Genomic DNA, 60,948 nt, shown 5'->3' with positions numbered 1-60,948 from the left:
GACAAGAGGATTACGATGCTAAGCCTTTGTCATCTGCTGCTGCTACACACTTACCGTTTGTAGGCAAATACAAGGTGCACCCCCCGCTGGTCCCTCAGGGGCTGGTCGCCACTACTGAGAGGGGAGGACGGCAAATTATGACACAGGCAACTTTTGAGATATTAAGTAGGAGCAATGTGCAAAATTAGATCAGGATTAATCTTTGCTGCTGCTCCGGTTGTTTGTGTTGGTGGTTTGGTTTTGTTGGTCAATGAACTTACTTTAAAGGTCTCTGCAAGCTGTTACACATACATCTTTTTATATTGTGCACTTAAAATGTTATTATTGTTAAGATTATAAATGATTAGAGAATTTGACCAGATTGTTTGATTACATTGTCACACTAGAAATCCCAGCATGGACATAGAGTTTAAGTTTTATTTATTTATGTTAAATCAGAAATAATACAAATTCATGCATACCTGGTAAAATGCCTTTATAATACTCATTATTGTGACTTTATACGATGTTTTAGAAAATTAGACTTTCTCAAACACTGTAAAAGTATTCTATCTTAAAAAGAGCAATTTGTAGAAAATAATGGCTAAATGAAAATGATCATTCAATATTCATCAGATATTTGTTCATGAAGGTAACGAGCCTGAATACAGGTTCTTACATTTAAGTGTTTTTCTAACATTATTAACAGAGCAGGAATAGCGCATTAACAACTGCTCTGCTGTATTCAGCAGTGAGCCAAACTGAACAACACCAGGACCCCTGACACTGAAGCAGCTAAACTAGAATTAAGCTCAAATTATATAAATATATATTTTTTTTTCTATGACAAACTAAATATCTTCTTCGACTACATTTTAAGGTTTTTACCCTAAAAGTAAAGTACAATTGGCCAGACACAGCATTTGATGAAAACCATCACCTTTATTTGTTTATTAAGAGATTCCATCATTGAAATAACTGAACATATCTCAGAAATACATGAACTAAAGTCAGCCTCTTAAACCCTTTTATTCAGGTAGGTGCAATTTCCGTGTAAACTTGGAGCAGTTACAAACAGTTGACGTATGTGTTGTTTCTGTTGCTTATACCAGATTCCTGTAGATTCAAAAGAAAATAAATAAAAGAACATAACTAACACTACAAAGGACATCTGAAGCAGGTAAAATGATCCGTGACCCCTCAAATAAATCAGATACGTTCCCAATCAAGGTGAGAGCCCAGTCTGTGTTATGAATGCGCAAATATTTGACTTCTTCACCGGCAGCACGCACCAGAGAGCGCAATCCTCCTCTTCACACTTGCAAAGTATTTGTTTATGTACTAGCTGGATAGGAACAGGCGCTAAGAATGACACCTGGTGTATGCAGCTAGTAATGAAACATGGCTTTGTTCAGCTCTGTGGAAAAGTCAAAGTGAGGTTGGCGTCAGGATACCGCCGTTCACTTCTTTCTGCCGCCGCCGCCCGACAGAATCATCACCAGCCTCATGAAGATGTTCAACGTGTCCATGTAAATTCCCATACACCTGTAAGACGACGAAGAGGGTCAGTCTCGCCTTTAATGCAAATACGTATAGTTACAGAAAAAATTTATGTTAACAGTTTGGATTTAAGTGCTTTTCTGTGTTAATTGATCATAAACTCTGATCTGGTTTGTAATCAATTTGAGGCGTTATCGAGCTGTTGTGATGGACAGAATAAGTACGAACAACTTGAAAACACATATTTGTCTTAAAAAAACATAAAATCAAGTGTTTCTAAAGAGTTTATTAATTTGATAAATAAACATATATGTTAAATAACAATGTTCTGCAAACAACTGCTTTTGAAGTGTACATTTTCCTTGAGGGACTTACGCATTGATGGGATCAAATTTCTGCACGCCATAGAGAGGATGCGTCTCGGCCTTCTTGATGACCTTCTGTGTATCGTAGAGAAGGAACATGCTGAACAGGACCAGGCCTCCATAGATGGCCACCGAGTAAAGTCCTGCTCCAAATGCAGAGCTGGGCGGCAGGAACATTGATCCTGGAAAACACAGGGACATTTTCTGTTAGAGTGAATGAACGGTTCCTGTAAAGTGGTGGATTTATAGTTATAACAGAACATAGAGGCATAAATAAACAATCAGCTAAATATCAGATGACAATATGTCGATAACTGAATGAACTATCTTCCTAATTAATTTAAAGAAATGAAAGTAATGTATGGCTATCTTCAATTTTTACAAAGAAGCTTGCCTTTCAAAATCGGAACAAATCGTTCTAGTTCATTAAAAAGCATCATAATTTGCACTTTGATTCTTCTGCTGTTTGGAAATTGAGGCATCACAGAAAAAGCACTTTAGTTATTGCTCTCTCAAGTGTGCACAGCTGCCACTGAGTTACTTTCTTATACATCTGTCAAATAATGAAAATTCTATTCTCAATCTGCGTTTCTTTGCCAAAGCAAATAAAAACTATACATACATGTCCACGACTAGATGATTATGTAAATTGTTTTATCGTCATGAAATGGTAATGTCGAATAAATAAAAATGTGTGAGGAAATACAAACTGTAGTTACACTATCTAATAAGCACAGAATTTAAACTTTAGAAATCTTCACATCATTACAGTTACATTTTCTATAACATTAACCAAATTATAAGTATGACAATTGTAAGTAGATGATGAACCCAGTAAAGTTTTATAAGTAAATGACTACCTGGCATGGTGATGAAGACATTCAGCTATATATCATCTTATACAAGTAATTACTGTTGTTCATGGAAATGTATTCATACAGATATTCTCCTGTTGTGTGACAGCACCGGAAATTAATTTACATAAATCAAATGGATTGTGTGAAAATTACGCACTGATGTGAAGTTCTCATCTTGTGTAGAAAAAACATTTCAGACATGACACATTGTCATAGTAAAACACACATTAGAAATGTCATGCTGTGCATGTGTAATCACTATGTAGGCTACACATGGTCTCATTTAAATAAGGAACATTTTGCCATGATAATATACTTTAATTGTCATCAGTGGTAAACACTGCACTGCTGTTATGCAAATAGGAGCCTGTACTTTAAATCCCTCAAACAATGGCCTATATATATATATATATATATATATATATATAGCACAGACTTTGTTCAGATCAACAACACTGCAATTAAAAACTGCGCCCTTCTATTTCTTTAACTGAGACCACTGACTGTGGTGGCACAGCGGGGGTGCTGGTGCAAACACACCCTTTCATTCTCTACCACGTGCAGTGTCATTTTCAGTGTTTTGTGTAGTGAAACTAAGACGGCGTTTACGGGGGGAAAGTGCAACATACGAACCGATAGAGGAAGCGAAGACCACTCCAAAGCCCACAGCCAGCGGACCACCCATATTGAGGAACTTCTCGCTTGGGGCACACATGGCCACAGTAGAGAGACCTCCCACAATGCCTGCTGTGTACCAGGCAGCCCTCATCATCAGGGGCCCTCCCAGGAGAGTGAGAGGTGCGATGACGGCACCCATGACACCTTGTCAATAAAAACAACAAAACAGACTGATGAATGCCCAAGTCAAAATAAACAACAGCTAAACAGATATATGAACATGTGGTGTAAGTTTTATATTGAACTGCTGAGCCTGTAAATGACTGCCATCTAGTGTTAAACCGAGGCAACTACAAAGGAGAAATAAGGGAGTGGGACAACATAGTGGAATAATATTTCTTCACAGGACATCATCTTACGAACCTGCATGGAACATCCAAGCGAGGTGTTTGGGCACTGGGCTGTGCTCATATGAAATCGACCGGACCAGCATGCCTGCACCAATCATGGCTGCAAAAGTCGCTCCAATCGCCTGGGTTACAACAAACAGCAGGGATTCATATTAATAACCCATTAATTAAATTAGTACAGTTATTAGAAAACAAGCTCTGTGGTGACCTATTAAAGTTCAATTTAATTTAGAAAATAAATGTTCCAACATTGTGAGGTCATTGTGTGTGAGTGTGTTGTGCTTTAACGCTTACGATCCACGATCCTCTCATCATCAGACCCATTAGTGCCGGGGTCCTGCTCACAGCTACAGCACCCAGAGCAGTCATTCCAACGCTGCCTGCAAAGTACATGTAGGTGGAGTGGATCCTGTCCTTCACATACTGAGGCCAGATCCTGCACAGATAAGATAAAAGCCAACAGCGGGTTGAACATGGGACACTTTAAATTGAACTGTGCTTGAAAAAACTAAATTAAAGAGCCCCTGGTACAAAAAGCTGTTACTCACACTGATTTCTCAATGGCACCAATCTCATTGGACATGCCGAGTCCATAGTAGCACAGAGCTCCAAGACCAACTGCTGCACCTCCAGCCAGAAACAGTCTCCCCATACCGTCAACTAGGGAAAGAAAAAAAACAGTTTACTTTCATTACATCATATGATAAAACGAATTACTTTCTGTCTTCAAAGGCTTATGATGTTTTTGTAAAATTCTAGATTTTTAACTAAGATGAATAGAATCAAACTCCAGATATGCAACAGTACATTGTAGAACATGAAACTCTTATTAATTGATTACTTTTGATGGCGGTATCTGTCGCTGGCTCAAACGCTGCTTCTTTGAGCTGGTCTCTGGCCGTCTTCCCCCGGCGAAAACCAAACCTGGCCTTCGAGGAGAAACCCTGGTGAAAGAAAAACAGGCATGAAACAAAACCTGCAAATATGAATCATGTTCAGCTTTTATTTATCAGTGGGTTGGGCTACTGTCTGGTAATCTTATTGATAACAACTTCAAGAAAAAGGAAAAGTCAGACACTAATAAAGACACTGGTTGGACTGGTAATAACATAGCTCAAGTTTGCATCCCATCATTTAATAGTGTTTTTTGGGGGGGGCTTGTTTGAAAAGTTTGAATTGCTGCCAACAAATCTTATTTGCTTTATATATTGACCCTATTGATAAGTAATTTGCTACTGTAGAAGTTGTTGTAGTGGTGTGTGTGTAGCAGTGATCAGACATCTTGAGACACATTGGAGATCCCTGCTATGAAGCGGTGTGCGGACTGTGCTGTACCTGCTGGGGCCTGAGCAGCGGGGGACAGCTCTTCAGGGGGGTGGGTGCTCTCAGGGCCGGGGAGCCCTGCATCAACCCGGCACGGAGCCCGGCCGCGGGCAGGCTCCTCAGGCACGTCAGTCTCGCCAGCAGCATGTTGACTGTGTGTGATCCTGGATCAGCCTGAGAGAACAAACACAGGAACTGAGCTGCGGCTTTTTCTGACCCTCTGTTTCTATGTGAAAGTCACGAAGCCAGTTCTATCTGAAGTCAAACCGGAAATACAGAGATACATTAAAGCCGACATCGAAGTGGGATGTGACGCTTCGCTACAGTTAAGTAAGCTAGCCGACGTTAGCTAGCTAGCATGGTACATCTACGTCAACACACGTTTACAGCTACAGCGTCATTGATTCAGACACTGAACCTGACAAAGTTCTGGTTTAACACATGAACTTACTATGAACGTGACTGATATGCTTTAGTTTAGCAGCTGTGACGTGAAGCTACGAACCTGAAACTCAAAGCTCTTCGTTCACCTTCCAAGATACAAGTGCGCAACTCACTGACGCAACTGTTTTGCAACCTTCGTGAAAATTCTCCGTGCTTGCGTCATCACTAGGCGACGGGACCGAAGGGAGTTGTAGTTTATATTTATTGAAGCGTATGAACGGAGCTTCTATTAAATATAAAGATAAAATAATAAACTGCAAAGTTACTGCTTAGCTGACCTTAACCCTAACCCTAATTTAGAGTAAGAAGGCCAATATTTCCCTTTTCTAACCTCTATTCACCAGTTAGTGCTAATAGATAATGTTAATATAGGCTGTGAAAAGTTTCTAATTCATATTATAACATAATATCATATAATATAATACAATATAATGCAATAATGTCAGCTCTTGTAATTACTCTTTTCTATCTATATGAATGTTGGGACGCACCATGTGTTTTTTTCCACTAGGTGGCGTGCTGCCACCTTTTGTTGTCACATCAATAATAATAAAAACATGTATTTTTCAGAAATATCTGAAGTTTCAGTGTGACTCCGGTTGTTTATGTTGACGTTTTTAAAATCAAACGGTTAGAATGTTTATTTTTTGTAATTACAGAGAACAGATTGAGGGTGTGTGTGTGTGTGTGTATGTGGGGGGTCACTGAGACGCGCCCCCTGCCTGCAGCTCCACTCCTCTGGACCAAACTTTCTCATGTGACTCCCCGAAGACGCAACTTTTTGGATGGACTTCTTCACTTCTCCAGTTCAGCGCCTGACCTGCAGCCTCCATCCAACATGCTCCCATCTGATCCACTGGTTTCACTCACTTCCACCAGCTCTGCTCCTTCTTCCTCTTCTCTTGGGTCGGATCACTCTTTGGAACACGAGGGGAAGTGAAGCCTCGGGGAGTAATGGGATTATTCTTCTGTGCGGACTCGCTCCTGGAGGAAACGGTGATCAGCTTCATGCATCAGACGAGGCAGGACGGGTTCAGACACCGCAGGTCATCATGATGGTGGGTATACTGTATATGGACACACAGATTTACCCACGACACTTCATTCATTACTAAAACCTATAATATCTCATGGTAGGACAGAGATATGAATAAGAAATACTCCAAAGTACAATAAAGTCAGTTTATTAGTTGTGGGAAGTGGTTTTCATTCAGGTTCAGTTTTATTATGAAAGCAAGACTTCATTGGACTATTTGTCCTTTCGACCCATGAGTGCACACTTTTATTTGCAGGGACCCTGACGACTGCTAGAATCTATATATAGGGCAGAGTATAAGTTTCTAATCAAATCAATGTTTAAATTAACAGCAAATTCACTGTGGTAGATGTGTACCGTGCATGCATATATATTGCTATACAAAAATCATCACACTGTCCCAAACTTATATTTATCTCACAGACAAATATGTAGGACTGAAGTTCAGCTGCTGTCTTTCTTTAAAATTACTCCATATAGATATTTTAGATGACTATGTATTATCCATCTTTTCTCGCCAAACTAATTCACAGAATATCTAAGAAGAAAATTAGTTAACCATATTGATTACCCTGCGCTTGTCAAACAGCTGGTAACCATAGCAACAGCACCACCGCGTCATGACACCAGATAAGAGACAAATCACTGAATCACTGAACTATAGACCCTTGCATGTTTTCCTTTGCCACAATGCCAAAGTATACACGCGACAACAACAAACTCTCAAATATCCTTATATAGACAATTATACTCTCTTATCACAGCGTGCGTAATTATAGAGCAATGTTGACATATGACTGCGCTGTATATCATGATTGGAGATTTTCTACAAGCGAAATTCAGACACATCAAAGATAAAGTAACCAGATGGAAATGACAGAGTGTTTTTGAGGCTAATTTGAACTGTTGTACATTGTTTAAGTGATGGGAATCCTATGTTAGGGTTGTAAGTGAATAGCCACTGTAGCGACAGGTATCAACAACAAAGTAGTTTATGTTTCTTTCATGGATTCATAACATGACTTAACACAACCATAAATATCACAAAGATAGACATAAGGTAAAGGTTTCACAGATTATTGTATAATCTCCAAACCCTGCTCCGCCTCTATATGTCAAACAATCTGTATTTGTTAACCCTAACCCTGTTATTTCTCTACATAAGGACACATCCCCCTGTAGTTATCACACATACATAAATACTGTGTGTGTGAGATAATGTAGTGGAAAGATAAATCCCCTTCATGGTGTTGTAATGGGATACTGTGTACATACAGCATACAACACAATCTCAAGCAAAACTGGGCTCGGCTGGTTGGTATTTAATTTGTCTTCACATGAGATGTACATTAAATAAAAGGCAGCTATTAAAAGCCTTTGTAACAAGATGATAAATAGTGCAGTGGCGGTTTTGTTATGAGCAGATGATCAAACGTGTCATATGCCTCAGTGGTTTGTGAATATTCAAGAATGTCAGCTCATGTGTGTGTTCTTTTTTCCTCTTTTTTTTTGACTTTGCACAGCAGATGCAATAAGCCGAGATAATTGGTTTACATCTAATTTACCATACAAATGACAAAACCTCAGACCACTTATTTTCTTGATGAATTGTTGTAGCGTGTTTTTTTGTGGAGAAAACTTTAACTGCTTAAATATGAAATACTACACATTTCTGTCAGCAATCGTCCCCTCGCGTCTTACTCATTAAGCCAAATCATTTTTAGTGTTCGTCTTAATTTGTTCAAGTACAGTAGGAAATAATCTGCAGGATAAATGGGCTGACTGCAACTTCCACTCACATCTGCTAGAGACTGTACTCGCACAATGTGAAACGACAACTGAGCGCTTAAGGACTTAGTGATTTCCTCCGATGCAGCCGACTGTCTGACCAGTTCTACATGACTTGTAACATCCAGGGGCTTAGTCACTGACCCGAGTGAGGTGTGAATGACCTGGGAGTTTATGTTCTCCGATCTCAGCCCACATGGGGCTCAGAGTCACTCCTGTGTAAATGGACCTTTGTGGTTGTGGCATGCGGCAGGGTGGTGCAAGATGGAGCTGATTTTTTCCTCCCGGCAAAAACGTGTCCCGGCTCACAGGCCGTTCACCTTTTCATTACGCGCCGCTCCACGTCAACAGAACTCTCCATCCCCTCCCGGAGAATTTCACAGGCAGCGTCCAACCATTCCCTGTGTTTAGACTGTAGTCTCTTGGACAGGATGTGAGAACTGAACCTCCAGATGTGTCTTGTCCGAATTCAGGAGGTTTCTTTGCACTGTGCTTCTTCTTTCATTTGTCAAACTCAAGTACCTTGCTTTGCTGTGTGAAAAGGCTGGTTTGTTGCTTGTGGCTTGGCTGATTTACAGCAGCAGTTTCACTAATGTGTCGGACCGGCGTTCGTTTAACACTGAGGGATCACAGACGCACTCAGGGATCTGTTTGTGGCACCTGACAGATCCAATAAACAAATGTCTTCACAAACTCAGATGTCTAATTCAGGTTCAAATAAAAGTACTGTAGATCTTCTGTGTGCAAGATTACTGCAATCATTTCTAGCTGGGGTATTTTATGTGGGCACACATCCAAATTACACTTCTCAGGGAGGAGACGGTCTTGTTTACTCTTGCTTACTGACCCCTTCACCACGCAGAGGACGTGGACAGGATTAGGTCAAAATCCAAAGATATGTCAGGGATCCGAGACAAGTTATCTTAAAAGCTGGAGGAATATTAATCCTGCAGGAATGTGCAAGATATTCCCTAAAAGGCGTTATTAGTGCTTATCCTAATTTCACTACCCACTGTCTGCCCTTTACAGGCTTATAAATAGACAGAATGGCCTCCAGGCTCACAGCTCTGGCCTCTCCCCTTCAGTTTCAACACTGCTTTTACTTCTGCGTGTACTTATGTACCCCCCCCCCCCCCCCCCCGTCTCAGTCAGTATTTTAGCAGCACAAAGGGACATTATGGGGAAGCAACAAGTCATTAGCCCATCACCAGATGGTCTACTGTACCAGTAACCCATGTCTCGGGGGGCCTCTGCTGAAAAGATCTCCTCCCAGTGTTGACATGAAGGAGCAGCTGGTAGTTTGGACTACAGGCTACCCTGCTATACCTGCAGTGGGAGGTAACAGTATCACTGTAGCCCAGACAACTCTGTCTTCAAGCAAGCAGCTACTCTTTTGTGGAATTAGAGTACAGGACATTAACTTTTGGGTTTGTAGTGTCGTATATTCGTTAGAGTAAAACATGTGGATATATGCTTCCAAAAAACAAAGACATTCTCAGAGAGTCCACCGGATGTGTGTCTGGTTTACTTTACCCTTTGGGGGATGACCTTTGACCTAGGGAACCATCACTTACCAGTTAACAAGATGGGCTCAGAAGGAATGATCTTGACCAGTGTGCCTTCGTGTTCGGACACAAAGATGTGCCCTTGTTCAGTCGGAAGTCCCATGTGGGATGCGTTGTGCCTGGGGTCATGGGGGGAACTAAACTCCCTATATATGTGTGCTTACATCCCCTGCAAGGCAGATTTCACCATTTGGCTGTGTGATGTCTCCGAGTCTCTAGAGCTCGTCCTGACCTGTGATTTCTTGTAATAAACTTTGTTACACTGAAACTACTTGGTCCTCGGCGTCCTTCCTTCATCATCAACAACTTCAACAACACCCGGCTGCTGTGTTTACTACAGTAGGAACCAAGTTCAATTCAAAGGAGGACAAGAAATTTAACACTGAATCATAAGGTTTTCCTTCTTTGTAAAACAGAGAGTAGAGAGGGGCTGCAGAATGAAGAACCTTTTTTCCGACACATTCTTTTCACCTTCTTACAGTTGAGATGCGTACACAGAAATGGACAGAGCGTTCTGTCTGTACTCTGCGTTCCCATCGTCCCCTGCATGTCCATCAGGAATCATAGGGGGGCAGTGTAGGCAACAGCTCAAGTGACGAGGGCATTGGACACGAGGAAGACATTTTAAAGAGAGTTTGCGAGTTGGTAGGAAACTACAGGCGTCCATATGATTTTACTTTGCCTGGACTTTGTAGAGAGGACCGAATTACCTCCTCCTCCGTCCACATCTTTGTATGCTGCTATAGTGGATCCATGGTGATGTAAAAGACACAGTGGAGTACGCTGGCAGCGACTGTTGCGTTGTTTGAAATGGACGCAGTGCTCTTCGCATGTGGAGGCTGCATAAGTGAGCCATCACTCCACGCTCCTCTAAGAGGGATGCAATACTACTGATTGCAGTTACACACTGGGTTGCCTGATTGGTCCAATTCTAGCTTGCTAAGAAAAACACCCAATTATCCAAACTGCTCATCTTAATCAGGAAAGTTCCTACTCTGGTACAATCTATACTCTCCCCAGTTAACCTTGAAAGACAATGTGCTTCCTTTGGCCTTTAAGAATCTGCAGATCAGGATGTTCTCTTCCAATGTACCATGATCTAACTATTGCTAATGTGCTTTATTGAATATATACAGTATGAGACCAAGTATTGGTTACATGAGCATCCCAGTCAACCCAGTTAACTTCAACCCATATGTGCCATCACCGTTCATTAGACTGACTCATCCAGTAAATGCAGTGCAGCAGCTCTCAGTCTAGCATGGTGGGTGGGCATGTCCCTGAAATGCACTGGTGCACTTAAAGATAACAAGGACTTCCTCGTGGGAAGGACTGTCTCAGATTCCAGCCATTGTCTATTCTTACCTTCCGAAGATATGATGTGTTTGTCGCTCAAGTGAATCTTTGGCCTGATGCTGCGCTCACTTAAGAGAGGAAGAAAAGAGTCATGTAGGGATGACAATAGCCTCCGTGCAACCACAACTCTGACGCAGCATCATGGTGCAGTTTCGCATGTGCAACTTTCAACTTCCCAATTTCAACAAATTGTTCAAACGAATATCTAGAAGTGTGCAGACGGAGAGAATTGAGACCAAGTAGGTGCTCACAGCCGTGCTCATGTGTGCAAAATGTGTAACTGACAGGTTGATGTGCATTTCATTTACAGGGTGAAACATTGCCTACAGCGAGGAATACAAATAACTGGAAGGCTCTTTAAGAAGGCGACTGGAGACTTGCGAGATTGGCAGAACCTATTAAGAAGCAGTCTGTAAAAGCATATCCAGACACAGCTACATCCAAGAATGAGGATCAAATACACAATATCCATTGTCTTTTTTGTGGCACTTGTTATCATTGAGAAGGAAAACAACATTATCTCAAGGTAAGTCCATTTAAGTGATCAGTGGAGCGTGCTTGTGATTTTCTGCAAGTGTGTGTGTGCTTCTTTTTTCTGAGCTGATATTTCATAAATACTCCTTTAGCAGGATACAATTGCTTCAAGTAAAAGGATGTATAACAAAGCTATGAATTATTTGTGTTGACTTAGAAAGCGTATATGACTCTGTGGTTCCTCTCGCACTCACAGGGTGTCGGATAAGCTCACATTAAAGCAGACCCCCCAGACCCCTCTACAGCCAAGTAGCTTCTCCCACATACTGCAGAAGCATAATGCTTCCATTACCCCACCCAAGAATAACTCTGCCTTCACGCTGATGAAGCGGCGCCTGGAGAACTACAGTGAGCACCAGGAGGTGAGGACAAGGGGCAGGAAACACATCCTCCTGCTGGCCACCACCAGGACTGGTTCCTCCTTTGTGGGCGAGTTTTTCAACCAGCAGGGCGACAACATGTTCTACCTGTTTGAGCCGCTGTGGCACGTGGAGAAGATGCTGACACTGGACACTGGAGGCACCAACGCCACAGCGTCAGCCAAGGCGTACCGCGACGTGCTCCAGCAGCTCCTCCTGTGTGACTTCTCCCTGATGGAGAGCTTTATCGACCCCCTCCCTGTGGACCATATCACCACCGCTCTTTTCCGCAGGGAGTCCAGCAGCTCTCTGTGCGAGGAGTCAGTCTGCAGCCCCTTCGTCAAAGGGGTCTTTGAGCGATATCACTGCAGGACAAGGCGCTGTGGGCCCTTGAACCTGACCATGGCGTCTCTGTCCTGCCTCCAGAAGGAGCACAGGGCCATCAAGTCAGTGAGAGTACGTCAGCTGGAGACCCTCCGTCCTCTGGCTGAGGACCCACGTCTTGATGTGAAGTTCATTCAGCTGGTTCGGGATCCTCGGGCTGTTCTGGCCTCACGCATGGTGGCCTTTGCAGCCAAATACAAGAACTGGAAGGAGTGGGCCGCAGGTGGGGACATACCCATCGATGATGACGAGGTGAGGAAGTTAAAAGGGAACTGCGACAACATCAAGATGTCTGCAGAGATCGGCCTCAGGCGGCCACAGTGGCTGCGTGGGCGCTACATGCTAGTGCGTTACGAGGACATTGCCCGGTTCCCTATGAGAAAGGCAGCTGAGATGTACAGATTTGCTGGAATCCCATTCACTCCTCAAGTGAAATCCTGGATCCTGAAGAACACCCAGGCCTCCAAGGATACCAGTGGTGTTTACTCTACACAGAAGAACTCCTCAGAACAAGTAGAGAAATGGAGGTTTAGCATACCCTTCAAAATAGCCCAGGTTGTACAGAAAGTGTGTGGGCCAACACTGAAACTTTTTGGGTACAAATTTGTAAGTAGTGAAGAAATGTTAACAGATAAGTCTGTGAGTTTGATCGAGAATAAGGTTTTTAATGTTTTATAGGCCAACGGACACAAACTCTGAATCCTGATGCAGGAAAACCAACAGTTTCTGGAATGACTGATATTTATTAGGTTCTTTCATGCTGGTGCAGAGAGCTTTATTTTTTTGATGGCGTGCTATTTAAAGATTTTCACTATTTAAAATAGTTTGATGAAGACAATTTATTGTTGAGCAGAAAATCCATATATTTTACTTTTAAAGCAAGGAAGTTGAAATTGTATACATGGGTAAAACAGGAAGCACGATTATCCTAGGTTTTTGCACTCGATCTGAGGTAAAACTGTGTCATTGGCTTATGCAATCAGGATCTGAATCCTTAGGTAGATAGTTGTGGGCATGTGAGCAATATATGAGCTGTTTCAAAGACTTTCAGGTTCCTCATTAGTTATTAGTTTTTGTGCAGCAACTCCTGAGTTAGTCACATACGCTGCTTTTGCACCAAAGAAACTTGAAAGGAGTTGTAATGACAGAGAGAAGAAAATTCCAATTCTATGCATGAGATGTAATGAAGTAACGCACCGGGCTGAATTTAATTATTTAGAATTTGTGCTGAAGTTTTATGACTCCAGGTCGGAATTTGCTCCACAGGTATCCCCCCCACCCCACACACACACACTGCGGGGGGGCACTTCTCTTGCACACGTACATAGTAGTTTGCATGTATGTAATAGGCCAAAAATCGTTTTAAGATATCCTTTGGAGCGTAAAGGACCCTTTCTGTCGAACAGATGTTTACACTGCTACTGTATTCAAACATTCCAACTGCAGCTGGTTTGCAGGATTGTGCGAGGTTTGTCAGCAGGTCCCTGTCTGTTGACTCAAGTCTCTTGACTCGTGATAAAAAAAAAGGGGCCCCCCGATACTCAGGCCTGCCAGACTGTTTGATGACAACGTTCTAGTCTGTTCTTTTTTTTTGGATTTGTTTGTTGCAATAAACCATCTTTACTAACTCATTTTTATTAATTGAAAATGTATTGTAAGTATTGCATATGTAACTGTATATAGCTCTTGAGTTTGTGAAGTTGTGTGAAAGAGTTTTACACCCGGCTGACAGATGCAACGATCACAAAGGATAAGCAATGACAACAGGAAGCAAATGTGGCAGATCAATATCAAAGATACCCAGTTTGGGCGTGAAATAAAAGGAACACAGACGCTGAGTAAACAGTTCCCAGGCAATACATATTCTGTTTGCAAAGCTCCTAATAGAACAACCCGTGCACTTCAATCCCTGTTGTGGTGGAACTACCAGGGGATCACCAAAGCTAGCAAGATGTATCCCTTGGACACTGTGGATATCCGGACCACAATTCATAGCGATCCTTAAAACAGTCGAGATGTTTCACTAAAAAACATAAAGGTCACCCTCACGGTGGGGCTGTAGGCAAAAATGTCTGTGAAGCATTTCATGACAATTCCTGACATGTCCTTGTACTGTTGTTGTCTTGTACTACTACTCATTGGAGACTAAGGGCTGTGTTTTGCTAGAAAAAAGACAAAAAAAAACTTGAAAAGCTGTGTGAGCATAAGACTAGCAATTGTATAATGGTGCTTTGAAGTGTTCCTCTTATTTGGTCCATTACTGCTCACGGCTGGTTCACATTTATTCTTTATGCATGTAAGAGTTTGTTGACGTGTTTTGTGCTTTGTGCAGAAAAAGAAAGAAATCTATAAAAGAAACATTTCATTTCATAGCTTTGAGCTGTGAAACCCCATGCACTGATTTCCAAGCCTCCTTTACTGTTTGTTTGACTGGTTAATCGAAGCGACTCTTGCCTTTTTTCAGTTCAGCCCCATCTAACCCAAATGCTGAGGGCTTCTGCACACTGACTGGTTTGTGTCTGAGGTGGCAAGAGGGCAGGATACTGTGGAGGCAGCTGCCTCGACTTCCAGTGTGTTTACCACCGAGGGCCTGGCTATTTGAGTCTCCAAACCTAGTAATTACTCCGAGCTTTACATATAATGTGGTCCAAATCGCTTTCGTCCACCTGACCCCACCCACTAGCAGAAATGCAGACAGCCTGTCGTTTATACCGTCTCTCTCTCTCTCTCTCTCTCTCTCTGACACGATTCTTCTCTATTTGTTAACGAGTTACTTTTTATTTTATCCACTCTTTCATTCGTGCTCCCACACGTCGCTGAGCCAAGCCACCTCGGTGCTCTTGAAGTACATTCACTCATATCAACAGATCATTATGTGGTGAGTTTGGGCTGGTTGTTCTATTTTCGCTTTTAAAAAGAAGTGCTGCCAGGTCAGCAGCGTCTCAGCGTCAACCTAATGAGGAGAGCTTCAGCATTCATAAACTCTTATATTGGACTGACTTTATGTGGGACGTGTGGAGGGTGGAGTCACTGTATGGTTGGGTAAAATATAGAATAACCACTTTCCACTGAATTAAAGCCTTCTCACCCCCCCCTCCAATCCCAACCTCCCGCCCCCACCCAGCGGTGAAATGAGGGCATTTAGGTAGCCCCACCCTCCTGCTCAGTTATATGGTACCCTGCCACATCAACCGTGCAGGGTTTTGAAATTTGCCAAAGCAGCCTGAGTGGAGGACCCGAATGATGCCACGCTGTGAGATCAGATCAACAGACAGAAAATTGAGGTGATTCAGACACGTCTCCAGGGGTACACGTGCAATAAACGTGTGGCGTTTGTGGGACGATAATGATAATGACGGTTCAGGAAGAGACATAAATCTAAACTCACAGTGAATTATCTCGCGCTGAGGAATGCAATTCATAAAAGTCAGGTTGTTGCATGTGATAACGAGTGGGAGCAGAATTTGGTCGCTCTAACCTAACTGCAAACACCTGATGAGAGATGAGGACGCACATTTTGCTGTTTTTTTTCTATCTGTTCATGTCCTGGAGATGTCTTCTTTCCAACTAAACATAAAATCCATATGTGCTAATTTTTCCAAGGACATCGGCCGAAGTTGCTCTGTGGCAAACTTTACATAAAGGAAGCACTTGTTGGGGAATATCAAACAAAATTAGGCAATGAAACAAGTTTTTTGTTGCCATTCATTGACACAAGATCAAGTGGCAACTTTTATTAAAGCCACACATTTTTCTCATTTTGGGCTTTAACAGGAAACTGTAACCTGGGTGCTTTAATTTGTTTTCTTTTCAGACCATACACAGAGACATCAAAGATCTGATGCGGTTTTCGTTTCTGTGCCATGGCTGCACAGCTGCAGCAGTTTCAGAAACTCAAATGTTTTTAAACACAAACAACCGCAGCAGCACATAGTGTACTCATCTACATACGTCCCGTCACATCCTCTTATTCTTATCTCTGTGTACACTCATGTCTGCAGGAAGTATGAAACTGTTCGATCACTCTGTGTCTCCGACGACTCTCCAAGTCCTCATTGGGCAATTTTTGTGCTGAAGAAATTAAAACATTTGTCAAATTTAGTGTTTCCTCTCTCTTTCTCTTTTTTTGTTGAGTACTCCATTGTGGTTGACCACCCTGTTAAAAAAGCCAGAGGGGAAACGGACGGACGTTTTCTCTGGATTTAGCTTCAGTGCAACATGTGAAAAGCGCCTAAATGAGCTGTGGGCATGAGGCTTAAGCTGTCTGACCATTACAGCCACCGGAATCTATAAAGAAACAAAGTCAATTTTTGGTGATGAGTGTGGTATCTTTAAAAAAACTTGAGACGCAATGAACACGAGGGACATTTTCTGCCCAAATACAGTCCTCTCTTTGGATTGCTCTTGTTTTCACTGGGACACTTTATCATTTTGATTATGACCTCAGTGTTTGTGCATGGAGCTGCCAACCCCTCCATACCCAGACCCACAAGAGAAAATAAAGCACGACTCCCACCCTAAATGTACAAATCATGTCTAGATCGAAATAACTCAAAGGTTTCTGGGTTTTAGTGAACTAGCATTCAACCTCCCTGCAACACCAACAATGGGTCTGTGGGTGCAGGGAGGGTTTGAGTAAATACGCAGGGGGTTAGGTCAGCAGGTGGTGCAAAGAAAGCAAGATGACAAAGTGCTGCTCGGATTCTCACTGAATAGGTGTCATTCATATGTTTACTCACCGTTCTTTCCTTTCCTCTTGTTTGTTGAAACAGACTCACCATGCGTGTATTTTAAACACAGACAGAGATTCCTTCCTGAGGGAATTTTTTTAAACCACTAAATGCGTCTCTGCCAATCCCGGAAAAAGCCGAACGCACGTAGGATTTTCTAAATTTTTGAGATTTTTTTAAACTTTTTTATTTGTTGCTTTAGGCCTTTTTATAACCTGGCTGCTGAATGTTGAACGCCTGTTGGACAAAGGGAGAGTCTAGAAGAAAGTCGGACATTATGTTACGGTTTGGTGGAGGAGATGGACCCAGGATGCAGAGGTTACAAACAAAAAGGTATTTAATATAAGAAAAGGCTTTAAACAAGACAAAAACAAAACACTAACACTAGCAGGTAAGTTCTGGCGACAAAGCGCACGAAGAACAAGGAAGCAGGAGAAGCTGGTCGAGACAGCAGAAACAGACAAACCATATCTGACACGTGTGGAAACGAGTAGACAACAACGAGTACGAACCGACAGTGGACAAAGGGAAACACAGAGGCTTAAATACAGAGGAAAGGAAGGGGCAATTAACCACAGGTGAAACACATGAGGACTGGGAAGACAATCACCGAAAGGAAGTGAAGATAGAAACCACACACAAGGGACAGATACTACGAAATAAATTGGAAACAGAAAATACACTGATGAGACTGAAATTAACAAAGTAAAATGACAGGATGTCACACATTAGACACAATCGAATGTGCATGGGTCATCTGTCACCTGCACGCGTGATTCCCATGCCTGTGCTCATCTGGTGGGAGGGGCTCAGGGGAGTGAGCCTCCCTCCTGAAGGGTTGGAGTTGAACGTCCGGGGGATGAGACTCAACAATCAACATTTTCTTAGTGAACCAACCTGCAACTTTAAAGCATATGTACAAAACATGCAAAACTGCAGAAACCAATACAAAACAAATTGGGACAAAGAAAATACGTTTTGTCATAAGTCAAACTCTGATTTCTTAGATCTCTGTGTTGTGTGTTACCAAAGTACGACTAGGCACACATAAAACAGACCCACTGGAGGCTTCTCCAGTGTAAAATGTGCCACATTTGCATTTTGAATCTAGGTTTGTGGGAGCTGTTTCCAAAGCCAGATCTGGTGGGCACGCTGACACAAAGCTTCAGTCTTTCCTTACATCAATACATCCTTTTGTGTCGGCAGCAAGCCGGAGTGGAGAGGTCTTTAAAAAAAATTTAGAGCCATAGTGAATGGGTCGCTCCATTTGTCCCACTCCGATGGCTTGGCTCCAAATTCTTAGTAAGTGCCTTTCTGCTGCCACTAAAACAGAGAGTACAGTTTGGGGCTAAAAGGAGCAGAAGGAGCACGAGGCAGCTAATGAGGAGCATCAAGCATCAATAGAGAAACTCCTCATTTCCCATGAGATGTGGCACTGATGCATTTACCAATTATAGATTAATCTCCAGCAACTACTGTAATTGACAGACCTTATTTTTTTTCCTATTTTTTTTGGGACATAACAGATGCCATGTGACGCAGTTTGGACGACTGCCACAGATAAAGCAGCTTCCAGTAAAAACACCAAGACATGTTTGTACAGCAGAGCGGAGTGACCGGCGGAAGCAGACGGCGAGCATCCATTTTTGGAACTAAACTGCGGCCATTCATAGAATCAAAATTGAGGTCTCTCATTCCCACCTCTCTGCTTACTTTGTCGTCCGTGTTTTCTCCTGGAAGCCTCAGAAACAAAGAACCATTTGTGTTCTTCATAATGTAACACACACCACTGACCGAGGAATGGAGACAGTTTATTTTGAGTTGGACTCGAACAGTAATTACACACTGCGCCGCTGTGTTGTTGGAGTCGTCATAGCAAACATGAAATGGATTTTATTTTAGAAATATTTATTGTATTACAGTGTGATGATCTTAATATGGGTCAGGGACAAGAATAGAGCTGTGAGCTGCATTAATGATATGTCTTCAGCCGCATCTGGCCACAAACCACTGTGCTGAAATAACCGAACGCACCCCTGTCCCGTGTGACGCACCACATCAAGCTGGCATCTGAGGAAATGGGATCATCCAGTACATAAACCACCGACAGTGTGGCATGGGCAGGTATTTCAGGGACAGCCATCCAATGCAACCTATCAATGAATCTGTAAATATAGACATTTAAAAGGCAGACAATGAAATCCTTCACGGTTTTCTTCCCCTCTAAGTCTAACACATGTGTCAACACCACAGGAAACAAGTCAGCCCTTTGCAACGCGGCCGCTCGCTCCCTCCGATCTGAGCAACAGGAAGGGAACATTTTCATACCTTTGCCTCGGCCATTTCTCGGACACAAAGCAGCTCTATGGTCTGCGGTCTTCTACGGTTGGTGGGTGCAGATAAATTGCGGGTAAAAATTGCCCTTCGGAGAAAAAAAAAGTTATATAAAGAGGCCAATGCATCTAACAGGCCAACGTTTACCTTCTGTTATTGCAAGATGTTTATCAAAAAGTGACGTCCACTCTCAAAAGCGTAGCTAACAACATCCCAAGAAATAGCTGAATTCATAGACTTTGTGTTGTGCAGTGCAGTTTGTGGGTTCTAGCTCTATATTGCTGCCAACGCTCCAATAACTACACTATGCAGATGCAAATTGCAAATACATTTTCCGATTCCATTCTTTTCATTCAATAACAAGATTCATAGGTAGAATTGGCTTGTCTTTTTTTTGCATGTCTTTACAAAGGCTCTTCTTTGAAACACTAAAAAAAGTTGTGCGCTGTCACATTCAGTTCAGTACAAAACAAGAACTAACAGCAGGGCAGCTTTATTGGGACAGTTTCTGTAGTCGTTGTTCTCCTTTAATAAGTTTAATAAGAGGAATGAGGAAGAAGCATCATGTGAGCTGACAACGCCCTCAGTCACCTCAGCTTCACCGCCCAAATGATTTAGCAAAGTCACTTCACAATGAGGCTGTTGTAAGACCCATTTGTGTGTTCATGTATTGAGCAGCTAAACAAGAACAACCTAAATTTGATAATCTCAGGAGTTTTGAAACTTGTCATTACGTGTACTGCACTCTGTGCCCTTTCCCTTTGTAGGACACTAGTATCATGTTGCCGTGCACCTGCACATCCCTGTAAGGACAGATTCAGGTGTGCACGCATTTAACCAAAGTACAGAAAAAAACATGTTATTAACATGATTATTACAAAGGGTGAAGTGGATGTGTGCTGCACAAACCACACAGGAAGCCACGGCTGGCTGCAGAGTGACGTCCCCTGCAGCAACAGAAACATCTGCCTGGCACTAGAATGTGCAGAACAGGTGGTGAAGCCCGGACCCTTCATTAATGCCTGCCGACAGATGAGCACCAGCTGATTGAACTCTTCTTCTGACCGACTATGTGCTCGTTCTGCCACATCTCCCTGTTTGTGAGTGTATTCTCTCAGCTGCCAGTTTATTAGGTACACCTCACCTAATCCAATGCAGTCTAATACAGCAGTTCTGTAGTTAATCCTTCTTTTATTAAGATTTCAATGTTCAGTTTGTGCTTTAGAGAAGTGTTGACTCAACTATATGGTCATTCAGGATGTAGTTTGTGGTGCTGTTGAAATGGATTGTTCCTTTTATTTTGTCAACCCCATTTCATATCACATTTCTGTATTATATGATAAAGTACCATATTAAGCATTAATCAACATCTCTCTAAGACAGTTAAATATGAACATTACAACCTTCACAGAAGCAGCGTTCATAATTCAACTGCATTCATGTTAGCTTGGTGAACCTAATCTATTTCAGCGATGTTTCACCACAGTTCTGTACATTTCAAATTAAGAGTTTTTTTCATATGCACACATCTGGTGAAAGTTTCATGCTTAAGGACACTTATGGAATTGCGACCCCCCCAGAATAATGGCAACTACAGCTACCCCCTTCGCTCTTATCTTACGTCCTTCAGTTTTAAGTGCCCCTTCCCCCTACTCCTATTTACCCTCTCACAACCACGCTGGCACTTTGCAAGTTTGAGGCCCCTCTAAAGGGGAGACACACACACCTCTCTTTACTTTTCCAGGGCAGGAGCAGAACTTTGAAGAAGATGGAACACGACGCCTTTTGTATCTAACATTTGGGGAATGTAGTCGATCTGTGGAGCTAAAAACAGAAGTGATTCACTGGCGCCTTTTATTCAGATGTCACGTAATCAAGATGAGTTTCAAGTGCCCTGCAGGGGGTCACATATCCCAATTCTCTTTTCTAATCCTTCAGAATTGTAATTTAATTTGCAGGGAAATTAATAAATGTAATTCATTCAACAAATTAGGAGACTTATGGTTAAATCACATTAAAACATTATTCCAAATAAGTACCCTCAAGCCACGCACGTCGATCACATGGCCTCGCAAATGACCAGTTGCTCCGAGGCAGATAAATCGGTTCCCATGCTCGCCCTTGACTTTTCTGTTTCACAGATGCCGCTAATCAAATCTCTGGCAGACTGACATGTAACCCAGCGGCTGATAATCTGACGGCAGCAGCTTGAAACGGAGGGGGCTGTGACTGTGGCTGCGGGGCCCCTCCAGCTGGTGTTGGGCTAAAGGAGAGATGAAAAAAAACAAAAAAACATGTGATCGTTGTGACTGAAGCATTGATTTACACGTAAACAGGCAAGTCAATTATTAACCGACCTCAACTCTCTGCTCCTGTTTTGATTTTAAAGGGGGGAACATATAGTTGCTCTAATCAATGGAGTGATTAAACACGGATACTTTACTTGCATGTCATATAGTAATGTTGTAAAATTGTTCTTGAATAAGATTTTTCACAAGATGACTTTATATTTATATTGAGGAATGTGTTTGCAACCTAAAACAACCTTTTTACACATAAAACAATATTTTGAGTTTCATTATCTAATGATTTTTCTTGAGTTGAGTTCCTTCATTACATATGTGTTGACAATGGGGCACCATAGATTGTATATGTACATTTTGTTGGGGTAAAACGCTTCATCACAAATCATATTTTACTTAACACTCAGTATAATGTTTTTAATAAAATAATTTGCTGGTTAGTATTATTTAGCTACTTTAGGATTGTATTCCTATTGTGCCCGAAAAACTAAATCTTAAATTTAATTTCACATTCAATCAAAAACATAATATACTCTATATGGGCAGTGAAAGAAAGTTTGTGCTGGTGTATCTAGACAAGCTAGTTCTCAAAGAAACAGCTTGACCACTGCTTTACAATTCATCTGAAATAATCTACACCTGTTTAAAATCGCAAAATATAATAATAAAATGTTTATATGGACTAAGTGACTGTCTTTCTAGACTCCTCACTGGGGAAACCAAAGTGAACTCTGTAAAGACCGAACTGCACCTCATAAAAGAGATAATTTATATGTGTGTGTTTTGACTTGCACGTCAAACTGAAACGAGTAAACACCGACCACGAGCCGCACGGCACAACTGACACCACACTCTCCGTTTACGTGCAAACTTTAAATACAAGCGCAAAATTTCCAACCTTCAATTTAGCCTTTGGGAGTGAAACCGAACGGCCTCTGGTTTTTGCGATTTTCAGGCACCAATGCAGGCACGGCTCTGGAGGAGTGCACAAACCCTAAGTGCTATATACAACACCAGGTTTGGCTTGGGCGACATGCTAACAATTTACCAGAGACCACCAGAGGAAACCAAAGGGATACATGTGAAACCTGCTGCTGCACAGTTCACACGAGACGCGTCAAAGTTTGTTTTGACTTTCATTCTCAATCATTGTCAGTAAAGTAATTCACGTTGATGAATTCCCTCAGTTTGAAACATCTGATGTCAGACACCCCCCCCCCCCCCCCCGTAGAAAACTGTGTCTATTAACCTGAAGTCCCTGTAGAGGTCAGTGTGCTGCAACATACACAGGCTGAAACTTTGTCGTTTTTCCCCCGTGGCAGGATGATTCATACCCAATCATCACTCTCACTAACGTCCCCCTTAACTTCTGAGAGCGTCTCCGTCAGACATCACAATGCTCTGCCCTCCAACAACATTTATAGTCTAATTTACAGCCTTGCACTTGCTTGGATATATAGTTTTGACAGATTAATGGGAAAGTGTGATTGAACGTGCTGAGTTGCATTGAGTCCACGGGCCTGTAAACAAAGGTCCTCCCTTCGGTTTAAAGGCCCGATTGAGTGATGGATCAGGAGCATTTTTCAGATTTCTCCTGTCCCCTCGAATTATCTGATTTGCTAATTTTGCACAATGGCAGCAGCGACTTCCAAGTCTTAATTTTGACCGGGGAGAGGTAGGCAAGGGCTTTTCTGTTGGGGCTATCTGCATGGTGTCTAAAATGATTGCTTCCTGATTTTCTATAGCGAGGAAGTGTGAGGAATTACCTCTTCAAAGGCATGTGTTCCCCCACCAGCACTAATCCCCAGTTAATGGCCAGTATAGAAGCAACAGACCCCAGCAACCTCACATCCTGCACAAGCTACATGTGCATAATTCCTTTGCCAGGTTAAAAAAAAAGAAAAAGAAACCGACCAATTTGTGAAAGAAAAGAAAATCAGTGTCAGCAAAGCTTGTTTCAGCTGTAATTGTGATTGGAGAGAGAAAAAGCTGAATTGTGCTCAGTAGAGTGAATATACCTCCACCAGGGCCCAGCAGGACCCTTATGAAACCACATTTAAACTCACTCCATCCTGATTTTTTATTTGGATCTGCATCAAATTGCACCCTCTCATGAATATCAGTCACCTAAATAAGATATTTTTTCTGAGAAATCAACGAAAAAGGTTGCCAAAAACATGTATTGTTATAGAAAGTAAAAAAAAGAAGAGAATATCCTGGATCTGCCCCCTGATCCGGATCCGCACCAGGATTTAAGCGGTTGCCCCACCCCTCCACACAATTTCACAGGAGTCAGTTGAGTAGTTTTTTGCTTAATCCCGCTAACAAGCAAACAAACAAAGATTAAAGCATCACCTCAGTGGCGGAGGTGATAAATATCCTGTCCTTGTTTAAACACGTTGTTTAGTTCAGGGTCAAATTTTTAAGTCAGAACCTTATTAGGAACAGAAAACTGTGTCTGGAATTTGTTTTCAAACTCAGACAGTGTGATTGTCTGAGAAACGCCTCCTCGCCCCTCACCGTGCCTGCTGCTGTAGTAATGATTAGTGACAACTTTTTCCTTCACAGGTCTGAGGCTGTTGCGGGGGGGGTTTGTTCCAGTGACGGTGAGAAACAGACACAGCTCTCCCTGGTGGCCTGGGGCTGAACCAACAGACCGTAATTGGACTCACAACCCACCAATTTACGGAATTAAGGAGACATCATCCTGTCTTATTCTGCTGATTTGTGCTCCAGACACAAACACGTTTCACTGGAGAACAAAAACAAACCCCTGCAGGGCTGAAGTTGACAAAAAGGACATAAGTGAAGTTCTGAAATGTAGGGCTGCGGCCACAAGTTGGAAATCTACCTCTACCAACCTTTCCTATTAAATAACCCTGTGTAATACTGATGCGTAGATGTCTTTACAGAAAAGGGACCCCCCCCTGCCCCCCCCCCCCCCCCCCCCCCCAATTAACGCTTTAGCGCCTCAAAGTCAAATATTTGCACTAATACAAGCACAATTAATTGGGATTAATATAGTGAAGCGTGGATGTTGCTGCTGCACACATGTAGAACAGATGCCACCGAGCCTTGGGGAAGCGCAAACACTTCCCGTTCACGTCGCTGATCTCTCTGGCTGCTTTGCCATGATTTAGCATTTGTTCAAATTATTCAGACATCACAGTTTTGCGCCACGTGACCTGTCAACGCTCGTTACGGAACGGATAAGCCTGAAGAGATCCGACACGTCGAGGCCACCGCACACGTTGGAAAGGTTTGGTTTGAAAATGCCAAAGTAACATGTGAGGGAGAAAGGCTTGTTGAGTTTGATAATTGTGGTTTGAAAAACTAAATTTTGAGCAAAATCAGTCTTGGGCAACATATTAGTTATTTCATTTGTTGAAGTATTTCCACTATTTCATGACAAACATCTTATTTATTAATGTATACGAATGAAGATCGTGCTGTTGACTTCCGATGGTAACTTCTCTCGTACGGTTGCAAACACTTTGATTGGTGCTCTCTGGATTATTTGTTCTCCTCCTTTAATATTGATGCCTTCTGAAATGGGTGTCAAGACAGTTTTCAGCTAATGGCGGAAGATGTGCCACCCAAGCTCAGCGAGGAGGCCGCCCATTGGTCGGACCGCAGAACCTTGAATCTTTAATCGCCTCACCTTTTGGTTAATTCATAATTTAGTGAAGTGGGAGTGAGGCGTTTAGCTTTTCCTGGCTATGGCCCGCTAAGTGAAATGGTGTGGAAAGTGCGAGGTCATTAACCTGTTACAGGTATGTTCTCTCCTAATATTGGGGATAATGTGTTCCGCCCAAGTGTGACCAAGAGGAGGGAGAACTCGCTGTCAGCTACTATTCGTTTTAAAAACTTCATTTTAGAACATTAGGTTATAAAAAGTTGATGTCGATTTTAATTGGAAGAGATTTCCCTTCATATCTGGGCGAGGTTTCCACTCTGCTGCTCGTGGACTGATGGAGGGAGAGTGCAGGATGATTTCCCACCATCCACATATTGCACTGAATTCTTTAACAAAACCATTATTTCTTGGCAATGGTTAGGGTTAGGGTTAGGGTTAGGGTTATTAATTGTCACATAAATATTAATTTAATGATAATAATGCATTCAAGCACCTTTGTAACATATAATGTAGATTCATTTCTAGACTTCTAGATTTTATTATTATTAATCATTCAAGGCAAATTGCGACAAAACTTTAAGTTTGCCTTTTGTACAACACAGTGTATTAGGAGCGGGTTTTCCAATGTAATGTGTTGTGGAGGAGTTCAATAAATTAAACTACAGTTTGATTATGTTGATTTTCATAAGGACACTAGTAAAATACATATATATTCAGATATTAATTTTGACTATATTGGGCAGCACCACATGTATTACTGATGTCTGCGTATATTCTGTGAGCAAATAAATATTTACTTACTTACTTTTTTTGGGGAGTTCTGTTGATCTATCACCAGATTTAATAGTTTTTGCTTATTTTAATCTGCATTAAACACATCAATACCTGACAGGTGATTATGTTTTCCATATGTTTATGTCTCAGTCACATGTGGGCTAAAAAATCCAAAACTAAATAGAAAAGGTCAAATAAACATGAACCTGAAAGACACAATAAATTAGGCCCTATTCTTAATTGATACTCTCAGACTTTCATTTATCCTTTTAAATCTTTGTATATTATATAGTTTTTTTTAAATATTTAGGCTCTTTCATATCTCATTTGTTCTTGTAACGTGATCTGACTGCTGTAAAACCACAATTCATGAATACATCTCCCTCACAGAACGCCCCAAACATTTTAAATATAGAAGATAACGCAGATATTGTTTTGCTTTACAGCCCATTTATTTGCATCTGTTCTTTGACTTCCCCTCCTACATACATTTCAGCTCTCTCCATGTTTCCACCGACGCTCTGTTTGACTCCGCACAGACGAGGCCATAACTCTGATGTTTATCGATCCTTCAGCCTCGGTTGAATTTATTTCTACAAGTCTATACAAATCTGTTTCTGTGCAGCCTATTGTACCGGAGGGGTTAATGTATTATACAAAGTGTTCAGATCAGGGATTAGATTTCCCCCCAATTCCATCAGTCAATTCTCGGGGCTCTCCGGGGCATTCATCATTTTGACAGTTGCAGATAAGGCAATTATTTTCCTCCAGCAACTACAAAATGTAGACAAGTGCTTCTTTGACAGTGTGTCTGTTTGAGGGGGGGGGGGGGACACAAATATTAATCCAGCAGTCACTGATGGCACGTACTGCTTGCTACAAAGCGATCTCCTCTGTAACACAAAGGAAACAGATGTTAGGAGCATTTGTGTCCTAATGCACTTCAGCATTTCCTCTCTTTTTTTCCTCCACACTGCCATTCAATATCACGTTTGTCTTTCAGGCCTAGATTTCTGCTTCTGGAGTAAATATACACTCAGAAATATACAGCGTGACTGTTTTAATGGAGTAGCGCTTATGTTCTAATTATCATTTAAACACCAATTTGAATAATTTGTCCTTTTCTGAAAAGATTGAATGAAAATATATACAAATGGAAGTAGAAAATCTGCATACTAACTGTGAAGCCATGCCAACAACAGTTAAATAAATGACAACACCTTTTTTCTTTTTTTTTCCAGATGTTAAACAAATAAAAAAAACTGTGACATTTAAGAGGGAATTAGTTTTTACATATGTTTTACACGACATTCGTAAAAAAAAAGCACACAATGGCCACCCTGCTGACCTGAGATCTGTTCCCTCAGCATGACCGTGCACACATATTAGAGTTGTGCCTGTATGAAGCAGATTGGCCGGTGCGATCTCCTCTACAAACCCCTGGGGGGCAGCAGACGACCTTCATTCTTACAGCAGCACCAGGCTGCTTACAGCTGACTTACGCCACTGTCACCATAATGCTGAGGCTCCAGTCAGGACATGATTCAGGCTGCTGATAAATCCTGCAGAGAGAAAAAGTTTGCTTCTGCAAACAAACGAGTAAAGATGTCTCAGGAACTTCTGCTGCCTTTTCACTGTCTGTCTCTCTGTCTGTCTCTCTGTCTGTCTCTCTGTCTGATTCAAATAAGAGAACATTAACGTTTATCCACAAATTTAGCTTCAGGTAATCAGAGCTGTCTGTTTATACTCACAATAGAATTGATGAATAAAAAGCAATTTGGATTTAAAAGCTTTAATGGTACGACCTGATAAATAATAATAATAAACATAGTAAGAGATCATTGTGAAATTGCCAATAATGTTAGTTACTGCATAGAAAACATTAATGGGCATGATTGTTCGATGTGAAATACATATAAAGACCCATGGTGTAAAATATCTATATAATGTCAATATCTATGGTTCTTACTTTACTGAATTTCTCTGAAGTGCTCTCTTCATGGATTGTGCTCCTGATATGATACGATACCTTTCACATGAGTCTTACAAGGGAGTGTTTGCCAGGGTTTGAGTGGTAGGCGTTGTCGTCTGAAGCTGAGAGGTAATAGCAAGGAGCGGAGTCAGAGACCGAGGATGACGTTATAGGCTGAGCTCAGGTCTGTCATCGGATCAAAGTGGGAACTTGTTCTCCCATCGCTGTCAGCACGTTTTAATGACTGTTGAGCCGGGCCAAGCTGTTCCCTCCCTAAAACTTTCCCATACCGAGTGTCTGATAGATTCATAGCTTAATTATTAACTTGCACTTAATTCTCCTGGAGCAACATTGTGCTCAAATTACACAGGGAGGTTTTTTGGCAAAGGTCGGTGTCATGCAGCGACCATTTCAGTGGCTAAAAATAAATGAAGAATTCAAAAATAGTCAAATTTCAGCAGCTAAACACTGAACATGAATAGAAAAGAAAATGTTGTTTCACAAATAAATCTATTTTTGTGCATCTGTGTAATAATCGGTGGAATTTTCAATAAGAATCCAACATACTATCCTTTAATTAACTGATGATTTTTGACAAGTGGAGCGTGAACCTCCACTTGTTATGTTGACTGGACGAACAGGCTTATTTTGTTTAAGTGAAACTTTATCATTAAAGAAGTGCAAAGTATAGATATTAAAGACTAAATGTAGGACGTGTAGAATGCTTGTTGTAGATCATAAGTAAGAAGATCGCACCCTTAAACTTGTGTCATATACGATAAATATATAACTGTTAAAATAATAAACATTATTTTCTCCATCTTTAAGAATACAGATTGAACTATATTTAACTGTTTCATTGTGTACCATCATCCAACAGTTCTAAAGAAACCTCTGCTCATTGGCATCAACAACCAGTAATGAATTAGTCTCTAGTCTTGTAAAAGATTCAACAAACGATTTGACCTTTTCTGTGATTTCAATAGTTCCATAATACGGATTTAAAGCAAAAAAGCATTTGCATGTACACGGTAACACTCGCTGTGACTGTGCAATTATTTACCTGATCGCCAACGCATTGTCTTTTTGAACAGATTTCGTCCGAACTTCAAGGTTGCAGATTTTGTGTTGTTGCTTTACGTAAATCACTTCGGCTAAAGCTGCTGCCAAATTTCTAAATTTAAAATTGTGTATTTTCTTGAATACATAGCTTTGCATCTGTATTAATCACACGCCTTTTAAAGACATGTAATATTGTTTAAGCAAATTAGTTATTTGGGACAGGAATATAGAGCAAAGCAGTGAAAGGTCACTAAATAGGCAAAATAAAAAAAGCACTGAAATGATGATTCAAATAACAAAAACAGTGTCATTAGTGGACTGACAAAGGTTTCACCAGGCCATCTGAGCTGGGCTGCTGGGACAATAAATCAAGGACAGAAAGAAGGCCAAAGCCTTTATGGGGAGAGCCACCCATATATTGACTGCACATCACAGCAGCCCTCATGTTGTAGGCTGGATCATAAATCCCATTTCTCAAAGATATATGGGACTTTTGATGTGGCAGATCTGCCTTTCTTTTTGTTAAAGACAACACACATGTTTGATATTAGCTTTTTCAACATTTACAATAACAATTATTTATAGAACTGTTCCAAAGTCACCAAAATCACTTTACATATATATTAATTTAACATTTGATCCTGTTTCTGTAAAAAGCCAATAAACTTGCGACTGTTTGGATAAGTTCAATGGTTATACCGTCTAATACGTCTAGTAGAGTTTGTACTTAAAATGTTCTTACCCCCTTTTGTGTGAAAGTGTCCTGCCCGTCTCTACGTCTGGCAGGACGCATGGTGCATGTAATGAATGAGCCGGCTGCTGTAGGCCTCTGTAGATCTGAAAAGAAGTTTTAAGCAGTGAGAGAGAGAGAGAGAGAGAGAGACAGAGAGAGAGAGTGAGAGAGAGAAAGAAAAAGATCAGAGAACAGATGAGGCGAAGAGAATCCAAGCCGATCAGCCTCTTTTAACTGTCCCGAAAGAAGAGACCTTCGTCCCAACAGAAACTCTCAGCTCCCAGCGGCCAGGGACGGAGAGGGTGGACCAAATCTATAAGTTGCAACGGAGTCGAAAAACGGAGGAAAAATCTGATAAAAAAAAATGGACAATTCCTTAGTTTTACATATTTTGATCCGATATTTCCTGACTTCGAATTTTGGTGAAATTGTTACGTTTAAAACAAAACTGTGTTGATATTTGCAGCAGAAACGAAGGTGTTATATTCGTGAGTACTCATTATGTTTTTTAAATAGCTTTAACTGAAGTTATGTCCTCGGTATATCTTAGTATAGTTAGTGATCAGACGTGCGGTTTATATTCTACAAATGGAAATGTCACATTCTTATTGTTTGTTTGACCATTTTCTGGTCAAAGAAAATCATTTAAATCACAAGAATGTACAACATTAGAATCCCATAGTTGAGATGAGGCAACATATAAGACCATCACTAAAACCTTTTAGCATAGAATTAGCAAAATATACAGATGGGGCATTTATATAATACTTAAATGTGATTCAAAATCCAAATTAACGTGCTGTTTTTTGGGTAACTGCTCAAAATGTCCTTGCTCTGTTGCATCGGACAATCTCACAGATTCCCAAACCCTGCAGTCTGCACTACTTTCTCTAACTTGTCATTGCTGCGGAACACGTTTGTTCTTTTATGGCACGGGAACACCGACGCCTCTAAGTTGACTTTTGCTTGAGGCAAAATATTTACATTTCCGCTGCATGGACTGTGGTGGAACTATTACTGTGTCTGCAGTGACTTATGGTAAGTTTACAGTCGGCGCTTTAGAGCACAAACAGATATATACACACACAAACATACAGGGAGAGAGAGCTGAAGGCAAGTGCATGACCGTGCACGTACACACGCGTACACACCATCCTTCAAACTCATTGATTCTGTTTTGAATAGTGTATTTTCTCCTCAGCCTAGATAGTCTTGCCACTGCCCATGCTGTTAGTGCGGCAGGCGTTTTCAAACTCTTTACATCCATTACATTCCACTAGGTAAATACCTAATGCTGGAAACATTTGTCAATGTATGCGCCTGGCTGAACAGAATAGATTATTGGGGGCTGAGTAAAATACACTGCATTTCCAAACAGCACTATGCCGGTGACATATTAAAAACTTCACACAGGACTCTGCGGCCCCCCCCCCCCCCCCCCCCCCGCACCGGGGATATGTAATATTTCAAGGAAACAAAGCTGTAAAACAATGGTAAACATTCTTGGTTACGAATGGGAATGTCAGTTTTTCAAATAGCCTCAGCATCCAGGCTGTTTCTGCCCCTTTAGCAACAGTATGTGCCACTTTCCGACCTTACACATGTTTAGAGGGACAATCAACACCCTTATTATTTAAATTGAAAGCAATATCTACAAAACATTCCTCGTGGATGTATTATGCAAACATTTATCTCAAATACTGTGTCCTTGATCTCCTTGACTTGGGTTAAGGCTTAAGATGTCTCCTTTTCTGACTCTTTTTATTAAATTAAATTAAGTGCTACTTATGGAGGCTGTGCTGATAATTGTATTCTATTTTACTCTTCCTTAAATCCTACTTCTGTTTCTCTCTATAGTGCCCCATGTTTATTTATCACTTAATGTCCTTAAGCTCTTCTTAAGGCACTTTTATCAAAGACAGGTATATATTGTTCACACTTTGGGGATAAATGTCCCAAAACTCAGAAGAAGGTGATTTCTCCCATTAAAACCCCATCAGATGAGAATTAGACCATTTCATGGGGGAAAACATTGCACTTCTATTCTCCTCTATTTTGATGGAGCCTGTTGCCGAAACATTTCATGCTTTTTCCTTTTATTACCACGACATTCAAACCGGGATAACCGACTCCTCCTGGAGCCAGAACACACCTAAGTAGTAATGGGAAAAGACCAGTTTGAGGCTCATTAATTGAATTAGCACTTCCCTAAAATGGCTGGTATGAATATGCATGGCGCTGTGGGAGGTCTCTTAAATGTGAGTTACGTAAAAAAACCAATGCTGATTTCATCTAAATATAAAACAGAGTTGCACATTAAAAGTAGTGCGTCTTGTGTCTATATTGAATGTTGGCTCTTAAATGACACAATCAGGTGAGTTGTGTGGCTCATAAAGAAGTACAACTTTAAAGTTTCACCCTCTCTCTCTCTCTGTGTGTTTTTGTGAATCTGAAAACCATTTTGAGATTACAACACTGTGAAGTTAAGCACTGGGCAAAAGAACAAGTCATTTGTTGGTATTGCACAGGTCCAGTGGTTAAGCAATTTTTTTAATTACACTTTTTTTGTCATGTGCAACTGCACCTGATTGAATGAAAACACGTGAATATGTGGACTGTACAAACATGGGTGATACCTTCATGAGGACAAAGACACCACATTAACAGGCTTCTTGGATTAATCCATTATTTTCTGTGGGGGCAGATTAACTGTTACGACCATCTTCACATTGATGCAGCTACTTCTTTTCTGAATTATCACCTGGAGTCAGCTCCAAAGTAACTAACACCATTTCGAATAAGTCAAACAAGCAAGTAGCCAAGATGGAAACATGGTATATCATCTATAAGCTGTGCACAGTTTTCTCCTTTAGGCTCCTCCATTAACTTTGTGTTGAAGACCTCAGGGTTTAAGAGTGAAAGGGCAGATTTGGCATCTTTCAATCTCTGTATGGTCCAACATTTAGAGTCAAATTATTTAATAGGCTGCAAATACCATCTTTTTATGTTGATTTAAAATTTATTTAGATGAACAAGACTTTGCAGAGGGCGCTCAGTGCACTGTGGCCAATTTAGTTAACACAGATCTTTTTTTTTTAACCCTAATGTGGATCCTGTTCAACTAGTCCATGTTCTTATGCAGATGTGGATCAAAATGCAGAACATATGTCAAAACATTTCTTCTATTAAAATATCACAAATCGAGGATTGGGCAGCTTTGGTGATTAGAGATTTGATTTTCTTTGACACTTTTGACCTGTTTCACAGCTATAACCTTTGAAATAATGCCACACATAGGAGAAGTTCTGATCTCACATCAGCATGCCTCTTCTCTGCGTCCGTTTGATCTTCAGTAATTGAAAGAGAAAGGGACCCGTCGTCAACAAAGATACACAATGAAGAGCAGAGACCCAGAGTGGACACGGTGATGCTGGGTCTCTTATTGGGAGCGTTTCCATTCATTCCTTCAATATTCTATTCCCGGTTCTGCTTGGCGGGTTTGTCCATTGTGCGGCGCTGAATGGGAGAACGCAGCTTCCGTTAATTAGAGCTTTTTGCAGCTTCTGCTCTTCAAGGAGTCAAAGTTTAAGCAGCAGGGAAAAAAAGCAACCCCTCTGTGCTGCCCCAACCTCACTTCTCCAATTTGACTTCTAAGACATTAAAAGTTCTGGTCGACCAGGGTGTAGGTGGCTGATGCGTTGGAGTAGAAGAGGCAAACACAAATAGCGGAAAGTGAGATTTTCCACCTAACAGGAGAGGATATTATGTCATTTAAAAACCCACTGGGTGTCACATCTTCAGTTTGTACAGTACTTCCTAATAGCTGCAATGATAGTTAAGTGTAGAACCTTACCTCTGATCATGAAGTTCATGTAGGCATAAAAAAGAAAGAAAAAGGAAGGGACATTTCAAGGACTATTATATGCATACTGACAGTGCAGGAATCCCTGCTTGTCTTTACACATGAAGTGACCAATTGTTCGCGCCGGCTTAAGTGATGCACGGGGAAAAAAGAGAAGAGAAAAGGTCCTGGGGTCTGTTATGACATGTGGCTATGGGTGTCCTTTTATACCTTGAGATTCCCTTTGCCTCATTAGTTAACACACTTTCTTAGTTTTGAACAAAGCCTTAGCTTGAGTTCTCCCAGCAGAAATCCCCCCGCTCAGTCGATATTTCCAGGGCCTGCAGCAGAGTTTCAGAGAGAGGGCCCTTTCCCCCCCTGTCCTAACAGCTTTAATACTTGTAATTATCTCTTGCTGGGGGAGGCTGGAAATTGGATTAGGGTGGTGGGTCTCAGCTGAATGAATTACCTCCATCTCCCCACTTGGTGGGCCACACACTGATAAAGTGCGGAAAAACGGATTTGGATTCAGCCTTCGCGTTCGTGGCTTCCTGGTGGAAAAATGAAATTTTCCGACAGAAGGGGCCAGTGTGGCAGCGGTATCTGTCCACAGCATGTTTCATCTGCTCGCGCTCTTCTGGAAATGCAATTACCTGCGTTATCGGGGCCTAAATGGTGACAGTTTGGCAGGGGAGCAGTTCCTGCCAAAGGCATCATTCGACAGTGTTTTGTTACCTTCAGTGTTCTTTCAGTTCGAAATTGCCGCCCCCCCCATTATTTGGGGGGGTCACTTTAAAACAAATGTGCTGATTGGTAACAGGTAGAATGATGCAGCGATAGAAAAGAAAAAGTTATGTTTACATGATAAATTTTGTCACGACTTGTCTCTTTCTTCCTTTATTTCGTTTATCGCTCAACTCCTGTACTCCTGTCGCTCTCGCACATTTTTGAAAGTGTAATTAAAGACGTGTAGAACAATGAACCAATGGACAAAAGCCAATCGTTTTATTCCTGTACTGTAGCTCAGCCTTCACTTGAGTGACTGCACATACTGTACAGGTTGATTCTAAATTATTTAACAACACCCATTCAGCTAATGTTCTACATGTGTTGTTTCTCTCGGAGGAGAACAGCTAAGCTCTTGCGGGAGGTCTGCTCGATCAATAAGTGGGGAGGCTCGCCACAGTGGATAACTCACCGACAATACATCACACGAAAAAACTGAGGCGAGCAATTAACCTGCGGGATTTTTTACACCACAAGTTGTCAAAAGATCGGCGCGGGTTTCTTCTCCGGGAGGTGTTTCACGAGTTAAACGGTTTTAAATACGGATTTTATTGCAAATCATCAAACACTTCCCTAAATGTCGTGTCTAAATGAAGCAAAAATTACCTCAGACTAAGCTGAACTAAAGAGATGATGCTCTCAGGAGAAGTTAAAGACTATCACTTCATTTGGAGCCGGGCCAACTTTGTTTCCCTGTTGTTCATTAGGCAGAGGCTTAAATTCGGTTTCATATTTAATTTCCCGCTGTGTCATTGTAAGGAATCAGATCAAACAGGGGACAAACTAGCCCTACATACCCGGCGCTCGCTATCAGACGCCCCCCTCGTCTTTTTCCACTTCCCATTCTTTTAACCCCCCGCTGAGGACAATCCTTGAAGGTAGATAAAAAGAACAACAAAAGATAATTAAATCTAAAAAAAGGAGGGAAAAATCTCTGCTTTCTCACTCAAACAGTTGGGGATAGATTTCAGCACAGTAAGGGTTTGGCTAATTTATACAAAGGCCTGATGGGAGTCCTTCAACATTTACTCTCTGCCTGGGACATGGATGGGTAAAGAGAAATGCCCCCCCCCCCCCCCCACAACCCCCTCTAGTTGTTAGATCTTCCTATGTTTTAACAGTTTTACCTTATCACACCCGCCAGCACAAATAAAACAAACTTTATTTGCATTTGTCCGATTGCAAGACCACCAAAAAGCCCCGATTCATAATAACTTATGATAAGATTGTCAATTTGCGGCTCTGCTGTTATCACAGGGGTAAAGATTTCTCTGACGGGCCTCGTTGTTCCAACTCAAACCTGCATCCCATCAGTGACAAATCTAAAATTATAATACAGTAATGCTTCACATAGACCCAGCTATTTAGGCGTGAATTTAATATTCATTGCTTTTGCAGCTTGGTTGGTTTTAAGGTGCTATCACCCTTATCCACCCTCCTCCCAACCCCACCCACTCCCCAACATCGCTGCCATCTACACTCCTACATCCACCAAACAGAGGCGAATGGGAGTGACTGGGAAGGACGCGCGCACACACATCCAGCCGTCTCTTTGTCCCTCTCTCCTTCACTCATTTCCCCCATTCTCTTTCTCTGGCTGCCTCTCTCTGTCCCCCATCACTCTCCCTGTCCTTGTTTTTGATCTTCAAACGCTGGTAGGGATAATGACTACAAATCAGGGATGAAGGTGAGTGATCACAATGTGGCCCACCCATCCCAGCTGGCCTTTTTACTCCCCTCATATGATGCATCTTCCTGACTCTTTCTGAGAACCCGCTGAACTGCAGCATGAGGATTTCCTATGGAGTTCACAGGGGGCTGAATACAGTGCGATGGACTCAGTGTTTAAAGGCTCCCAAAGTGGACTCTCCACTATAGCAGCACAGAAACAACTTGTACAAACACAAGTTAAATATCTATCACAAAATCATATGGGTTCTATAACACAGTATATTTATGTTTAATCATATTATTTTCCTGATTAAATTATGGTTAATAACAAACAGTTTGTTGTTAATAAAGCAAAAGTGAAACAACACAATCCAGAAAAAGTCACTAATTAAGTTATATTATCAAAACAATTTTCTTTCAAAGTTTCATGAGGTAAAAGTAAAATTCTTTGACTGATGGCCTGTTTTCAGATGAACAGTTGACCTACTTCTATGTTCAACTTTGAGCAAAGGTGTTTTAAATACAGGGGACAATCACAGCATAACATCTATAGTATAGCAATGTTTTGCTCTAAAACTCTTTCAAATATTGAAGTCTTTAAAATAGGCTGTAGTTGTTTCTAAGTCTGTAAAAATGTGGGCTTAGGAAAGTTCAGAATGCACATTAATTCACATTTTTGTTTGTCCATTTTCTGGAAACACAGAGTACATCTCAATAATTAAGCACTGAATGCAAGCAGATTGTTATTACAACAGATGGAATTGGAAAATTATAGAGTTAAATTCAAACAGAAGCTAATGACACATCTGTCATATGCTTCCCTGCTGCAGTGACTGTGGACATCCGACCAGTCTCATCCAAAATGCAGCGTCTTCAAGATTTCCTTTCTGCTTGGATGACAAATTAAAAAGTGTCCTCGCGTCAGGAGTCCTATCCTTTCACATCATAAGTTTCTAATGGGCAGTTGAGATGATTCATGCCAATCAAACATCTGTTCTGCATTCCCCTTGTCAAGAGGAGCACCTGTTGACCTCTGCCTGACCTCTGCCGGTAAGCAGCGTGGTGGGAGAGAGGGACTGTGGTTTCCTGTTTCAGGCAGGAGGACGGAAAAGACTGGGAAGAGGTGGTTTTATGACCACTGTTTACCTTGGTGGAGGCCTGCCTCTTTCCCCTCTTTCTTTTTTCTCCCCATAATGTGCCCGGCAAAAAAATGTTTCACTAGGGAGCAGGAGGTGAAATTTTTCTCATCCAAATGGATGGCAATTTCCCACCATTTAGCACCTGAAGGTAATTAGCTTGAAGAGATTGCGGAGTGAGAAACACGTTCATGGAACATTAACTCTCGTACATTCTCCAGTTGCAGGGAATTAATAGGAAAGATTAAAGTTTAAAGAGAGCAAATGCCATTACCGCACAAACCACCTCTCTGTGGCACCATCGTGGGCTAACTTTTCCCCCTCTTTATAATAAGTCTGTATTTCATGATGGCACTGGGGTCTGGATTACAATAGCAGGTAATAAGTGGTGGAAATGAGAGGGTTCTGCAGGTTTGTGACTCGATCGGGGAAGAGACGACGAAGAGCCTCAGTAGCCTGCAGCTTCATTTTTCTCCCATAACAGTTTCCAGTCTGCTTTCTCTATCCTCGGATGTAAAATGCTAATGAACGACATGAAAATCCCTTTTCAGCCTGACAATGTAAATACAAACAAAGTGATAATTATCTGAAATAAGTTGTTTTCTTTATGCACTTCTGTCCAAAAATCTGTGTTTGGAAATATGTGCTCACACGTCTGCAGAGTGAACGCACACGTGTGAGTTTGTTTGTTCTTCGTGAGGCAACAAAGTTGACCACAGTCAGTGTATTTTTAAGACGAGAACAACACCACATCATAAATCACGGCGTCAGGCTAAAGAGCTGAAAGAAATTAAATTGAGACATGGTGGATTTATTGCCCAGAAAATCCTATCCTACTATCTGATTCGAAAAGTCCAGTCCTCCAAGCTCTCGAAAATCTATTTTCCACATTTTAATACCCAGCATAACAGTCCTCATAATTCATTCGAGTGTGTTAAGCACAGTTTTATTAGATCTGAAACAAATTTTGGTGGGGGATCCTATAGGCCATTAACCATGGAGTAATTTTATCCTTGTTTCCTTAATGATGCCATAATGGCAAGTGAATTTCTTAACTAAAGACCAAAGAACATTTTGAAGGTCAGCTTCATCTGCAGACTCCTTCATGCGCTTCTCTGAGAGATTGGAAAAGTCGGAGATTTTTGAAGAGTCATTAATAACGCTAAAGCTGAAGGCCTATTTGCGTTCTCGCTTTCTACCTTTTAATGTTACATTTTCTCCCTGCTCTTCCTCTCCTTTCTCCTCCACTCCCTCTGTTTTGCGGTTTCCCTCATGCAGAGAGAATGGAGTGCTGAGTGAGAGGAGAGGAATGGCGGCGCGGTGACACACAGATCCCAGATGTGGTGCCTCAATAATTTGAATTTTATGCCTTTATTATCACTTTAATCATTTTCTTTATTCGTTTCTTTTCAGCGATCGGAGAAACAGTTGATAAGGCCAAAATGCCATGGGAACCATTTTTATTTGGTGTGTGGTGCAAAGTCTAATTAGAATTAGAATTCTGCTGAGCCTTGAAATGGCTGGTACTTTATCCTGATCGCCTTAGATATTGTTCGAAGTCAGTCATTTGTCATAGTGGAGCATGCTGGGAAGGGTGCTGCTAATCAAAGCTCCATCTCCTCCACTCTCTTTTTGCTGCCATTGCACCTCTGTCCAAATAAATGCTGTTGGGCAAGGATGAATGGAGCCTCGGCTCTGACACTGAATCGTACAGGAGCTCTGTGATGCAGCTCCCATGCCTTGTTAATCCAGACTACAATTTCCAAAAGGGGGGGGGGGGGGGGGGGGGAGAGTCTGATATCAGTGTCTTTAGTGACGACTCAAGTTTCAGGTCATTTGATGAACTTCGTTGTGGAGCATCCCCAGAGAATGACTACAAATGATGAATGAAGGAGGAATGGTCAGATGGGTTTTGTACAGCAGGGAACTTTAAAGAACAGTTTCCAAGACTGGTAATGTCCACTGAACATCCTTGTTTATGTAACTGGGAGCTGAAGGACAGATCGTGTGTGCTAATTGAAAAGAATCAGGTGTTTATGGCAATGTCTCCACAAAGTCACTGATCCTTCCGGTGGGTCCCCCCCCCCCCCACCCCCCCTGTAAAATGACACACCTCTGAGCATGGCCGCTCCACCCCCTGAAGATTAGCCACATAAATAAATTAGACCCGGGGACAAAGGAGCAGTCGCTCCCATGAGAAACCGCGGTGGCGTTTTTTTTGTCATTGTCTGTCAGGGACGGAGGCGTTTTCTCTCTCACAAGCGCACAGGCATTTTATCTCCCAGGTGAGCCGAGGGTCTTTTCGGGAAATTGAAGCTGACAAGCGTTAACGTTTAGAAATGTACCAATAAATGGCTTTTATGCAGACGTATCCCAACGCGTCGGTGGCACACACCATCAGGGCCAGGGCCGCTGTTTAGGGGCGTCGGGCTGAGTGAAGCTGTCACAGTCACAGGGAACCCTCCCAAAAGAAAGCCCCACTCAAAAACCTTAAGCATCTGTCAGTTCATCAGTAAAACCTCAGAAAGTAGTAGAAACACATAGAGTAGGATCATCATATTAGATTTATTTACACACTTGATTAATAAATAGATTTGCAGCAGGTTAACACTTCAGTGGAGGGGGGAAGTTCCCTTTGTAACCTGTTGTTCTCAAATCAATGATAAAATGCTGCACTTGCTCATTGTTTTCACCGCATTTTAAGAATTTTTCAACAATATGATGCTGAAATTCAAGTTACACGATAGCAGATAAAGCGATAAACCAATTGTAATGTTCACACGTTGTTCAGCTGATAGCTAAACACATTATTTCCGACAATGCACACACAATAGTAGACGACTAGTGCCAACCTCCAAAAGATGTGATTTGTTCAGATCCGCTCTACATGAAGAACCTGCCTGGGAGCCACAGCCCCCCCCCCCCCGGGATCCTTTCTTCCAAATGGTCAGAAATTACCTTTGGTGGGAAAAAAGACCTAACGTGGCAAAATGTGCCTTTAATAGCCAGAGACGTTTTCTTTTTCTTCAACAAGTTTAATTGGAAAGAACGCAGAAAAAAATAAATCGCTGTGACAAGATGATCGATTACCTGTAACTCTACCTGACACAGAAATTAGGGTTTTTTAATGATGGGCTGCCTCCTTCTTGGACATGAAATTCAAATGCTCTCCCAAAGTCTACCTTCAGCCATCACTTGTCTCTCGCGCTTGTACGCTCCACACGCAGGCACTTTGTCTTTGTCACCGGGAGAAAGGACATTGTTATTACCGACATGCCTTTGTATTAACCAATTTCATTCCTCTACAAGTAACATCTCATTGGTTTTACCCATGCTGCTCGCTCACATTCATTCCCAGCTCCCATGTAGAGGATTGTGTTTTTATGAATATTGTGAAGAAATGATTCCTCGGATGTTTTCTTTTTTGTGATATTTAAATAGCCTTAAAGCCAATGTGTGACAGGGTAAACAACCAACGACAGAGCAGTGCCGACTGTGTTGAATCAGTGATTGGGTGCAGCCTTTTTCCTTCCTATGTATTTAATATATTTTGACACTAAAATAACCATCCATGAAGGGGCACTCATTTACACTTCATAAAATCCACATATTTCTCATTTATGACCGTGAGATCTGCTTAATGTGACACTTTCCTTGATCAAATTATAAGATAGAGTGTACCGGAGGAGTTGTGAAGCTCACGGTCTCTGCGGGAGGGGATGGTGGTGGTGGTGGTGGGGCGGGGGGGGTAGGGGGGGTGAAGTGTTTGCAACTCGGCCGCCTGTGAGACTAGTGATGCAGCTCCCGGCCGGCTGTCCACATGGCTGGAGGTATTGATCCAGTTATCATTGCTAGATCATCACTATATAGACTCAGCAGCACAGAGAGCTGGGACTCTGACTGAGCTGACGGTTGAGCTCGTCCACCGAGTGACTGCCCGCGAGGAAAATCTAGGTTGTTCGCATCGTGGTCTGGACAAATACCAGCAGCATCCCAGCCAGGGCCGCACCTGAGATTTGAGGGGGCCCTAAATGGAATATCTATCTATCTATCTATCTCCAAAAGGTGTGAGATTATAAAGCCCGAAATGTATTTGTTAAAAAAATATATTTTTATCTATACCCTCTTATTTGTTTTTAACACCCAAGAAGTTAAACTTCATTTTGGCATTCATTAATTTGGGTTGAAAACATATGTCATACATTCTATTCTATCATCTAAACCTAGAACGCCTCCAAATCATGAAATTGTGCTTTTCATCCCCAAAAACGTTTTGTGTTTCAACAGATTTATCAGATTTCTACAGATTTAATTCCAAATCAATGTTCAAACTCAGTCAGGTGGTTATGAATCTCTAAAATGACAATACACCCAGTGAGAATTCCATTTTTTCTTCATTGGCGACTGAGGGGGGGGTCACAGAAGCAGCAGCTCAGACGCAGTAAAATAAAAGTGCTGTTGTCTCGTCGACTAACTTCCCACTCAGGTGAAGAAAAATACGTTTTAGAACATTGGAGCTACTTTACACCCGGAGGTGCGTCTGGCTCCAGCAGCTTTAAAAACCAACGTCTCCATTTTTATCTTTTATTCAAGTTCCCGAACAGCAACATTAGCGAGCTCTCGAACATGTAACGCACTCGTCGACCAAACCCCTTCTCAGAATAAAGACAGAACACGCAATGAGGGGAGCAAATTGCCCAGGACAATGCGAGGTATGGCTCTGCGGGAGCGAGGGGGCTATAAAGCTCACCTCAGCGAGTTATATGCTAAAGCCCAGATATTTCATTTGCTTGATCACTTTGCCTCATCATAATCACTTTCACGCAGATTTATGGCGGCGTGGGTCACAGTGCGGTGGAGGTGCAGCGTTCTCCAGCTGTTGATGCCTCCTAAGAGCTTTCTGCTCGCCCGGCTCACATGGTCTTTGTCTTATTTAGGACGGGGAAAATGTGAAATATGACAGGCGATAGTGCCCTCATTTGTTCTGTAGATTGCCTCACGCACACCTCCCCGCATGTCGGTGCCAGTCTCGGTCTACCTGCGACTCCTATACCCACCCCCCCACCCCACGCACCACTAGCCCCCCCCCCCCCCCCACAACTCTCCCAAGTGCCGTGCGTTGTCCCCTCGGCCTCCGCACTGAGGAGGAGGTGGGCACAGGGCCGTGGAGCAGAGCCACCGCCGTCACTACCGGCATCGCCTCTGAAGGATAATGCTGTTTATTGCATTTGTCAGGCGAGCACTGCAATACTTTGTAAGTCTATTGCCCACTTACTGCCATGTACTTTAAGCTGGTACTGATGTGCCTCTTTTGTGTGGTTCTGCTTGTGTTATTTGGCAAATTGACTCATGGCTGAAGGTTGAAACCAGTTACATTCTCCTGGTCTTTGTCCCTTTCTGTCTCTGTTTCCCCCCCACTCTTTCTTTCTTTCTTTCATTCTTTCTTTCTTTCTTTCTTTTTTTCTTTCATCTCAGCAAATATCCCCCCCCCCCCCACATCTCCTCTCACATACCACTTTCTCCCCTTGTCACCCGAACAGCTAAATACTGAACGAGGTCTAATGATTCAAAATAAGTAATTCCATTAAAAAAAAAAAAAATTGTAACCACAGGAGCCCTTGTGTACGAGCCCCAGAGTACCGTTATTGATGATGTCATTATTATGTATGGGATCTCTCAGTGAATAATAACCCATTATCTTTCATTTTTCCTGTTTTTGTCACTGGATGTTGAAAAGGTTAGGCAATTTGTTTTAATGTTAAAACTGTCAAGCACTTACACAGCCATGTCTTGGTTCCCAGTACATTCTGCACTTGGGGCCATGATTGGTTTTAAACTAGGCTACATCTCTGAACAAGCTATTCCCACAAATCTCTATGCAATTCCTTGGCCTGTTTTTTTTTTTTACTTCACTGAGACAAAGTACTCCAGAGCCCTAATAGTGGGGCTTATTTTGAATAACTCGAATATGACCTGCGCTACATACAACAGGAGTATTATGTTGTTTAAGTCTTCATATTTAATCCTGTGCTGTCACGAAAAATGGGGCAGTTTGATAATGACACACATAGAGTCCCACCCACAGACAAAGGAAGAGGGGAAAAAAAAAAAAAATCCTCTGAACGCTTCAGTGCATTTAAATTTATACAAACTCTTTCCTTGACAGTGATGAATGTTACACTGTATTCTACAATATGTTTAATGCATAGGTCTGTTAAGTTAAGTTTTCTATTCCAATGCTGTGCAGCAGTCACCTCTATAGTGTGCGACGCTGCCAGCCACACAACAAGAACACACCAGTCAATAGCTGCATGGGTGTTTTCATCTTGGAGATTATGTGTTTGTGTGTATACGCCAAATGACAGATTACTGAGCTGATGGAGGATTCGCAAGACAAACTGTACACACGAGCTGTGAGAATAATTATGATGTAGCTGTTGCATGATCATTCAAGGAGGATTTTATTTAGCTCTCAAGTTATCCATGTAAAAAACGCATGTTGTCCACCATAATTCAAGAGAATAATATCATATTTCAAAGATGCCCAAAACTTTTAAGTTATGGCCCAGATGTAAATCTACAATTTTGAGTATAATAGAGCTGCAGGATTGTAATTTTCAACAGTACAATGTCAACAATTTGCTGTTTCAAGCCTCATATATGAATATTTCCTGGATTTTGTTGCATATCATTGTAAAACTAAACATCTTTGGGATTTTTGGACCAGACAAAGAAAGCAATCAGAAGATGTCACCTTCAGCTCTGGGAACTTTTCAGAGGCACTTTCCTTCATTTTATATACAGTTTGATTCATCCATTCATTAATAAAGTATCTGGAAAGTTTATAAATTATAAAGATGATTATAAGTTGCAACTTCTTGATAACTTTGACAGATTTGTTGATTTTTTTATTGGATTCTCACTTAGAAACAACTGTTCTTCCTGGGGTCCACATTGGGAACAGAAACAAAACATTATATATTTTACCTTCTTACTTTTTATTTATACGCAATACTCTTATCACTGAGAGGTGTGAATAACTAATACCACCCAACATTATAAATTAATACCAAAACTATAAAACTAAACCAAAATATATGATACACAAAATGATGTGACTGACCAGTTACTTAACGATTATCTTTCTTATTTATTTTACAGGCTCATTTTCAAGACTGACCTTTTATAGTTGCTTTTTAAAACACTTTTTACTAGACTCTTGAGTTTATAGCCTCAGGCAGACTAATCCAAAAGGGGTTTAAAGAGTTTTTCTTTACTGCATTGGTCTTTTGAGATAGTGCGAGGCTTCCCACTATTCTGACCTGCCTATGATAACTGTGATAACTACACGGCTTTATCACCATGTTGCATTTCTGTACGCCGAAGCAAAACGTCAGAGCTGAACTGGCAGTTCAACGCGGAGGCGGCGCCGCGCTGGGTTTACATGAGCGATAACGCGACGCCTTTAATGTACAGCGAACAAATTGCGGAAACATCTCTGACAGTTCATCTGCATCACAGCCGCGACACGGCAAAACCGAAACGCAGTTGTTGTAACACATTGTTGGTGTGTTTGCTCAGGTACCATGCATGCACCATCAGCAATGAATGTTTGTATAGAAGGGAGAGCGAGAGAGAGAGAGAGAGAGAGAGAGAGAGAGAGAGAGAGAGAGAGAGAGAGAGAGAGCGAGAGAGAGAGAGAGAGAGAGGGCGAGGGAGTTATCTGTTCACACAATACATACTCACTCAGGCAAGGCTTATAGATTCAGGGAAATGGATTCCATGTCAGGATATCACACTTACCGAACCTTTAGAGGGTGGCACCTTGGAATCAGGGCTGACTTCACGTTGACACAAATACCCCGTGGCCCATATGAAATAACCTCGACCGACAGTGTTTCACACATGACCCGTGACGGCAAAAGAGTACAGCAGAGGTCAATTAATTAGATCCTGAGTAGTAAAAATCAGCTGGATGAGGGAGCCGTGCGCAACATGTCTGGAAGTCCGAGTTTAACAGCCAGGTTTTTACGGCCTCGATACTGATCCAATATAACTCCACATTGGCAGTGTAAATACAATTAAGTGTGGATGTGCAATTAAGTAAAACCTTTAAAAGTGTTTTGATTCCCCTTTTGCGAAATGACCGGGGATATACTGCTGTGTACCAAGTTTCCGTGATGTCAAACCTGAAGGTGACAGCGATAATTAACGTTTTACAAGATTACACAGATGTGATTTATCGCGCTTCGGGAACGAGGGAGCTGTCGTAAACGCGAGGGGGCGAGTGCGGGGTGACCTCCTGATGAGCGGATGGAGCGGGCGACAGCCGCAGACAAAAGGCTGATTTCTATTATTCCGCGGCGTCCTCTCGCAGTAATTTGCAGAGGCACGACTTTAAATTGCACCTCGGTACCCGGCGTTTAAGAGCTCGCACATCCGAGATACAGGGCTGCTCCGCGCTGTAATGTAATTCGAACACGGTGATCTGAGTGCAAGCGGGAGGATGTACTCGCGACTCTCTCCCCACAGGTTTACCTGCTCGGTTTAATACAGGTGACCGTGAAAAGTAATTCTCGCAGAATCCTTTTAATGAGTGTGTTGCTGGACAATAGCTACACGCCGGAGTTCGATACGAAAAAACGTATACCTGTGAATTAACCTCTCGACGTGAAATCTGAGGTGGTGGAGTTTGTTCTCTTCTCAGGTCGCGAAGGGCAAAATCTTTTCTGCTGAACACTGCAGACCACTTTTAGGTCTGTTTGCGGCAAAGGGCGGGAATCGAGAAGCAGTTGCACATTGTGTGAAACATCAGAATCATGTGCCACGGAGCTTTTGTCTGAGCGTTGCACTTACGCAGAAAAAGTTCATCAAACTTTGCCAGAGCTGCTGGAAACTAGTCTAGAGGTAGTCAAGGTAGAGAGGATGGAATTTCACGAAGGAATACGATAACAGAGGTGGTCATTTTTATGGACAAGCTCATTAATGGAAAACACAAATGCAAGAGCAACAACACAAATCCCCAAAACTTGATAAATTCAACCTATTCTCCGATGCCCCCACGTGCATAGCTCAGAGAGCGATGCCACAACACACTGTTGAAGCAGCATTATAGTCCTTCTTTAGTTTTATGAGCCGTACACACATGCAAGGTGATATAAGGGCTGCTGAACCCCTCAGACTAGAGTAAAGAGTGTAATATGTAAACAAAGCTGATTTACAGTGCAGCCCCCCCCCCCCCAACCCAGCCCCCCCGACCTAAGAGCACAAGTCCTGCTCCCCGCTGAATTGGCGGCGCTGCTTTAGTGACAGTGCGAGCTCTGATGGATTTTACCCCTCACCAGTTTTTATGGCAACTTCTCAACTTCTGACTGCGTTCGGTTTAGCTGCAAATAAGATGCCTTTTGCGTCCCCCCCCCCCCCCCCCCCCCGACCGTGAAAAAAAGCACCTCTGTTGTCAGAGATCAAGCATATCCTCCGACTCTTGATACGCCATCTGTATCCTCACCCCTCCTTGAGATTAAGTAAGGTGGGGTAACCAAGCCGCAAAAGGTTTTTAACATCTGCGCTGGGCTGCTGTAAGTGATACTGAGGAGTTATAATTAAAGGTTCCGACTGAGGGAACAGTGTTTAATGTGGAGCACCCCTCTGCTATCCATCTGAAGTAATGGGGTGCAATACAAGCACCCGACTGCCACTCCCCAGGCCCCGTCTCACTCTCTCATCTTTACCCCACCTCTGATGGATAGGGAGGACCCGGGGCCAACTCCACAACGACTTGGACTGATAGATCTCTCTCTCTCTCCCTCTCGCTTTTGGCTTTCTTCTCATTTAGCCGGCTATTGTGCAGGCGCGTGCCGTCACGTGAATGATAGCTGGAGCGCTGACTGATTCCAGATTGGACCGTTGGCTTAATTGAGAGAACGCGAACGTGATGAGGACGATCTTCGGGAGTCCAAATGACAAATATCGCAGGGGGCGCGTTCGAGCAGTTTGACCTTTTCCAATGATAGCGGGGAGAAAAATAAACGTCATAATGCCGGATAAATCAAGCGCGGAGCATTTGCATTAACATAAAGATGTGCTCTTAGGTTTGATGGAGCCTGCGGATGAAGTCTGTGATAAACACGAGCTCCTTATATGAACATAATGCACTCCAATGATGCACACATAAACCTGCATGCAAACATAATGGGCTGATGTGTGATTACAATGAACGCCGGCATCGCAGCAGTCAGGATTTGTCTGAAGTATTTTCAGCTCGTGTATATTGTGTAATTCAAGTGTTGAGCTGCAGCTGAAGAGGTTTGACTCTGTTTCTGCTCTTATTCCTCCTTCACACCGGGAGCAGGTCCGTTTGCCTCAGACCCTCTCCCTCGTTTTTCACGTCTGTTCCGGAAAATCAGTTGTGACAGGTAAATTTCTGACAGTACAGAAAATCTAGCCTCAGTCATTAGTGTTAATATTATGTTTCTTTGGCAATCCCTCATCATTTTTGGGCCTCATTGACTATTTTTCTTTATAAGATATTAAGTATTCAAACCTCATTTACATCCTTATTTTTCAATTTGCTGCCGCAGTAGTTTAATTTATTCCATATAATTTCTTTTTCTGAGAGGGACATTAATCATTGCCTGTTCCTTTTAGTGCCTCTGGGATTTTTTTTTTTTTTTTTCAAATCAATAAAATAAAGGCTCTTCCTTAGCGGAATATGATAAAACATTTTGCCAAGGGATATCAGTGTCCTAGCCAGCCGGCGTCCTCCTTCTTGTTTTATTCATTTTTATATTCTGGGCTTGTTTATTTATCTCTCTGCCTAATGCATGTGCTTGTCATACACGCACCTACAGTACACAGAGGGAGAGGTCGGGCCATTCAGCGGGAAAAAAATAAAAAAGAAAGGGGGGAAAAAGGGGTGAGAGTGCAGCCAGTCGTTTTATCATTCCCAGCGAGTGGCCTTCCCCTTGATCATCTTCATAAGACGCCATGTGATTTTTTTTCCTTTTCATTTTTTAATAGCTGATGTGGGATAGTCAAGTGTGAAGAAGGGGGAGGTTGTTATAGAAATTTAACTATCCTTTACAAATTGATTCACACTTCACCAGCGCACAAGGTCCAGTAAGTAAATTACCAGGAGGACACAATCTTAATTCTCTGCCTCTGTGGCATTACAGCTCTGTCCAGAGATGATCACAGCATTAGTGGAGGTGGACTCCAGATACTTCTCTGGGAAACAGAGGAATTGAACCTGTGAGAGGGGAAACTGAACACGTGTTTCACCATTACAACACATTTAGTCTCTGAGGAGAACGATGTCTCATCCGTGACATTTCACTGCCACTCAACAAAGGACTTCAGGGAACAAGTGATCGGTCATAAACAAACTCCAAAGTTTCCAAAGTGAGCGGCTAAATGAATGGTGGGGTCTTACTTCAAATGGTTCCCCCCCCACCCCCTCCCTCAAAGCCAAACTGCTCATTACTACGGGGCGTTAATCTATATTAAATCATTATAAAAATGGTAGTCCAAAAGAGTTCAAGTCAGCATTTTCCAAACATCCACTCCTAATGACATCATTCTTCTGCTGTCATTAAGGATATTAAAAATTCATTAAGACAAAAAGTACTGCTGAGTGGTAACAAATCAGTGAGCGTCTCCCCTTCAAGACTCAAGAGGGACAAGTGTGCTGAAGTTTGGGCTGTATTTTCAAATGGCCTCACGTGGTGCAGCTTTAGTTCAGTCGACTTGTTAAAGCAAAAAAAAATACATTCTTAACTATTTACAATAACGTCTGAATTTCATAGTGGGAAGCACAAAAATGTCTCCTGCACCGATCACATAATAATTTACATCTGAGAATTATGTTTGCAAATGTTTTGAATGTGTTCAACACAGATAATCAGATGTTCCTTGTCAATAGGTGCAGCTTTGTGGTCTGAGGTCTGTGCAGAGCATGGCTGCATCCGACTGTAAAATCCAAATGTTGCCACATATTCCTGAAAGATGATTTTGTAAATAGTCTTAAACTGTTGTATTATACGGTAAATAAAAAGTAAAACAAATAAAAACAACTGTAAAAAAGAATACTTTACGATCCATGAAGCTGCATTTTCTGCTGACACTTAAATGTCTTGATAGGATGTACAATTTTTCCACTTTTTTCAAAAAACAATGACAAACATTGCCATCTTTAAAGAAATGTGGTGTCCTGAGCTGCAGCGGGGCCGGAGTTGCTCCCATTCTTCTCTGCTTTGCAGTGTTTTATAAGCTAATACCTGCCCATAATGTGTTTGTACTTTACATCTCGCAGTACTTAACATTTGCACTCCATTTTGTCGGTCAGGGCCCAGTGAGTATGTACAACAATTTCATTTATGCTATAGGGTTCTCTTAGCATTTTAATGGTTTCAACTGAATACACACCTCGTTGGAAATATACTGTATACACAGTACGCTGCATTTTATCGATGTAAGCCTATGTTCAGTGCCACCACGGCCCATTGCTCTATCAAGTTTGCTATCAGGATGCTGAAGCCTCGGTGCCTCCAGTAGCCTGTCCAATTCATCTGAGTAAAACAAGTGAAGTCCTCAACCCCCCCAGTATCTCAGCCAGCACATTACACTCAACCTGAGTCCGATTGGTTTCCTCACCTAATGCTCTCCAGTGCACAATGCAGCAGCTTTGCATGAAGGTGCAAGAAACAATTAATTGGATTTAAGATGTGGGCTCGAGTCAGATTTTCCTCTTTTTTTTAAGCAACATATCAGATGTGCATGACCTATTTATGTTAGTGTCATGTTCCAGAATGTATATGAGTACTGCCTATCTATGTATGAACCTAAATATGTGACAAATGTACATGATACTTCAATTGTACATCTCGTTTTAACATATTGAATTAGCAGCAACTTCACAGAGTCATGTATTTTAGTTACATTAAGGGTTCTATCAAATTATTTTTCTCATATTTTAATATCTCTATGGCTGCAATGATTACTCAGTTGATTATTTTTTCAATTAATGGATTCACCATTCTGGGTATAAACTGAACGAATATACTCTATATACCCAGACTCAAAGGTGACATCAGTAGTTCAGAATTCAAAGATTTTCCATTTGCTATAATATAAACAGAAGAAGGGTAGCATATCCTCCACATTTGAGGACCTGGGGCCACTAAGTGTTTGGCTTCTTTGCTTTAAATAAAACAATAAACTCTACTCAAATATTTGACTTGTTGTCACAGGTCGAATTAAATCCACCTCGAACTCTAAATCATCCAGTCAAACTTGATGGCATTGTGCCTACAGGTTGCACTGCAGAAACATGACTCTTATGAGATTTTACTATCTTTTCTTGTACATAGCCCAGATACTCCCGGACAGGATTTAGATATTCATTTTTTTATATCGTGGGCACCATTAGTCTTTAAGTATGATTTTTCTGTCACTATTTGACCACTAAGTGCAGGTTTACATCATATATTTAAAAAAAAATGTTGATTCTTATACATAGAAGACACAACTGTCCAATACTGTGATTTGTTCCCCTGTTTGTTATTTATATTTGGTTAATTTTATGAACCTGACACAGTGGGTATTCATCCTTAACTAACTACTGGAATCATGAAATGCATAATGTCAAGGCAGACCTAACACAAGCTGTTGTAAATAATAATTGTGAAAATTAAAAATGTGAAAATCAGAATTCAGGATGACAAAAACTGGAAACACTGGGGCAAAATAATGTCCCAGAAAAACTGAGTAGAATTGTGTTATGTTATCCCCCCCCTCCTTTACCTCCTTCATACTGATCCACATTAGTTTAGGCCCTATGAGATGGAAAGGGGAGTGGTAATGTGCCTGTCCTGCTCAGTGGGACACACATGGACAGTGGTGGAGGCGGCGGCTGGGCACAGGAGTAATAACGATGATGAGATCTTAGCAGGGCGATCTGATTCCGGCGTGAATTAGAGTTAAAGAGAGCTCCCCGCCGAGCTCATACTTAGGACAATCTCCTTCGCTACCAGACATTCATTGTTAATATGACATTCCCCATGATCCTGGCTAATAACAATCTCAGAGGGTGGGGGTCCGTGATGACTGTAAGAGGACACAAAAACCCGGGCGTTCTGCGTTTTGCTTAATGTTTATCTCTCGGGAATTGCACAGTGGCACGGCGCACAGTGGCACAGACCGTTTTAATTTTCTTTCTGGTCTGTTGACACTCAGAGGAAGAGCAAAGAAATCAGAAGAATCTGGGGGGGTGGGGGGGGGGGGGGGGGTGGAGGCTAATGCTTCGAGACCATTATATTCTGTGTGGAAGTCGGCGAATAAACAAATCATCGATCATACACTGAACATCGGGGGGGCTGAGAGCTATTCTGTTGTCTTGACTCTGACACGACTGTGAGTGTGCATGCAGGAGCCAGACAGTGACCGCCTCCGATGGACAATCCTCACTACTCTGGAGAACTCTAATTGAGGCCTTAGACCTTTGGGATACTTTCCAAGATTTTCTCCATTTCTTATTCTCATCACAAATTAAGTAAATATACTATTGAGCCACATTATCTGTTTTTGCTCGGCTCCCATTACTCACACAGAACAATCTGTAATGATAGTCTATCATCAACGTGGTGGGTCGTGTTGCACCATTGATTATAATCCTCCTAACAGCTTTTATGTTTATGAGAAATCACCCTAAGAGCAGTCTGCATCGTATCTCTCCCCCCCCCCCCCCCCCATTTATATGCTTCATGCAATTATACATTTTGCTCCAATTGCAGATAAAAATGTATTATTGATCAAGGTGGGCCTTCACACACACAGAGACGGACCTGCGTGGCCATCTCCTCAGCCTTCTCTATCGTCTGAAGTGGGACAAACAATACGGCAGAGCTGAAAATCCATCAGAGTTGACAGGTCCATTACACCCCGACATCAAACTGCTCCTAGTGGCCTGAACCCTTTTGTCCACTATGTACCACTTGAGGTATTACAAGCAACTTGAAATATTACGGGAGGGAGCACAGAAGTTTTAATTTCTGATCCCAATTCTGTTTGTTATTGGCCCAACACCAAATAATACTCAGGATGCCACTCAGGAGACCACCGCCAGTGACCAACCGGGTCTAAATTCACTAGATCGAGATTTGCACCAATTTGCACACACTCATAAATATCAGATCCCTAAACATGCTTTCATGAATTAATCTATGAAAAATAAAGACAAATGCACAATTATAAATATGGGATTCACCACTTGAACCAAAATTTAATTTAAGTTCCAGTTTCATGGACATGGGTTGTGTAGCTTTTTTGTCATCCTGTTAATTAACTGACAAACACATAGGAAAACCCAACCTCCTTGGCCAAGGTAATAGCAACAATGGATTAGAAGTAGAAGCAACTTTTTTTTAAATTATTTATTCAGGATGTAATAATGAGTGGTATTAAAAACACTTGGTTGCACAAACTCTTTAAGTGCTGAATTTGAATTTACAATGAGGAATACCCATGACATTCATTATGAGGCACTGTTTGTTATTGTTGCATAAGGGAGCGAGCCACTAAATCAGCTCCCACAGGACGACTGCTTCACCAGGTCGCACGCGGCTCCGCTTACCCTTTGATACGTCTGGCTGTAAATTCTGAGCGCTGCTCATCTGTTCGTGGTGAGACAGTCTGCTTAAATACAGGATTGGACATTTAAATGATTTCACTTGTGACAGGCCTGCTGTGACAGAATAACAGATTCTGCCGAACAAATAGGCCGTGGAGGCTGCCGGGGTCCCAGGAGTCGGCCCCGAGCCCTCGGGCTCTGTTTTGTAAAGGACTTGTTTCAGTATGGCAGCACTTCTGGAAACATATTGGTCTTGTTACATTGAATGAAATGCTAATTCTCACAGACTGTCTAGATCGCGGGTCTTTGTGTGTGCACGCTCATGTGTGCATGTGGTCACACACGTTGCACATGTGCATAAGGAAGGGAAGAATTCACAGAATTTGCTCAGTGACATAAAAAACAAAATAACAATCCACCACAAATTAAAGAAGTGGAAAAGATCAGTTACAATTCAAGATTCATTTAATTTGGTATTGTGATGATTTCGGCCTTTGTAGGAACATTTAAAGCAATAAATAATTAAGATTTCTTTGTCTGAACTCATTCATTCGTTCCACGCTGGCCTTGGATTAAAATAACTCGTGCCTTATTTTAACAGTGTGAGTAGTTCTGCTTGTCCTTTGACAGCCTGCATAGGTGGGAGAGTCCCTGAAGGTATTATAAGTTTATGAAGGCATGATGAGGGGTAGGGCCGGCCAGCATCTGCTTAAAAAAAAGCCAACCCAAGCTCTTTCTGAACTTACCTTTCTTTGTGTGGGGAATTGGACAAAAGCCATAGTTCCCTCTGGTCTGTCAAAGCTATTCTATAATCAACCAACCGTGGCCCTCCCCTTAAAGAATAGGAAGACATTATTCAGCTTCCTCCCTCTGATCTTGGGGCCACAACAAACCATATAAGCCATGGCTGACTGGTTAAAGCAAAAAAAAGAAAAAAAAAGAAAGAGGAACACAATGTCCTCCTGTCAGCGACTGCAGATACAGAGGCCTATGAGCCAGGCACCATGTGACCCCTCGACCACCGACCTCGACCATGGTGGGCCACGCCACAGAGCACCGCCACACAGAGAGGGGCCTTGAACCTAAACGCTCCCTGCTTTTCTCCGGGGGTCATATGTCAAGAAGACAAGGGTCTCGTTATTTCAAACCGGAGCTGCGAGTTTAAGACGTTTCTTAATCAAAGTTATTACCACAGATTTAAAAGTCTAGTGAATGAACTGAGCAAGTAAATGTCATGGACACACCGAGTGGTGAGAGGCACTCAGCCGTTCTGCCTGCCAGTTGTCATTTAGGGAAGAATTTGTACTGCGAGGAGCCTGCGAAGGTAAAATGAAGGGCTTATTTTGTATGTGTGATCGGCACCAGAACACTAGGAGCCGCGCTTAAGCTCATTGCCACGACTGACTGCAATGTAGAGACTTAACACTCAGCCAGAACATTTACTGGCTGGATGGTCTCAGTTTGCCAAACTGCATAAGGGGGATTTTAAATTAAAGAGGAGGCAGAGTCTCGAACACTGCTCTTCTCACGAGGAAAGCCATGTTGAAAAAGAGAAAATGGATGGGAATTCTGTAATATTTTCACTTAGCAGTAGATAATCCAGTGCAGGCACATTGTAAACACCACACTGAAAAAGAACGTTGAAAGCTTGAAGCTATTTTTATTTCCTCTTTTGTTTTAAACAATCTCTAGAGTCAAAAATCAAGATTTTTACACAGAAAATTCCATCCAGGAAGTTTCTACAACTGACAACCAGAGGAAATATGAGTGTTAATTACAAGCAGCAATACTCGCTCAGTCATATTTTGACACATATATCATTTTCAAGTACTACTACACAAAAACCCAATTTCTCACAAGCCGAACTGACGCCTCTTCAAAAACTGTTATTATTCCACCGAGCGAAGTCGATTTTATAAGTGCACTGCCAATGATTATGGTGTGAGGCACTGAATGTTAAATAGGTAAAGAGCCCCGTGGCAGAGGCATTGGCCCCCTGTTACCACTTAGCCCCATTTGGCTGGCCTCACTCACACTCATAATTAAGACCCCCGACTGTGAATATAAATGGCCCCTCAATCAATAGTGATAGAGAGAAGTAAAAGAGAGAGAGACGTGAAGACCATGGGCATATCTCAGGGGCAAACATGATAGCATTATGAAAGGAGCAGCTTGAAAGCGGCTTTTACTCTGACAAGGGAGCTAACGTTGTAATTGTCCCTCAGGGGACCAGAAGCTCTTGTTATTAGAAAACAATTTCTCCCTCTAGGCCACCTCTCCTCCAGCCTGAGGGCACACTGGCTCCACGTTTCACTCCTCCGCCCTGATATCCCGCCACAGTCTCACATAACATGAATAAATGATGCTTGAAGTTAAAAAGTTGAGCGATAAAAAAGTGATTCTCAGCTCTAATGGGAAAATAAAATACGATATTTGTTTATATTTTTCACCAGATCAGAGCTATAAGTAATAATCAATAGATCAGGGTTCGCAAAGATGTGTGTAAACATTAGCCAAACTGTGACGCCATAAGATTATGTTGCACTAGAGGGTTGAAGTCTAATGTGAATTAGCATGGTTGAGGAATGAGAGTATCTTTGTACTGCCTTCTATGTTGGTCTGTTTCTGGCATCCTTTGTTTTTGTCGTATTTGTATGTAATTGACACTGTACTGTGCTAAACATACTGTACATCCTCTCACAGATTTACCTCGTTCCCTGGCTAATTTCAGAGGTTTATTTCCTGAAATGAATCCCCTTTGTCAAGTCCATTGATCCTTGCAAATCTAGAGCCATATCACTGTTTGTTTAATAAATTGACCTGTAATGTAGATTAAGTTAAGGGGGAGAAAGAATGAAGGGGGAAAAAAAAAAAGTGGAAGAAAAATGCCCATTAACATTTTGCCTTGTGAGTTTGTGTGGTTAATTTAAAACATTTAAGGCTGGAAATGAGCTTCTCCATCAAATGTCTCACTTCCATTTACATTTCTTGCATACAAGTCAATTTGTGGCTGCCCCACGCCATAAATCATTGCCACGGGAATGCTGTGTCGGTACCTCTAGACATTACCCTGGCGCATGGTACTTAAAAAAAGCAATTTAGAACTCCATTTGCTCAAAAAACAGTCTGCTTTCAGCAGACTCACACTTCTCCCTGCAAAATGAAGATTAAACAGCATTGTCTAAAAGAGTTTTATTGTGTATGAATGTCTTGCAATTGTTCTAGTTGTATTTTTTTTACATGATGTATGTGTGTGTAAATGGGTTGAATAAACAGATATTATTGCGTTATTAGTGCACTTGGAAGCTTTTTCTTGCAAAATTCAATTCATCATGTGACAGGCCAAATCGAATTAAATTAAATGTACATACATGGTTTGTACATTGTTAGTATGGTTTTTGGTATCATGCTCATCCTCTGTGTTAGTGACCACACTCCTCTGTGCGAGTGCAGCATCCTGGCAGTGAGAAAGGAGAAATAAACCCACAGGTCTGTTTACTCTGCTTCCATTCACCATCAATAATGGGCTGATAAAAGAGATGCTATCTGACCAACCAGAAAGCAGTGGTCAGTAAAATAGGTACAATATTGTGTCACGTATCTGGAAATAATTGATGACCCCCTTCACAGGGATCTCAAACGGGGCACTTGGAAATCATTTTCAATCTATGGCTTAGCAGATGAAACAAATGCTCCCGGCTTGCTTTGTCAATTCTCACTCCTTAGGGTCAAACAAACAGCTTTTCCAGGGCCAGCTCAAAGGCTAGTGTACAGGCAGCCAAGCTGAAAATGTCCCTTGTCTTCCACAAAATGATACAACGGAGCCTTTCATATACCAACAGTTTGTTATTTGTCATTGACAAAGTTATAATAAGAGGGGCCTTCATATTCATTGACCAGGTGACCCTTAAATTCCCAGTGCCTCCAGCTCTCCGTCCACACATGTCTCCACTGTGCTCCGATTAATGTCCTGTCTGACCGTTTGAGAGACGAAGGAGGAAGAATTGGAAAAAGAGGAAAAAAGAAACACAAGCAGCCAAACAGAAGAGTAGGTTTGTGGTTCAAGAAAAACACATATTACACGCTTGCATACACAGGCATTTGTAAGGCATGTATTGTATGGTGCATTATTACATCAATTAATTGCTTAGTATTAGACCATTAATTAGTTTATTTACAGAAAAATATTATCAGCAACTGCTCTGATATTTTTAACTAATTAATTATCAAAATAAAACTTAACAGTTAACAGCTTCAGTAGATTCTTGTTTGGAGATAATTGTAAATGTGCTCTGAGTCTAATAACAATAACAAACTGAGTGAAGTTCATTTTGAAGATGTAATTCTGAGCATGAAAAACAGTTTTCTTGCATTTTCTTCAACCGAATGACTAATTTAGAGAATAAATAGTCAGATGAATGAATTGGTGATAAATAATAATCATTAGTCACACAGTGTATATGCTGAAAAAGCAGCTGAAATACCACAGTTGTCTAGCTAGGCCAGTTAGTGCTTTAATGGTGTGATTTTGTCTTTAGCTTGTGTTAGTGCAGTTGTTATCTACTCAGCAACTCCTTCGCTGATTAGATTAGCTTCAGTGCTGCCAGGGGCCAAACAATGGAAGCTAAGGAGGAAATATTCACACAGCCCACACAAAGGACGCGGCTCCGGTAATGCTCTGTTGCTGTGCCAATAGCTAATGAATCAATAAATTAAAATATTTACAATTATTTGTAGATGGGAGCTGCTGTAATTATTTGTTGATGGAGTGTGTCTAAGCACACAAATCAAAAACGATGTTTTAAATTAATCCGAATAGATGAGGAGTTGACACGTTGCTCCGTTTTTTATTTTTACATATATATCAATGTGAAATTCATGACTGCTTTAATTGACTGACATATTGAATTTCAACCTCGGAGCTCAAATTCTTCGCGCGACAGGAAGTGAGTCATCAACATGCTTCTAAACGAAGTGAAGGGGTGAAGATTATAAATCCATCTGAAGCAGAAGCAAGACGCTGTTGACTGTGCAACCCCCTCCCCCCCCCCCCTCCCCGTTTTCAACTACAAGCCGACAAAATACCTCGAACAAACTTTTCTAAAAACATCCTGCTGTGATGCAGCATTCCTCCTCCACTGCCATGGGAACGTTTTCCATTTCTTCAGCTGGCTTGTCCCCGGCCGTGGGGATCGAGCCGCCACGCGCATGGCAGCCCCACATCTTACACACTTCTGTGTCCACAGGCCTCCTGCTCGCCTCGGCGAAACCAACAGTTTATTCTCCACCAGCAGGGCCGGGAGCATGCTCCGGAGGGGGGCGCATTGTACGGCATTACCAAGACAATGGGGCCATATGGGGAACAGAAGGATCTCCCGCTCGGCCTTTTCAGCGCACAACAAACGGCGCGGCGTATTATGCGTGGCAGCGGTCACTTTGAGGTTACAGTTTTTAGCATAACAACTGAAAAAAAAAGGGAAAGTAATTTTATTCCCATTTAGGGCTATTATAGGCACGACGTAAGGGTGGGAGATTTATGGGTTTTGGACAATACCCTTCGTGGACAACACACTGACGAAGGCTGGGGGAGAGATAATGGTACCACATCAAATCAACATCATGTCAAAGGCGGCTGCTCCGTTGATTTGTGAGTGTTGACTCCAGGGCCACATGATGTCTGATTATTCCTCTGTCCGCGCTTCTTTAAAAGCACATCTGACACACAATGGAAACCCTGAAAGAATGTTCCCAAGTAAAAAAAAAAAAAAAACACACACACACACACTTATATCGATTTATCTTGTTGACAAATCCAAGAGACACCGATGTGAGCGTGTGCAAACAAACGAGGCGGCCGTGACGTCACGTGCAGGGCGCTGTGGAATGATGCAATTATAAATGTCTGAACATCTTGTGTGTTGATTGGAGCATCACAGATCTTGTGATGGTAGACTGCAGATCCAATCCATTCTAGGTGTATGGCGTCTTCACACACAGTCAGCAAAGCAGCAAAAATCATATGGTGAGGTGTTGCTTGATCTACGACAAGTGTATCAATGCCAAGAGACTCGTTGTTTTTTTCTGAGAGGATGCTTTAAATATCCTCCCGACTGAACGGCTGGATTCTCCTGAGATTTTGAGACCAACTTTAATGAATTCAGCCGAAGACATTTATTCAAACGAACGCCTGTGCTTGTGTTTTAATTTTGAAAAATAATTTAAAAGTTGCACAAGATATGCACGTGAAATTATTACTGGTACCTGTGGTGTCAATAATTATGGGCCTACCTGCATGTAATGAATTGACTATCCTCATAATCTGGCTCATAATGGCTTTAGGACACCAAAGGGTCCTCTAAAGAAGATGAGAGCCTATTGATCCACAAGATAAATGCTCTTTAGGATGTTAATAGTCTAATTTGCTTTAATGATTTCTCCTCGCACTTCCCCCGTCAAGGACGGGATAATATACACTTAAAAAGGCATTCCAAGCAGAAGCACAGCAACTGGACGTTTCCTGCATAAAAATGTAGGGCATTTGAGTCGAATGTTTGAAATTGATGATCAACCCCGCCATTAGTTTGTCTTTATTTGCTTCCTTCCGAGGTAATTATCATGGATTAATGCTCTTCTGGAGTGTCGTGCGAAATAACATTAGCGGTATCCATTTCCAGAATCACCTGCCCAGGCCTAATAAGCAGAATAATAATACCTTCAGTTTTTTTTCCCTTGATGTGGCACTAAAGCACACATTGAACACATGGTCGGTGGGATGGATGCTTGATGCATTATTTAATTAACTAGCTGTCAATTATCAAAACGCAAATTATCCCGAAGATGAGAGTGACGTGTTTTGCAAATGTTAATTATTTGTAGGGATTGCACATCTCGTTAGAACGAACAGCTCTTTCTTTTTTTCCTCATTTTAAATAATAGGGCACTTATTTTTTATTTCTGCATATTCTGGTTACGTCTGTTTGTAAATCATCATCGCTCTACGCTGAAAGGGACATTTTAAGATTTTAGCCCACCGCCACAGCAGATTTTAATCTCAAACAAAGGCAGTGTAGTATGACACACCAGAGACAAGATGAGCTATTGCTTTAGCAGTTTCAGGCATAAATGACATTGACTTCTGGGAGATGGAACTCTTTAACATGCTCTGCACCAACTGAGTCACATCTGCCGTTGACAAACAGCTAAGGAGTAACCTGAGTCTATGTTCTCTTTACTGGCAATTTTTACATTTTATCATTGAAGTCAATGAGCCAATCTGCAATTTACGCCGTGGAGAGTGGGATGAGTGTATTCAGAACCCGGTCACACACCCAATCTCCTACTAAAGAGCAGCGATAATGTAATAATGCCTCACTGATGTGCCAGGCAGTAATGGTGCTGAACATCTCCCATTCATCCAACACTACCTGATCATTGCTTTAACGGAATAATACATTACGGCTGGAAATAGCTGTAAACCTCCAACTTTATCTTGGGAATGTGCTCTCCTTTTTACCTCAGGAAACGTTCCTGTCCCTCGGTAATAAAAGGCAGAGCTATCAGGATGAAATGAAAAAGAGATTGAAAGCCTCCTGTCTCTGACACACAATGCACAGATACACAAAGTATGGCCTGCTTCTTATTCTGTAGCCTTCAGGCTGTTTGTGCTATTATGAAAATAGGCATTATGATCTTACACTTTCTCCCGGGAGGAAATGAAACACCAGAGATGTCCCCTTTCCCCCCCTTATGGCTGTAAAGCAGGTCTGATTGACCGCTATTTCACTCTGTTTCTTAGCCCTGTCAATTCGTACTTTCCTGACAAATGA

General features: G+C 41.8%; 2 protein-coding genes across 4 annotated transcripts; one reads left to right on the top strand and one right to left on the bottom strand.

Moving 5' to 3' along the window:
• Window positions 1–901: 901 nt before the first annotated feature.
• Window positions 902–6,563, bottom strand: ghitm (growth hormone inducible transmembrane protein). Of its 3 annotated transcripts, none has more exons than XM_053413359.1 (9): window positions 6,275–6,563; window positions 5,065–5,226; window positions 4,571–4,673; window positions 4,278–4,389; window positions 4,024–4,165; window positions 3,743–3,851; window positions 3,335–3,523; window positions 1,855–2,026; window positions 902–1,524 (listed from the first exon to the last, which is right to left on the bottom strand). In XM_053413359.1, exons 2-9 carry the CDS (start codon window positions 5,197–5,199, stop codon window positions 1,440–1,442), a joined length of 1,047 nt encoding a protein of 348 aa, XP_053269334.1. In that variant the 5' UTR covers window positions 5,200–5,226; window positions 6,275–6,563; the 3' UTR covers window positions 902–1,439. The 3 variants fall into 3 exon arrangements, with proteins under 3 accessions (XP_053269334.1, XP_053269333.1, XP_053269332.1); XM_053413358.1 differs by having other exon boundaries at window positions 6,367–6,563; XM_053413357.1 differs by lacking the exon at window positions 6,275–6,563 and adding an exon at window positions 5,558–5,648.
• Window positions 6,128–14,913, top strand: LOC128426472 (carbohydrate sulfotransferase 3). The gene is made up of 3 exons (XM_053413356.1): window positions 6,128–6,554; window positions 11,552–11,767; window positions 11,972–14,913. The coding sequence occupies exons 2-3, from the start codon at window positions 11,688–11,690 to the stop codon at window positions 13,194–13,196; spliced, it is 1,305 nt and encodes a 434-aa protein (XP_053269331.1). The 5' UTR covers window positions 6,128–6,554; window positions 11,552–11,687; the 3' UTR covers window positions 13,197–14,913.
• The last annotated feature ends 46,035 nt before the right edge of the window (window positions 14,914–60,948 follow it).

The sequence above is a fragment of the Pleuronectes platessa genome, chromosome 21 (assembly GCF_947347685.1).
Source record: "Pleuronectes platessa chromosome 21, fPlePla1.1, whole genome shotgun sequence".
Taxonomy (NCBI): Eukaryota; Metazoa; Chordata; class Actinopteri; order Pleuronectiformes; family Pleuronectidae; genus Pleuronectes; species Pleuronectes platessa.
Note: the sequence above shows the minus strand (reverse complement) of the source record. Positions and strands in the feature narration are given on the sequence as shown.

Bases quoted from the DNA above. Each gene is read 5' to 3' on its own strand.
- ghitm (XM_053413359.1), bottom strand. From the start codon at position 5,199: ATGCTGCTGGCGAGACTGACGTGCCTGAGGAGCCTGCCCGCGGCCGGG. The intron at 4,674-5,064 runs GTACAGCACAGT...TTCTTTCACCAG, and splicing joins CGCTGCTCAGGCCCCAGCAG to GGTTTCTCCTCGAAGGCCAG. The intron at 4,390-4,570 runs GTAATCAATTAA...TTCTTTCCCTAG, and splicing joins GACAGATACCGCCATCAAAA to TTGACGGTATGGGGAGACTG.
- LOC128426472 (XM_053413356.1), top strand. From the start codon at position 11,688: ATGAGGATCAAATACACAATATCCATTGTCTTTTTTGTGGCACTTGTT. The intron at 11,768-11,971 runs GTAAGTCCATTT...TCGCACTCACAG, and splicing joins GAAAACAACATTATCTCAAG to GGTGTCGGATAAGCTCACAT.